This window comes from Oncorhynchus mykiss, chromosome 23 (genome assembly GCF_057628025.1).
Source record: "Oncorhynchus mykiss isolate SJ-2025 chromosome 23, ASM5762802v1, whole genome shotgun sequence".
NCBI classification, from domain to species: Eukaryota; Metazoa; Chordata; class Actinopteri; order Salmoniformes; family Salmonidae; genus Oncorhynchus; species Oncorhynchus mykiss.
This window is the reverse complement of record NC_143044.1, coordinates 16626973-16699061: the sequence shown is the minus strand read 5'-3', so window position 1 is coordinate 16699061 and position 72089 is coordinate 16626973. Positions and strand designations below refer to the sequence as shown.

At 43.6% G+C, this 72089-nt stretch overlaps 1 protein-coding gene across 4 annotated transcripts; it reads right to left on the bottom strand.

Moving 5' to 3' along the window:
- Positions 1-29118: 29118 nt before the first annotated feature.
- LOC110502499 (carbohydrate sulfotransferase 15) lies at positions 29119-64581 on the bottom strand. 4 transcript variants are annotated; one of them, XM_021580556.3, is made up of 9 exons: positions 64257-64581; positions 45486-45641; positions 42850-43535; positions 42376-42718; positions 41337-41480; positions 34900-35056; positions 34428-34584; positions 31281-31428; positions 29119-30415 (listed from the first exon to the last, which is right to left on the bottom strand). In XM_021580556.3, exons 3-9 carry the CDS (start codon positions 43330-43332, stop codon positions 30225-30227), a joined length of 1623 nt encoding a protein of 540 aa, XP_021436231.3. In that variant the 5' UTR covers positions 43333-43535; positions 45486-45641; positions 64257-64581; the 3' UTR covers positions 29119-30224. The 4 variants fall into 4 exon arrangements, with proteins under 4 accessions (XP_021436231.3, XP_036816314.2, XP_021436232.3 ...); XM_036960419.2 differs by having other exon boundaries at positions 42376-42694; positions 64257-64524; XM_021580557.3 differs by lacking the exon at positions 45486-45641.
- Positions 64582-72089: the final 7508 nt, after the last annotated feature.

The window sequence follows — 72089 nt, the reverse complement described above, 5'->3', positions numbered from 1 at the left end:
TATGATTTCACGTTTTATATCTGTTTGGACCCCAGGAAGAGTAGCTGCTGCCTTGGCAACAGCTAATGGGAATCCTAATAAAATATTAATACTTTACAGATACAGATCATGAATTAAAAAAGACAGATGCAAAGATAGATGTCAAATGTTTTCCTTTAAGGTAAAGGTTTTATCTGTATTGTTGACTGATAAATCGTCACAATGGGGAAGAAAAACTTGAAATACAGTACATCATATAAAAATGTGATTCAAAGAAGCAAATGGCTCTGCAAAAAAAGAAAGAAACAAAGAAAGAGACTACAAATATGGATTCTCTCTCTATTTCCCATTGTTAACATCCAACCCAGCAGACAAAACTGGAATTATGGTTTTATGGTGTAATTTCAAACAGTTTTGCCCACTGGGAAGGTATAGGGTAAGAAACCCGTACGATACCAATGTATGATAGAGCCCAATAGCAGACCTGCTACTAACCAACTAATTGACCACCTCAGTGAGTTAGTCTGTGTGTGAAGTCTGCAGCCAGCCAGATACGCTCTGGGATAATTAGTGGGAGAGACCATGTTCCTGACAAGCCTTCTCCCTACCACACTATCGCCCAGCTGGGTATGAGGGAGCTTTGGGCTGGGGGAGGCAAGACACTAGATGAGGGGAGGCATGGAGTGAGGATTGGACACACACTGTGTGTGTGTGTGTGTGTGTGTGTGTGTGTGTGTGTGTGTGTGCGTGTGTTGGGGGGGGGTTGGGGAAACGGGGGCGGCATGTCATTGCATCTGACAAACAGGATACATAATCTCCTGCAGTGAACTACAAAGGCTCCTCTTGCATTTCGTCTGGTCTATTGACCACATCTCCTTGCCTAATTGGGAGAGAAAATAATAAAGATACACTGTACAGATGGAGGAAATAACACTTTCAGATACCGATTCCAGTCACTGAATTGTGTGGCAGAATTAATGTCTCAACTGGACCCAAAAAAGACACCCATTGAATGCACCTTTTCTTGTTTAAATCATTCACATTACATGGTTGAATAATATCCAAAGGTACTGTTGACCGTAAAGTCCTGATGTCTCCACAACTTTGACTGTTTCTTGCAACAGCAGCACAGCCCGAATTCAGAAGAACATATTCTGGATAGTGTATTTTATTACTCACGTTACCAACTGAAGCATACATCTGTTACATTAAGTTAAAAGAGAGCATACGTCACAGGGACATTGGATATATTTGCTATGACTAAGTCATCCTGTCACAAAAATAATGTTGGTTTGCTGTCATGTGCACTGAAATGTAGATGTAGTGATATTTTGGACAATAATGAGTTTGAGGCACATTGGAGCCTGCAGCATCTCCCCTCCTCAACGTACACAATGTACACCCGCACGCACGCACACCCACATACACACACACAGACCCATGCACACATGCAAGCATCAACATACACAGAACATCATACCACAGCAGATGTGAACAGGCTCTGACTCTTGCTGGATGTGGCAGTGCTCTGGTAGACACTGGGCAGTCATGAGCTTCCCAGTGCCTACCAGACAAGCTAAATGTCTGTTATGCTCGCATCGAGGTAAGCAACACTGAACCGTAAGTGAGAACATCAGCTGTTCTGGACTACTCTGTGATCATGCTCTCCATAGCCAATGTGAGTAAGACCTTTAAACAGGTTAAACAAGGCCACAGAGCCAGACAGATTGCTAGGACGCTTACTCAGAGCATGCATCTACACAAACTTTTTCAACCTCTCCCTGACTCAGTCTGTAATATCTACAAGTTTCAAGCAGACCACTCACATTTGTAGCCATGAAATGCTTTGAAAGGCTGGTCATGGCTCACATCCACACCATCATCCCAGACACACTGGACTGACTCCAATTCGCATACCGCCCCAAAAGATCCACAGATGACGCAATCTCCATTGCACTTCACACTGCCCTTTCCCACCTAGACAAAAGGAACACCTACGTATGTGAGAATGCTGTTCACTGATGACAGCTCAGTGTTCAACACCATAGTAACCTCAAAGCTCATCACGAAGCTAAGGTCCCTGGGCCTGAACACCTCCCTCTGCAACTGGATCTTGGACTTCCCGACGGGCCTCTCACAGGTGGTAAGGGTAGGCAACAACACTTTTGCCACACTGACCCTCAGCACTGAGGCCCCTCAGATGTTCGTGCTTAGTTCCCTCCTGTACTCCCTGTTTACCCATGACAGCATGGCTGTTCACTACTCCAACATCATCATTAAGTTTGCCGATGACACAACGGTGGTAGGAACGATTACCAACGACGATGAGATGAGGTCAGCTCAGTTTTGAAGAAGGCACGACAATGCCTCTTCCCTCTCAGGAAGCTGAAAAGGTATGGCATGGGCCATCAGATCCTCAAAAAGTTATTAGACTGCACCATCGAGAGCATTTTGACTGGCTGCATCATCGCTTTGTATGGAAACTGCTAGGCATTCGACCGCATGGCGCTACATAGGGTAGTGGGTACAGCCCATTAGATCACTGGGTCCAAGCTTTCTGCCATCCGGGACCTCTATACCAGGCGGTGTCAGAGGAAGGAAAATAAAATTGTCAAAGACTCCAGCCACAAAAGCCAAAGACTGTATCTCTGCGACCGCATGGCAAGCATTACCAATTCACCAAGTCTGGAACCAACAGGAACCTGTACATCTGTCATGTCTTGTCATGTTATGTCTTGTTCCTGTTCTTTCTCTTCACTCTGTCTCCCTCTGCTGGTCGTATTAGGTTACCTTCTCTTTCTCTCCTCCTCCAGCTGTTCCTCATCTCCTCTAACTACCTCGTTCACCCTCTTCCCACCTGTTCCCTTTTTCCCTCTGATTAGGTCTCTATTTCTCTCTCTGTTCCTGCTTCTTTCTCTGTCAGATTCTCGTTTGAGTTTCTCATGCCAGAAACAAACTATCGTCTCGTTTGCTTCACCCTTGTCCTGTCCCGTCCTGTCGGAATCCGCCTGGCAAGTGCATCCTGTACTCAGCTAACTGTCTTGTCGTTTGTACTGTGTCCAGTTCATCTGATGCTACGTGAGATCAGGTACCACTGTTCCTCTACGACCCGCGCCTACCCAGAGAGACCTGCAGCCTGTTGCCGCTAACCCAGCTATTCTCCTCTGCTGCTAAGAAGGGGTCTCTTTTGTAATTATCAGAAGGACTTTTTGTATCATTTGTCGCCCTCTCTGCGGGTTGTCTATTTTTCCATTATCTACATTTGAAGAGGATCTATGTCTTCCCTGTGTTTACATTAAAAGACTCTGTTTTTGTTAAACCGCTTTTGGGTCCTCACTCACCTGCACAACAGAAGAATCTGACCAAGATGGACCCAGCGACTCCGGATCCTTTCCACTCAGCCGTCGAGATCCAGGGAGCGATGCTAGGCAGACACGAGGAGGAATTGTCTGCTGCTCGACATGCCGTTGAGACCCTGGCCGCCCAAGTCTCCGACCTCACAAGACAGATTCACCATCTCCGCCTCGATCCACCGGCCATTTCCAGGGCTTCCGAATCTCCGGAGCCCAGAATCAATAACCCGCCGTGTTACTCTGGGGAGCCCTCTGAATGCCGCTCGTTCCTCACTCAGTGTGATGTTGTGTTTTCTCTCCAGCCCAACACTTACTCCAGGAGCACAGCTCATATCGCCTACGTCATATCTCTCCTTACTGAGCGGGCTCGTGAGTGGGGCACGGCAATCTGGGAGGCGAAGGCTGAGTGTACTAACCAGTATCAGGACTTTAAGGAGGAGATGATACGGGTTTTTGACCGTTCTGTTTTTGGGGAGGAAGCTTCCAGGGCCCTGTCTTCCCTATGTCAAGGTAATCGATCCATAACAGATTACTCTATTGAGTTTTGCACTCTTGCTGCCTCCAGTGACTGGAACGAGCCGGCTTTGCTCGCCCGTTTTCTGGAGGGTCTCCGCGCGGAGGTTAAGGATGAGATTCTCTCCCGGGAGGTTCCTTCCAGCGTGGATTCCTTGATTGAACTCGCTATTCGCATAGAGCGACGGTTTGATCTTCGTCGCCGAGCCCGTGGAAAGGAGCTCGCGTTCTCCGTTGCCCCTCTCTCCGCATCACTACCATCTTCCTCCGTCGGCTCGGGTTCTGAGCCTATGCAGCTGGGGGGTATCCGCATCTCGGCTAAGGAGAAGGAACGGAGAATCACCAAGCGCCTCTGTCTCTATTGCGGTTCCGCTGGTCATTTTGTCACTTCATGCCCAGTAAAAGCCAGAGCTCATCAGTAAGAGGAGGGCTACTGGTGAGCACTACAACTCTGGTCTCTCCTTCAAGATCCTGCACTACCTTTTTGGTCCATCTCCGCTGGACCGGTTCGTCAGCTTCCTGCAGTGCCTTGATAGACTCTGGGGCGGAGGGCTGTTTTATGGACGAGACCTGGGCTCGGGAACATGACATTCCTCTCAGACAGTTAAGGGATCCCACGGCCTTGTTCGCTTTGGATGGTAGTTCTCTCCCCAGGATTCAGCGTGAAACGCTACCTTTAACCCTCACTGTCTCTGGTAATCATAGCGAAACCATTTCTTTTTAAATTTTTCGTTCACCTTTTACACCTGTTGTTTTGGGCCATCCCTGGCTAGTTCGTCATAATCCTTCTATTAATTGGTCTAGTAATTCTATCCTCTCCTGGAACGTCTCTTGTCATGTGAAATGTTTAATGTCTGCTATCCCTCCTGTTTCCTCTGTCTCTTCTTCACAGGAGGAGCCTGGTGATTTGACGGGGGTGCCGGAGGAATATCACGATCTGCGCACGGTGTTCAGTCGGTCCAGGGCCACCTCTCTTCCTCCACACCGGTCGTATGATTGTAGTATTGATCTCCTTCCGGGAACCACTCCCCCCCGGGGTAGACTATACTCTCTGTCGGCTCCCAAAGTAAGGCTCTCAAAGATTATTTGTCTGTAGCTCTCGACGCCGGTACCATAGTCCCCTCCTCCTCTCCCGCCGGAGCGGGGTTTTTTCTTGTTCAGAAGAAAGACGGGTCCCTGCGCCCCTGCATAGATTATCGAGGGCTGAATGACATAACAGTTAAGAATCGTTATCCGCTCCCTCTTATGTCTTCAGCCTTCGAGATCCTGCAGGGAGCCAGGTTTTTCACTAAGTTGGACCTTCGTAACGCTTACCATCTCGTGCGCATCAGGGAGGGGGACGAGTGGAAAACGGCGTTTAACACTCCGTTAGGGCACTTTGAATACCGGGTTCTTCCTTTCGGCCTCGTAAACGCTCCAGCTGTCTTTCAGGCATTAGTAAATGACGTCCTGAGAGACATGCTGAACATCTTTGTTTTCGTTTACATTGACGATATCCTGATTTTTTTTCACCGTCACTCCAGATTCATGTTCAGCACGTTCGACGCGTCCTCCAGCGCCTTTTAGAGAATTGTCTTTATGTGAAGGCTGAGAAGTGCACTTTTCATGCCTCCTCCGTCACATTTCTCGGTTCTGTTATTTCCGCTGAAGGCATTAAGATGGATCCCGCTAAGGTCCAAGCTGTCATTATTGGCCCGTTCCTAAATCACGCGTCGAGCTGCAGCGCTTTCTCGGCTTCGCGAATTTCTATCGTCGTTTCATCCGTAATTTCGGTCAGGTGGCAGCTCCCCTCACAGCCCTTACTTCTGTCAAGACGTGCTTTAAGTGGTCCGTTTCCGCCCAGGGAGCTTTTGATCTTCTCAAGAATCGTTTTACATCCGCACCTATCCTTGTTACACCTGACATCTCTAGACAGTTCGTTGTCGAGGTTGACGCGTCAGAGGTGGGCGTGGGAGCCATTCTTTCTCAGCGCTCCCTCTCTGACAACAAGGTCCACCCTTGCGCGTATTTTTCTCATCGCCTGTCGCCGTCGGAACGTAACTATGATGTGGGAAACCGCGAACTGCTCGCCATCCGCTTAGCCCTAGGCGAATGGCGACAGTGGTTGGAGGGGGCGACCGTTCCTTTTGTCGTTTGGACTGACCATAGGAACCTTGAGTACATCCGTTCTGCCAAACGACTTAATGCGCGTCAGGCTCGTTGGGCTCTGTTTTTCGCTCGTTTCGAGTTCGTAATTTCATATCGTCCGGGCTCTAAGAACACCAAGCCTGATGCTTTATCTCGTCTCTTCAGTTCTTCAGTAGTCTCCACCGACCCCGAGGGGATTCTCCCTGAGGGGCGTGTTGTCGGGTTGACTGTCTGGGGAATTGAGAGGCAGGTAAAGCGAGCACTCACTCACACTCCGTCGCCGCGCGCTTGCCCTAGGAACCTTCTTTTCGTTCCCGTTCCTACTCGTCTGGCCGTTCTTCAGTGGGCTCACTCTGCCAAGTTAGCCGGCCACCCCGGCGTTCGGGGTACGCTTGCTTCCATTCGTCAGCGTTTTTGGTGGCCCACTCGGGAACGTGACACGCGTCGTTTCGTGGCTGCTTGTTCGGTCTGCGCGCAGACTAAGTCCGGGAACTCCCCTCCTGCCGGCTGTCTCAGACCGCTTCCCATTCCCTCTCGACCGTGGTCTCACATCGCCTTAGATTTTATCACCGGACTGCCTTCGTCAGCGGGGAAGACAGTTATTCTTACGGTTGTCGATAGGTTCTCTAATGCGGCTCATTTTATTCCCCTCGCTAAGCTCCCTTCTGCTAAAGAAACGGCACAAATCATCATCGAGAATGTTTTCAGAATTCATGGCCTTCCATCAGACGTCGTTTCGGACAGGGGCCCGCAGTTCACGTCTCAATTTTGGAGGGAGTTTTGCCGTTTGATTGGGGCTTCCGTCAGTCTCTCGTCCGGCTTCCACCCTCAGTCTAACGGTCAAGCCGAACGGGCCAATCAGACTGTTGGTCGCATCTTACGCAGCCTTTCTTTTCGTAACCCTGCGTCTTGGTCAGAACAGCTCCCCTGGGCAGAATACGCCCACAACTCGCTTCCTTCGTCTGCGACCGGTCTATCTCCTTTTCAAAGTAGCCTCGGGTACCAACCTCCGCTGTTCTCGTCTCAGCTCGCCGAGTCCTGCGTCCTCTCCGCTCAGGCTTTTGTCCAACGTTGTGAGCGCACCTGGAAGGGGGTCAGGTCTGCACTTTGTCGTTATAGGGCGCAGACTGTGAGAGCCGCTAATAAGCGTAGAACTAAGAGTCCTAGATATTGTCGCGGTCAGAGAGTATGGCTCTCCACTCAAAACCTTCCCCTTAAGACAGCTTCTCGCAAGTTGACCCCGCGGTTCATTGGTCCGTTCCGTATTTCTCAGATCATTAATCCTGTCGCGGTGCGACTTCTTCTCCCGTGATATCTTTGTCGCGTCCACCCGGTCTTCCATGTCTCTTGTGTTAAACCCGTTCTTCGCGCCCCCGCTCGTCCTCCCCCCCCCATCCTTGTCGAAGGCGCACCTATCTACAGGGTCCGTAAGATTTTGGACATGCGTCCTCGGGGCCGTGGTCATCAGTTCCTAGTGGATTGGGAGGGGTACGGTCCTGAGGAAAGGAGTTGGGTTCCCTCTCGGGACGTGCTGGACCGTTCGCTGATCGATGATTTCCTCCGTTGCCGCCAGGTTTCCTCCTCGAGTGCGCCAGGGGGCGCTCGTTGAGTGGGGGGTACTGTCATGTCTTGTCATGTTATGTCTTGTTCCTGTTCTTTCTCTTCACTCTGTCTCCCTCTGCTGGTCGTATTAGGTTACCTTCTCTTTCTCTCCTCCTCCAGCTGTTCCTCATCTCCTCTAACTACCTCGTTCACCCTCTTCCCACCTGTTCCCTTTTTCCCTCTGATTAGGTCTCTATTTCTCTCTCTGTTCCTGCTTCTTTCTCTGTCAGATTCTCGTTTGAGTTTCTCATGCCAGAAACAAACTATCGTCTCGTTTGCTTCACCCTTGTCCTGTCCCGTCCTGTCGGAATCCGCCTGGCAAGTGCATCCTGTACTCAGCTAACTGTCTTGTCGTTTGTACTGTGTCCAGTTCATCTGATGCTACGTGAGATCAGGTACCACTGTTCCTCTACGACCCGCGCCTACCCAGAGAGACCTGCAGCCTGTCGCCGCTAACCCAGCTATTCTCCTCTGCTGCTAAGAAGGGGGCTCTTTTGTAATTATCAGAAGGATTTTTTGTTTCATTTGTCGCCCTCTCTGCGGGTTGTCTATTTTTCCATTATCTACATCTGAAGAGGATCTATGTCTTCCCTGTGTTTACATTAAAAGACTGTTTTTGTTAAACCGCTTTTGGGTCCTCACTCACCTGCACAACAACATCTTCTACCCCCAAGCCATAAGAGTTCTGAACAAGACTACTAAATATCTACAGTACCAGTCAACATTTTGGACACACCTGCTCATTACAGGGTTTTTCTACTTTGTAGAATAAAAGTGAAGACATCAAACCTATGAAATAACACATATGGAATCATGTAACAGTTCACTGAACATTACTCACCCTAGCAGAGCTGGTTAGGCCGGTATGTTATCCAGAGCGTTGGTGAGCATTGGTGACTGCAACTGTGCTATCAGATTGTCCGTTTGTAACAATATTCAACGGATGTTGTACACACATCACGTAACGTTAGCTAATGAGCCAGCCAGCTAACATACAGTACCAGTCAAAAGTTTGGACACACCTACTCATTCAAAGGTTTTTCTTTATTTTGACTATTTTCTACACTGTAGAATCCTAGTGAAGACATCAAAACTATGAAATAACACATCATGTATCCCCATGTGGTAACCCTAAAAGTGTTAAACAAATCAAAATATATTTTGCCACACTTTGCCTTGATGACAGCTTTGCACACTCTTGGCATTCTCTCAACCAACTTCATGAGGTAATCACTTGGAATGCATTTAAATTTACAGGTGTGCCTTGTTAAAAGATAATTTGTGGAATTTCTCTCTTTCTTAATGCATTTGAGCCAATCAGTTGTGTTGTGACAAGGTAGGGGTGGAAAACAGAAGATAGCATAATTTTGTTAAAGAACAACTACATGTTATGGCAAGAACAGCTCAAATAAGCAAATAGAAACAACTGTCCATCATTACTTTAAGACATGAAGGTCAGTCATAATGAAACATTTCAAGAAATTTCTTCAAGTGCAGTCGCAAATACCATCAAGCACTATGACTCTCATGAGGACCGCAACAGGAAAGGAAGACGCAGAGTCACCTCTGCTGCAGAGGATAAGTTCCTTACGGTTACCAGCCTCACAAATTGCACCCCAAATAAATGCTTCACAGAGTTCAAGTAACATACACATCTCAACATCAACAGGCCTTCATGGTCAATTTGCTGCAAAGAAACCACTACTGGCCAGAGAAAGTTTTAGGTCAGTTAGGATCACTACAATTTATTTTATGAGGTCTTGACTGATTTATTTTGTTTTTCCATGATGTCAAATAAAGAGGCACTGAGTTTGAAGGTAGGCCTTGAAATACATCCACAGATACACCTCCAATTGCCTCAGGCTAACTGACATTATTTATCAGAAGCTTCTAAAGCCATGAAATCATTTTCTGGAATTTTCCAAGCTGTTTAAAGGCACAGTCACCTTAGTGTATGTAAACTTCTGACCCACTGGAATTGTGATACAGTGAATTATAAGTTAAATAATCTGTCTGTAAACAACTGTTGTCATGCACAAAGTAGATGTCCTAACAGACTTGCCAAAACTATAGTTTGTTAACAAGAAATATTTGGAGTGGTTGAATTTTTTTAAATGATTCCAACCTAAGTGTATGTAAACTTCTGACTTCAACTGAAACTTCAACAAATTGACCCCGCCCTTCTGCTGTGAAGGCAATCAAAATTCATTTTTTTCAACTGGTAAAATGTGTATGCGTGTATGATGCATGCAAATGTGTATGATGCGTGCAAGGGCGTTGCATGAATGAAGCATACACAACAAATTGGTTGGGCATGACAGAGTGAGCAGATTCTGGGACAGAATAGGGATACAAAACTGAGGGGGCAGAATATTCCAACTAAGGCGGCATTGCCCCCTTTTGTCCCCTCGTGCTCTGAAAACTTATGTAAATACGGTATTTCTGCTTTTAATTTGGAATGTATTTACAAACAGATCTAAAAACCTGTTTGTGTGTAGATTAATTCGGAATTGTTTTAGATAACCCGTTTTAGAATAAGGCTGCAACATAATTTATTTTTGAAAAACGGAAAAGGTCTGAATACGCTCCCTAAAACTCTTCTGCGAACAGGCCTTTCTAATCGACCTGGCCCGGGTATCCTGGAAGGATATTGATCTTATCCGGTCAGTTGAGGATGCCTGGTCATTCTTTAAAAGTAACTTCCTCACCATCTTAGATAAGCATGCTCCATTCAAAAAATGCAGAACTTAGAACAGATATAGCCCTTGGTTCACTCCAGACCTGACTGCCCTCGACCAGCACAAAAACATCCTGTGGCGGACTGCAATAGCATCGAATAGTCCCAGCGATATGCAACTGTTCAGGGAAGTCACGAACCAATACACGCAGTCAGTCAGGAGAGCAAAGGCCAGTTTTTTTGAACAGAAATTTACATCCTGTAGCTCTAACTTCAAAAAGTTCTGGGACACTGTAAAGTCCATGGAGAACAAGACCACCTCCTCCCAGCTGCCCACTGCACTGAGGCTAGGTAACACGGTCACAGCCGACAAATCCATGATAATCGAAAACTTCAACAAGCATTTCTCAACGGCTGGCCATGCCTTCCTCCTGGCTACTCCAACCTCGGCCAACAGCTCGGCCCCCCCGCAGCTACTCGCCCAAGCCTCCCCAGCTTCTCCTTTACCAAAATCCAGATAGCAGATGTTCTGAAAGAGTTGCAAAACCTGGACCAGTACAAATCAGTTGGGCTTGACAATCTGGACCCTCTATTTCTGAAACTATCCGCCGCAATTGCCGCAACCCCTATTACCAGCCTGTTAAACCTCTCTTTCATATCGTCTGAGATCCCCAAGGATTGGAAAGCTGCCACAGTCATCCCCCTCTTCAAAGGGGGAGACACCCTGGACCCAAACTGTTACAGACCTATATCCATCCTGCCCTGCCTATCTAAGGTCTCACTCACGCCGCCAAACTTACCCTAGTAAAACTGACTATCCTACCGATCCTCGACTTCGGCGATGTCATCTACAAAATAGCTTCCAATACTCTACTCAGCAAACTGGATGCAGTTCATCATAGTGCCATCCGTTTTGTTACTAAAGCACCTTATACCACCCACCAGTGCGACCTGTATGCTCTAGTCGGCTGGCCCTCGCTACATATTCGTCGCCAGACCCACTGGCTCCAGGTCATCTACAAGTCCATGCTAGGTAAAGCTCCGCCTTATCTCAGTTCACTGGTCACGATGGCAACACCCACCCGTAGCACGCGCTCCAGCAGGTGTATCTCACTGATCATCCCTAAAGTCAACACCTCATTTGGCCGCCTTTACTTCCAGTTCTCTGCTGCCAGTGACTGGAACGAATTGCAAAAATCGCTGAAGTTGTAGACTTTCATCTCCCTCACCAACTTTAAACATCTGCTATCTGAGCAGCTAACTGATCGCTGCAGCTGTACATAGTCCATCGGTAAATAGCCAACCCAATTTACCTACCTCATCCCCATACTGTTTTTATTCATTTACTTTTCTGCTCTTTTGCACACCAGTTTCTCTACCTGCACATGACCATCTGATAATTTATCACTCCAGTGTTAATCTGCAAAATTGTAATTATTCGCCTACCTCCTCATGCCTTTTGCACATAATGTATATAGACTCTTTTTTTCTGTTTTCTACTGTGTTATTGACTTGTTTATTGTTTACTCCATGTGTAACTCTGTGTTGTTGTCTGTTCACACTGCTATGCTTTATCTTGGCCAGGTCGCAGTTGTAAATGAGAACTTGTTCTCAACTAGCCTACCTGGTTAAATAAAGGTGAAATAAATCAAATAAAAAATGCACTGAATAAGTATGTGAATGGTGTGTATAGACATAGACATTATGACAGTATGTGAATAGAACAGGGAAGGGTGTAGGGCACCACAAGTTATAAGACCTTTGTTCTCTCTCTTTTGTCCCGACAGTGCATGTTTAGTTGTTGCTGTTTCTTTAGGGTTTTGTTTGGCATGGGCTATGACCAGACAGTAGCCTGTGAGAGTTTGGTTCAATAAACCATTTTCATTCGAGAACTCAAGAACTGTTGTGGACATTCGCTCATTTATGATGTATCGAGGTCATTACAATAATATTGAAGCATCTGTGACGCTCCAGGTACAGATCTGGCAGAGACAGAGCTCTATTTACTCTCATATCTATGAACAGATAAGAGAGGCAAGGATAAAAGCTGGGCTGGCCATTATTTAGTTCTGAAGCCACTCTCAGTAAGGGGCTTACTGAACCGTGAGTTTAGGTGTAGACTCCGTGACTGCCACATACCTGTTAAGACTGCCGTTGGGGATGGTCTGTGTTGATTGACAAAATTTAATTGAAAGGCTCAAATGATTGACAAAATACATTCAGAATCTGTTCCAAGATAGGTCGTTTTGACATGGACCCACTACTCGTAACAGAGAAAGCTTTGACATACTCTAACTACAGTACAACAGTGTCATATGTGCTACTTTCCACACACAAACACCGCCCAAATTTACGTTTCACGAGATTACCATAATAGATTCTTGTATGACCACAGACACACTGAGAAATTCCGATTGTTCTTGCTGTCCTCTCCTGGCAGCGATATTCAAATGATTCAGTAGATAGGCTAGATTTAGCTCAGCCCCATTCAATATTTACAACAAAGCACGCAAATCACTGAGCGACTTAACTCAGGGGAGAGAATAGGCAGTCATGCGTCTCTGTTAATTCCCTTGCACCTGAAAGACCCCTTTAATGTCAACGTGCAGCACTTTAAAATGGCTCTGTGAATTGTTTTACAGCCCTTGCCAAGCCAATTAACCTCAATCACTAACCATCTCTATTCATCTCGATTCCTCGCTCTCAGATTTTAACATGCACATATTATGCATCCTGAGGTACATGTACATGTGAGGAAAATCCTGCTCCTACTCTTCCAGTTACAGTAGAGTAGGCTATTTAAGCACAGGCTTCTTGGAATCATGACATTGAGACTGTTTTACTGAGATCTGAGGGTATGTGGATCTCAACCCTGAGACAATTCTGATACTCCAAATGTGACCTCTATCTGGACACTCGGATCGGATTTTATTACCTTGAAGGGTTTTTTCCCCCGCACGTGATCTGCTGTTACCATGACAACCACCCCAAAATGTAAAGTGGAACAGACAGAGTTTTAACTACTTTGCAGATATGAAACAAACAGACAATCATAACATCAGCAAAAATAAATACAGTTTATTCTACAAAACCAACTTTATGAGGTTTTTAAAAATAGGTTATATTTGACTGAAAATTCCATGTCGTAGAGTAAGACATTGTTGGCAGAATAGATGGATGCAGTTCAATGCATGGTTAATATAATTTACCAATAAATGTCTTGGAAGTCCAACAAATATTGTCAGCAAGTTGTAAATCACAGCTGGCCTGGTACATGTTTTGCTTCCTCCAGTCATTCGGGATGCACTGTTTCAGTTTCAATGACTCAATATTTTGGACAACAATGGGCGGATGGAAATGTCCAATGCAATGAACCTAGCAAGGACAATGATCACAAGTCAGTAATAATGTGGCTAATATTCTAGCTCATATATTTATGAAGCTATTTATTTACCAAGCTAAAAACACAGAGCATAACGTTAGCTAGCTAGCTAGCTGCTGGGAGGATGTTATGTCATAGGACGAGTGGGTGAATGGCCGACTTTTTCCCCCATAGAGTTTTTCTGTAGCTACAGCTAGAGATGTGTCATTTGGATAGCTAGCACGAAATGTGAATAACTTATGCTAGCTAGCTATATTGAACTTGAACAACTGTTATCCACAGTTACCATATCTCTTAGTTTTCAATCAGATGTATTTGGCATTGCTCAAATGGGCAGACAGGCAGGCAGGCAAGTTCCCATTCAGTTGTCAAAACGTGATTTGGGACAAGCATGCGTTGTAGGCAAGCTGCAGACGGAAGAGCAGGCTACTATTCCCCATTGTTTATCAGTGCAATTTTGATTGACAAGTTGAAAAAGTTTGAGAGGGTTTATCTACTCTTCCCTCATTAGATTTTAGCCTATCTCCCTCTGGCTAACACTAATTGTTGATCTTGTTGTAGTGCATATACCGGACAGCCGAGTGTCCAAAACGTAGTTAGATTGTGTGACAGTATGAGCTGATTAAAATTAATGAGGCTTTGGAAACATTTCTACTGTTAGAAAATTTGAATAGAGTTAATTTTACATTTTATTCAAAGTACATGTCATTTTTCTTATCGGAGTTTTAAAAAAATGAATGCAAAGAATGCCTGACCATTCTTAAATCCTAAAACCTTTGTGTAAATATTTGTCTGGAACTTGCGTCATTTCAACAAAGCTTAAAGCTAGAATCCTTAATTGAAACAATAACAAAGCGGGCAACCACCTCTGTATTGGTAAAAAGCTGAGGGATGGGCGTGGAGAAATGTAACCACTCTCAAATTCATAGACAGACCTATGGATGCAAGGATGCATGATATCAAAATTATAGTTTTAACCATGTTTTGAGGCTATACAGTGTTTAGTTACATTTGAATTGTTTACAAACATTGGAGTAAAACAAGCTTATATGTTGGGATCTGATGGGAAACGACAGTTGAACTAATCTCATGAGGCATTCATAAGTTATATTCTTTGAGAATCAATGGGTATATATAATGAATGTATTAGTCCAAAACATGTACTGTATGTAGCAACTAACTAAGCAACAAAGGATTCTAGCTTTAAGATGAAGTGATTCTGGCTGAGCAACTATGACAGCTTCCACACGAGTCCCCCCCCCCCCCCCCCCAAAAAACTACGTGTATTCATACAATAAGTACATCTGCACTACCTGAATTTTTATGTTATGTGAGAGCAGAATGAACACAGACCCAGCCCTGGGACTGGGGTCTGTTGTGCAGTCAAATTAAGAAGCACGATGGGATTCCTTTAGGCTGAAATTGAAGTTATACACGAAGTTCAACCATGACAGATTACTTCTGCTCTGGCCCAGTGGAATACAAAGATTTTTCTCTTTCTGTTTGTCCCTGATAATGAGACATGTTGCCTTTTGATGAGAATATTGTTATTCAAGTTAATATTGTTAATATTGTCTTGTTAATATTGTTAATAAGTCATGTGTGGTCGAGGCATGTAATCAAAGCAAACACAGACATAATTGGGACCAATCCTGTTTTCATACCTGACTGTCCTAATCAAAGGCTGTTCTGTTCCTGTCCTGGGTCTACCTGGGTCTATGGTTATAATTAAGCACCAGACCACTGGTTACTCAAGGGTCCCCAGTTTGACTGCACAAATAACTGATATCCCAAATACCTGACATGAATCTGTGATATATCATATAACTATGGTCACAAATCACAATTCTAATCACTTTTTTCAAAACGTGACTACATTTTCCAATGCAAAGAATGGGACTTCCCATATGTTTTGTAATAAACTAATGGTAATTGTCAAAATTAGTCAGATTCACGTCTGTCTCTCGCTCGCTCTTAGCCCTCTGGTGATGGGCCATACAATTTAATTAATAGGGCTGACTGCTATCTGAATCACTGAACCAGATAGAAACGTTGGGCTGTTCCCAGCAAGTATGACATCATACTTAAAATGTTAACAAAGAATTGTCTGAAATTAAATTTGAATTTGGTTGATGACTAACATAATATGCCTCCTAACCTTGTAAAAAGCCTTTTTGGCACACTGTCGTTGTAGTGTCTGTCATAGAGTTTTTTTTATTCTTATTTGTTGCTGATAATTATCATTGTCATAATTAATGTCAGCATAGCTGGGGAATAATCATCATCAACATTGTTGTCATTGTCATCATCACCATCATCATTATCACAATCGTCATCATCACGATCGTCACCGTCATCATCACCATCATCATCATCGTTATATGTGTTTGGTGCCTTTCTCATCCTAAACCTAACTAGATAGAAACTCACTTTCATACACTTTTTCATGTGCAATTTAAAGCACTACTAATGTGGTTCTTTGTTTAGTTGGTAACAACTCTAAAACAAAAGGAAGCCTGATGTTTGATTAGCTGGATCAACTATGCTGCTTTTCCCCCCTCATTGTGTGGTTCCTATCCCCATGACAACATCTCTAGCCTGCTCTGTGCTACACCATATTTCTGATAGTGTTAACAAGTGGAATATCCACCATCAAATCAAATGTATTTATATAGCCCTTCGTATATCAGCTGATATCTCAAAGTGCTGTACAGAAACCCAGCCTAAAACCCCAAACAGCAAGCAATGCAGGTGTAGAAGCACGGTGGCTAGGAAAAACTCCCTAGAAAGGCCAAAATCTAGGAAGAAACCTAGAGAGGAACCAGGTTATGTGGGGTGGCCAGTCCTCTTCTGGCTGTGCCGGGTGGAGATTATAACAGAACATGGCCAAGATGTTCAAATGTTCATAAATGACCAGCATGGTCGAATAATAATAAGGCAGAACAGTTGAAACTGGAGCAGCAGCACGGTCAGGTGGACTGGGGACAGCACGGAGTCATCATGTCAGGTAGTCCTGGGGCATGGTCCTAGGGCTAAGGTCAGTTGAAACTGGAGCAGCAGCACGGTCAGGTGGACTGGGGACAGCAAGGAGTCATCATGTCAGGTAGTCCTGGGGCATGGTCCTAGGGCTCAGGTCCTCCGAGAGAGAAGAAGAAAGAGAGAAGGAGAGAATTAGAGAACGCACACTTAGATTCACACAGGACACCGATTAGGACAGGAGAAGTACTCCAGATATAACAAACTGACCCTAGCCCCCCGACACATAAACTACTGCAGCATAAATACTGGAGGCTGAGACAGGAGGGGTCAGGAGACACTGTGGCCCCATCCGAGGACACCCCCGGACAGGGCCAAACAGGAAGGATATAACCCCACCCACTCTGCCAAAGCACAGCCCCCACACCACTAGAGGGATATCTTCAACCACCAACTTACCTTACCTTACCTCACCTTTACATGATAATAGCCAGAGAAGACATGCTATGCTGCTGCTTGGACTTGGATGGGCTGAAGGGATGCACTCATGTAACATGGAGGGCAGATGACTGGTCGTAAAAGATTAAACATGGTCTAATAAATATTTATTTTATAATTTTCCAAAATTCTGATTCACATTTATTGTGAATCTTTATTGTATGGTATTGTATTGTATGATGTTTTCAAGTTTAATCTTTCTCTGTTCGCCACACATTACTCAGTTCTCTTGTTTCTCTGGATCTGTTATAGGTCCTAGATGTCTCTTTAAAATTGTCAGCAGCTATCAAGTAATCTTAAACATTTTGAAGAGTAGTATGAAGTTAGAAATGATCCTTTAATGACAGTCTAGACTTCCTATCAATTGATCTTCAGTGGCCTTCAAATTACTTGAAAGATGTTCCTGTTCTTAAAGCACTTAATTGTATGTTTCAGTTAACTACTGGATGAGACAGAATGGAGAGTAAGTGGTACTTTGAGAAATATAATTGTGTGACATTTGGGCAATACAACTTTGAGTAGTCTCTCTTAAAGACATACAGTAACATTTACAGGTGAGTCCAAACATAGACTCAACAATACAGACATTTGGTACTAAGGTACTTCCATACTTACTTGGGTAAATTAGAATGGGTATTTCTAGTGGATTAGAAAGAGGAAACAGGGCCTCCATTTTGTCCTGAGAATGTACAGTACAGTCACCAATGTATGACATACCCCTATAAAAGGATTATCATTATTATTCATTTTTTCCACCTTTATTTAACCAGGTAGGCTAGTTGAGAACAAGTTCTCATTTACAACTGCGACTTGGCCAAGATAAAGCAAAGCAGTGCGACACAAACAACAACACAGAGTTACACATGGAATAAACAAACAGACAGTCAATAATACAATAGAGAAAGTCTATATACAGTGTGTGCAAATGAGGTAGAATAAGGGGGGTGAGGCAATAAATAGGCCATAGTGGTGAAATTATCACAGATGATTTATTATTAAACATTGGGGTGATAGATGTGCAGAAGATGAGTGTGCAAGTAGTGGTACTGGGGTGCAAAGGAGCAAAATAAATCAAATAAATAACGAGGTAGATGGATGGGCTATTTACAGATTGGCTATGTACAGGTGCAGTGTTCTGTGAGCTGCTCTGACAGCTGGTGCTTAAAGCTAGTGAGGGGGATATGAGTCTCCAGCTTCAGTGATTTTCTTGCAGTTCATTCCAGTCATTGGCAGCAGAGAACTGAAAAAAATAGACAAAAAAATCCACCTTTCCAGAAACAAGTCTCTCACCGTTGCCGCTTGCTATAGGCCACCCTCTACCCCCAACTGTGCCCTGGACACCATATGTGAACTGATTGCCCCCCATCTATCTTCAGAGCTCGTGCTGCTGGGTAACCTAAACTGAAACATGCTTAACACTCCGGCCATCCTACAATCTAAGCTTGATGCCCTCAATCTCACACAAATTATCAATGAACCTAACAGGTACAACCCCAAATCTATAAATACAGGCACCCTCATAGATATCATCCTAACCAACTTGCCCTCCAAATACACCTCTGCTGTTTTCAACCAAGATCTCAGCGATCACTGCCTCATTGCCTGCATTCGTAATGGGTCCGCGGTCAAACGACCACCCCTTATCACTGTCAAAAGCTCACTAAAACACAAACTGTCAAACGCTCACTACAGCAGGCCTTTCTAATCCTGGAAGGATGTTGACCTCATCCCGTCAGTAGAGGATGTCTGGTCATTCTTTAAAAGTGCCTTCCTCACCATCTTAAATAAGCATGCCCCTTTCAAAAAATTTAGAAACAGGAACAGATTTAGCCCTTGGTTCTCTCCAGACCTGACTGCCCTTGATCAGCACAAAAACATCCTTTGGCGTTCTGCATTAGCATCGAACAACCCCTGTGATATGCAACTTTCCAGGGAAGTCAGGAACCAATATACACAGGCAGTTAGGAAAGCTAAGGCTAGCTTTTTCAAGCAGACATTTGCATCCTGTAGCACAAACTCAAAAAGTTCTGGGACTGTAAAGTTCATGGAGAATAAGAGCACCTCCTCCCAGCTGCCCACTGCACTGAGGCTAAGAAACACTGTCACCACCTATAAATCCACAATAATTGAGAATTTCAATAAGCATTTTTCTACGGCTGGCCATGCTTTCCACCTGGCTACCCCTACCCCCGCCGACTACCCTGCACTCCACACAGCAACTCGCCCAAAGGCGGCCGAAGGAGGAATTGGCTTTGGGGGTGACCAGTGAAATATACCTGCTGGAGCGCGAACTGCGGGTGGGTGCTGCTATGGTGACCAGTGAGATGAGATAAGGTTAGGCTTTACCTAGCAACAACTTATAGATGACCTGGAGCCAGTGGATTTAGCGACGGATATGAAGCGAGGGCCAGCCAACGAGAGCATACAGGTCACAGTGGTAGGTAGTATATGGGGCTTTGGGGACAAAACGGATGGCACTGTGATAGACTGCATCCAATTTGCTGAGTAGAGTGTTGGAGGCTATTTTGTAAATGACTTCGCTGATGTCGAGGATTGGTAGGATAGTCAGTTTTACGAGGGTATATTTGCCAGCATGAGTGAAGGATGCTTTGTTACAAAATAGGAAGCCAATTCTAGATTTAATTTTGGATTGGAGATGCTTAATGTGAGTCTGGAAGGAGAGTTTACAGTCTAACCAGGCACCTAGGTATTTGTAGTTGTCCACGTATTCTAAGTCAGAACCATCCAGAGTAATGATGGGTGGGTGGGTAGGTCTGGGCAGCGATCGGTTGAACTGCATGCATTTAGTTTTGCTTGCATTTAAGAGCAGTTGAAGGCCACGGAAGGAGAGTTGTATGGCATTGAAGCTCGTCTGGAGGTTAGTTAACACAGTGTCCAAAGAGGAACCAGAAGTATACAGAATGGTGTCATCTGTGTGGAGGTGTATCAGAGAATCACCAGCAGCAGGAGCGACATCATTGATGTGTACAGAGAAGAGAGTTGGCCCGAGGATGGAACCCTGTGTCACCACCATAGAGTCTGTCAGAGGTCCGAACAACAGGCCCTCCAATTTGACACACTGAACTCTGTCAGAGAAGTAGTAATCATTTGAGAAACCAAGACTGTTGCCGATAAGAATGTGGTGATTGACAGTGTCACGATTGTTGTCGGGAGAAGGAGAAGAGGACCAAAGTGTAGCGTGGTACGTATCCATAATACTTTTAATCAAGAAAGAATACATGAACAAAAAACAACAAAACGATAAACAAAAGGTTCTGAAAGGTGCAACAAATACTAACCAGAAAATAACTAGCCACTCACATCAAATCAAATCAAATCAAATTTATATATATTGCCCTTCGTACATCAGCTGATATCTCAAAGTGCTGTACAGAAACCCAGCCTAAAACCCCAAACAGCAAGCAATGCAGGTGTAGAAGCACAGTGGCTAGGAAAAACTCCCTAGAAAGGCCAAACCTAGGAAGAAACCTAGAGAGGAACCAGGCTGTGTGGGGTGGCAGCCTAACGGCCAGGTGAACTGGGGACAGCAAGGAGTCATCATGTCAGGAAGTCCTGAGGCAAGGTCCTCAGAGAGAGAGAAAGAAAGAGAGGAAGAGAGAATTAGAGAGAGCATACTTAAATTCACATAGGCCACCGGATAGGACAGGAGAAGTACTCCAGATATAACAAACTGACCCTAGCCCCCCGACACATAAACTTCTGCAGCATAAATACTGGAGGCTGAGACAGGAGGGGTCAGGAGACACTGTGGCCCCATCCGATGACACCCCCGGACAGGGCCAAACAGGAAGGATATAACGCCACCCACTTTGCCAAAGCACAGCCCCCACACCACCATCTGTTTGCGGTGATGGCTCTGGCGCGGGACATGGACCCCACTCCACCATAGTCTTGGCCTACTTAAGTGGCGCCTTTGTAACGGCGACCCTCGCCGCCGACCTCGGACTGGGGACCCTTGCAGCGGGCCCCAAATAGACGGGAGACTCCGGCAGCGCCGGACAGGCGGGGGACTCCGGCAGCGCCGGAGTGAATGGCGACTCTGGCAGCTCCGGAGTGAAGGGCAACTCTGGCAGCTCCGGAGTGAAGGGCGGCTCTGGCAGCTCCTGAGTGACGGGTGGCTCTGGCAGCTCCTGACTGACAGGCAGCTCTGGCAGCTCCTGACTGACGGGCGTCTCTGGCAGCTCCTGACTGACGGGCTGCTCTGGCAGGTCCTGACTGACGGGCGGCTCTGGCAGCTCCTGACTGGAGGGAGATTCTGGAAGCACCGGAGAGGAGGGAGAACCTGGAGGGAGGAGACAGGACCCACCAGTCTGGGGAGACCTACAGGAGGCCTGGTGCGTGGAGGAGGAACCGGATGGACCGGGCTGTGGGGGAGCACTGGAGCCTTGGTGCGCGGCCTTGGCACCACTCCTCCAGGCTGGATGACCACTTTAGCCCGGACCCTCCAAAGTGCAGGCACAGGTTGAACCGGGCTGTGGGTGAGCACTGGAGATCTTGTGCATACCACTCACACCTCTCCCTTAGGCTCAATGCCCACATTCGCCCGGCACAGGCGGAGAGCACTGCACCCTCCCAACGCCTCGGAGACACAGCACGCAGCGCCGAAACGACGTACCGGAGACCAAACACGCTGAGCCGGCACAATATGCCCTTGCTGGATGCCCGCTGTTGCATGGCACTTGCGGGGGGCTGGCCTATAGCGCACCGGGCTATGAGCACATACTGGCAACACCGTGCGCTTGACCGCAGAGTCCAGAACCCTCTGCTCCTAGTTACCACGCTGCTTGGTCCGGTTGTGGTGGGTGATTCTGTCACGATTGTCGTCAGGAGAAGGAGTGGAGGACCAAAGTGCGTGGTACGTATCCATAATACTTTTAATCAAGAAAGAATACATGAACAAAAAACAACAAAACGATAAACGAACAGTTCTGACAGGTGCAACAAACACTAACCAGAAAATAACTACCCACCCACATCGCACCCTGACCAAACTAAAATAGAAACATACAAAGCAATCTACGGTCAGGGCGTGACAGACAGGGTCGAAAGCCTTGGCCAGGTCGATGAATACAGCAGCACATTATTGTCTCTTATCGATGGCAGTTATGATATCGTTTAGGACCTTGAGCGTGGCTGAGGTGCACCCATGTCCAGCTCGGAAACCAGATTGCATAGCGGAGAAGGGACAGTGGGTTTCGAATTGGTCAGTGATCTATTTGTTAACTTGGCTTTTGAAGTCCTTTGGTTGAGTTGTTGAACAAGCTAGTAATAGGGGTTGCAACAATTTCTGCAGATCATTTTAGGAAGAGAGGGTCCAGATTGTCTAGCCCTGCTGATTTGTAGGGGTCCAGATTTTGCAGCTCTTTCAGAACATCAGCTCTCTGGATTTGGGTGAAGGAGAAATGGGGAGGCTTGGGCAAGTTGCAGTGAGGGGTGCAGGGCTGATAGACTATGTATCTTTAAGAAACAAAATTATGTCCACGTTTTCCTTTACCAGCAAACGCAATTGACACAATGTGAAAAATTTAGTTAGCTTACCTTACTTTTTTTTTTATCTAAGTGGCAATGCAATGAATCATATACAGTACACCATAGTTAATTCAGTGATGGGAATATAAACAATTTATTCAGCCTGGCTGCTATTTTTGTGCTGCGCTGCTGTTTGTGGTGAAATACATTTGCATAATTCTTCATGATATTATTTACCGAAAATGAGACAAGAAAATGCAAAATAGTCTCTCTGAGTTACACTTCTTGATTTGATTGTGGTGATAAGTTGCCTTCTGCTTGAGTTCCCGCACCTCCTATAGAATATGAGGAGTTCCTGCACCTACTGTAAATATAAACAATACCGGCACCCAAAATGCGTATCGGCACCTATTTCAGTCCAAGTCAAGCACTGATTATTATTTATGCTACTTAACTTTTAAAGTCACTGTAAACTAACATAAATAGGCACAAGTCTTTGAAAACACTGTACAGCAAGGGTCCTAAGTAAGGATGCCATGGGACATGTAGAAGTGGAGCCAGGATTTTTTACTGACCAAGTGACCTGACCAGGAAAAAATCCCCTTGACACTTGGTCTGGAAAAACTCTTGTCCCTATGCATAAGCAAGACAATAAGTCCTTCAATTGCAGTGCATAATGTACCTGTCCCCTCCAAATACAGTGATGACTTTTTACATGACCAGCATAATGATGAGCAGTAATTGAGACTCCTCACCCTTGGTACGAGACATGAGTATTGTTTGACGACCTAATGACAACCTCATTTTATGACAGCCACTAACATATGAATCACTCTTGCATTACAGTGTTATAGGAAAACATTTGGACTGATCATATAAAGGGGAGGAATACTGTCGATAGCACAAGGAGAGGGCAATCAACCACGCTTCACTTCTGCTTCTTCACTCACCACTCACTTGCCACTGTAGAAGGAGAGTTTTGAGGAAATGCCACCATCTATCCACGGTTTCTGGTTAGGGTAGGTTTTAATAGTCACAGTGGGTACAACATCTCCTATACACTTCTTATAAACTCACTCACCGAATTAGCGTATATGATGATATTATTCTCTGAGGCTACCTGGAACATATCCCAGTCGGCATGATCAAAACTGCTGTTTATGTTGTGTTTGTATCTAATTCATGTCTTTCAAGTTGGTGTATTGGGGTGGCCTGTTCTGTTGTCTGTATTTCCGACCAAAGCAAGACGATGTTTAAAGCTCACTATGGATCTACAAACAGGTTAGCCTCTATAAAGTCTTTGGATGTATTTGCAGTGTGATTATTGTTTGTTCTGGTAGTCCGATGTCTTTGTATTATCAAATACCAACTGAATGGTGAATTAATGTATTTACAGTCAATCAATCAATACAGCTTGATTATTGTGTGTTCTGTGTAATTCCTTTGTCTTTTCCAAAGCTAACTAAATGGTGAATGTCTGGTGTCAGTTTGTCTTATTTTTGTATGTGAGAAGAGAAGTTGTTTCTTAAGGGAAAGGAAATGTTTCTTTTCCATTCTGTATTATTTGAACAAAATTCAACTCCAGTTTAAGAACTGGGATAAGTTACAAATCTCATTGTGGGGTAGGCCACATGTTAGAAAGATGGCTAAAGCTCCTAACCTGAATTATGTCATCAGTATGTTTCCACTGTCCCTACCTGCCTACACCTTTAACACCATCGTCAAAATGATCACTCAGTTTACTTGGACTATTAAAAGGGCATACTTTTGCATACTGCAAAAAAAATGCCAAGTAATGAAGAGGTCTGGGCCACCTTGAATCAAGACCAAAAGCCACATAATGATGAAATTATGGAAGACTTTACAGGCGGTGAATTGTTCAAATCAAATCCCAACCTAACAAAGCAGAGCCTGTCTGCAGTTCTATGTAAATTAATTTGAAGTTGTCCATCCAATGGATTCTAAAAAAGGCAAGCACAAATTGACCACAGTGTACTTTAGAAGGAGATGTTGACCACAAGGATACTTCCCATCTCCACACTGGTTCATCAACAACAAGTCACCACTTATAAAGAGGTATTCAAGCCTTTGATACGTGATATCCAGGAATTGGAATTTCACCATGCGTGACCCAGACAACTGCAAGTACCATCTGCAGATTGTGGAAGAAAATCCAGACAACACATCGATGTATGGCATCAAAAAAGCCTGTTGCTTCTTTCTGCTGAATCATGTGCCATCTCCAATTACCTATCTGTTTCTACCAGACGTCATGCATGACCTTCATAAGGGCACCATACCCAGAGTGCTCCGACTAGTGCTGCAACAACTGGTTCAAGAGAGGCAAATTACTCTTACCCAGATTAACTATGAGATTGAGAACTTGTTTTATGGCAAATGAGATATGTCTTCTAAACCTATGCCACTATCTGAGAGAGTCCTAAGGAAGAATGGCCATCAGAAAAATGTACACTTTTACGTTTACTCCCCCAAAACAACTGCTCTGGAAACACAGCAACACATTGTGCAGACACAAGAGATGTCCCACTGCATGCACTTCCAAACTCTGCCCTTGCAGTACTAAGTGTCAGATTCGGAGAAGCTATCAGAGGAAGTCCATTGCAGTGAACAACACGCAATACAATGTAGGAGACTATCTGGTCATCGACACTGCTCATTCTGAAGAGATCCCTGTGTTCGTAGAAGTGTGTGGAAGTGTGTGGAATATTACAGATTCCTTGGTATTTACTGTATATCTATAGAATGTACTGTATATCTGTCCATATTGTCTTTTTAAACGTGTCATAACTTATTGAGTATCTATAGAATGTATATCTGTCTATATTGTCTTTTTAAAAGTGTGATAACTTTAGAAGTTTCAACAGCCATTTCAACAGCCATCACCATGCATATATGGTTCAACACAGTCAACAATGGATTGCTATAAGGCCTGGTTGGTGAGGAGATGGATTTCCATGGGATAGAGGGATACAGGGTGGCCAGCGGGAAGGGTGCCCATTCCACTCCACCACTGGATTGCAGTTAGTGGAAATTGATTTATTAAGCACAACACACTTTTGTTTTCACATTTTCAAATGTGTTTCTTATTCTGATATGCACTGACTAGAACACTGATCTTTTTTGGACCACATTGATGGAGAGACGTTGATGTCATTGGACCAAAGAATGCTAGAGCAACTCGTTCCAATAATCAAAGTTGAAAAAAATTCACAAAATAAATTGAGATTCTAAAAGCTATAAATTGTTCAGTCAATATATGATTGTTATCTGCATCATTCATTCTATCACATTGATCCTATTCCAATTTTCAGCTATTTTATTTTTGCTGAGGCTGAAACCACAAAAAGAAACAATGTTATTGTTAGTTCACAGATGCAGCAAACAGCCCAGCAAAATGTCTAAGCACCTGTCTGTCAAAATGACACACCAATTGGCCTTCAGCATGACATCTCACACGGCCAGCAACAAGAAACATCAGTCAGCCAAAGAGTCTGGCCATCTGTGTTTAGACTTCCACAATTTCCAGCCGTATGAAAATAAAAACTTGAGGGACAAAAATGGATGCTCTCCATTGTGCTACTGTGCACTCGAAGTGGAAGTCTGAGATTGTGCAGGTGTTGGTCGACTTCATGTGTACCTACACTTGGTAAGTATAGTTTTGTATATATACAGGTATATAGTTATATACTGATCTTAGCTTCATGTTAATATTAGAAGTTCCTCAATTATGAATCACAATGTGTGTGCGTCACCCTGAGCCCTTCTCCTGTCCCTGTCCTCCATACTCTCCTCCATACCGTTGATATAATCACTGCAGCTGATAGAATAGCACATGCTCAACTTTTACATGATGATAATCAACGTAATCAATCAATGTCGTTTGTATTACAAACAGAATTGTTAGTCTAAATGTAATGTTTTATGTTTCTCGTTTGCTTTAGGTACTGCACTACCCGGCATTACATGGATGTGTGCACAGCGCTCATGCAAAAGTACCCCTCATTGAGAGACCAGAACGGGAAGGGATACAGTGTGTAAGAACTCTTCAGTTTTCCTACTCACATTATTTCACACTAATAATATTTTTGCACCATTTAGCCTACCCAGACCATAATGTGCTGGCTTGGATATTTTCTTCTCCCATTGTTAAACCTTCACATTTCTAGCAGCATAACAAGACCGTCTCTAGTCTGCTCCTCTGACCTCAGTCCCAATAATAACATTTCTCCTCTCCACATTACATTTTTTAAGGAGTCATGGCATGGCATGATAAAGAATAAATACAACAAAGAATGGCAGCCTCTTGCTCACGTTGCACAAGTACAGGAAATGCAGAAGAGGTTTGGGAGGCAAGGGATAAAGATAAGCCCAGATGACACCAAAAATGAAGACCCGACCAAAATAGCCAATGTAAATGCACACAAATAATGGCCCATATTCAGTGTTTCAAAGTTGAACCGCTGATCCCGGATCCGTTTTTAAGATCATAAATAAGATTGGGGACCTGGGGACCTGATCCTATATAATTTTGCCTTTTTCAATAGACTTTTATCGTGTTTGATGCTGTATGTGTCAATATTTAATCATATTTATATTCGTTTTTCAGATTGAGACGGATGCGGATTCCTTCAGTCAGAAATTACACGTTGAATAGATGAAGGCGGAGTGCCAAGAAATGAGACCGAACATATGTTCCTTACAACACAAAATGAAAAGTTCTGAAAAAGAGAGACAACAAGGCATAACTATTACATAGCCAAGTACTGTCATCTGAGTCCAAGATATACTGATGATGCATTATGAACAAATTGATTGTCAGATTTTCTCCGATATGATAAGCAAATTCGGTATGGATGTGGACAGAAAAAGGAGTGGTATGGCCATGGAGTTGCTGAATCTTTACAAGATGGCACTTCTCTCACACACGGAGGAGGCTCACAAAAGTTGTTTTTTTTAATCAATGTCACTGCATGTAAAATGTACCCTTAACAGAGTGGAGCTGTTCTCATCCAGCATTTTTATTACACACTGTCCAATTTAAGGTCTGAAGATCACTGCAGCCAGTTTGCTCCTCCCCTACTTCCTCAAAGAAGATCTGTGGGCTGTATGTCACAGACGGGGTATGTATTTCCCAGCAGACAAATAAATAAATGCAAAGTTAGTAGTACTATGTAAGGAGTGCTCAGTTGTTAACTTACTGTTTGAAATATGACTTGAGTAACCTTCATTTAAAGAAAATTGACTTTCAGTGTGTAAAGTTCTCCTCACCTACCATAAGAATAGAGGGGAATCCCTTTGCAGATCAGAGCCACATCCAACTCTTCCTGGATGGAGAGGAGCTACATCTCCATGCGATTGGGAGTAGCAATGGGGGGTCCATTTCCTTTTTAATATTGAGTATGCAGCATCAGTGAGAAGCTCTATGCTGTTCATTCAGAAATGTTTTGGGGGAATTGATGAGGGGGTGTAAATGACCAACAAATGTACAAATGCCAAACGTTTTCTGTAGGGAGGGACCAGATATTTATGTGACTTTTAAAGTCAATCAAATGAATGTGACTTTACAAGTTTGCCACTCAATATTATTTGTATTATTATTGTCAATATTATTATTATTATTATTCATAGTGGACTACATCGGACATAAAAGGTTCCTACAGGAACCTTAACACCCTAAACTGTCATTTGAAAGGTTCCTAGAAGCACCTTTAGGGGTTCCGCCGGTGTTGCAATCTGAGTAACCCCTAAAGGTGCCTCTAGGAACCTTTTCTTTTTAGAGTGTGGCACAGAAACCTGTTACTGTAATTATAAATATGGCATCAAAATGTTTAAAAATCTGATTTCCCCCTAGCTGATCATTGTCTGCACCTGGCTCTGATCATAGTGTAGGCCTAATGAAACAGGAGGGGGAGTGAGGTCGTCCGTGGTGGTCGGCTAACCCTTAACCTTCTGGCCCGTAACCCTGCGTGGCATTGACTGTGTCACAAAAGTATGCTGAAGCAGCAGTTAATATCCACGTTTATAAACACAGGGTCACTACAGTTGTTGTTATTTGTGGCCGTAAACATTATTTTGAGTTAATTCTATGAGTGGGGTGTACATTTCTAACTGTCCCTAAGCATTAAGTCGAGTACTCTAATATGACAATGAACACTTCAAAAACACTTCAACGCATGTGCTGAGACTTTCAACATTGACTAGAGATTGTAGTGGGTGGCTGGTAAGCTAGGCTTATTGCTTGATTTTATGTCAAATGTGTCCACGTAAAGAGTGTGTAAAAACATAGAAAATACTGGAAAATATCAGTTAGAAACAAACAGGCCAGACTTTGGTAAGAAGATAGGTTAACATGATGTTAGGAAATGATAGATTCCATACTGAGTCTCTGTGGTTCTGCTGCCCTCTGGTGTGAGGACGTGTACCAATGTGTGTCTAGGGCAGTATAGAATGGCGTCTATGCTCAAACACAAATTTCATATGAAAAAAGCAGCTTATGACCATTTGTTTACGTCTTTAACATTTAATACATTTAATGTAGTTAAAATGAACATCGTATGGCCGTAGAAACAGGGTGTTTCGTGTTTGTTTTTAATTAAAGATTAATAGAATAGAATAAAACTTTATTGCCCATCCAGGATGGAAATGTTTCTTTGGCATCACCTTCCATTACTTGAAGGCAACGTCATCTGATAAAATCCATTGTGCTGTTTGCTCCAATATTGTTTCTTACAGAATTATTTCACAATGACTGCAATTGAAATGCCCAGTGGCATACAGCAGTATTTTCAACTCCAGTCCTCGAGTACCCCCAACTGCACGTTTTTTGTAGCCCTGGACAAGCCCACCTGATTCAACTTGTCTATTAATCATCAAGCCCGTAATGATTTGAATCAGGTGAGTTTGCCGAGGGCTACAACAAAAATGTGTGCTGTTGGGGGTACTCGGGGACTGGAGATGGGAAACACTGGCATACAGTATATAAAAATGATCCATCATTAGCATTGTGAAGGCTCTCCTTTCACTCTCAGTATGTGTCATGTGGAAAGCTTCCCACTAGAGGGAGTAGTCCACCAGGTTCTATCCTAGTCATTTTCCTGGAGTCTCCAAAAAAAAGCGAACTCTTCACCAACATGAAAGGGCACCGCCGTGAAACCACACAAAAAGGGCACCACCGTGAAACCACACAAAAAATGGTATCCTCCCGAGTGGCGCAGAGGTCTAAGGCACTGCATCTTAGTGCTAGAGGTGTCACTACAGGCCCTGGTTCAATTCCAGGCTGTATCACAACCGGCCGTGATTGGGAGTCTTGTAGGGTAGCGCACAATTGGCCCAGTGTCACCCGCATTAGGGTTTGGCCAGGGTAGGCTGTCATTGTAAAAAAAAAAAAAAAATCTTAACAGGCCTGCCTAATTAAATAGAGGTTATTTAAAAAAGTACTAGACAGATGCATTGTTCAGTACCTCAGCCATTTTATTGTCTATACATTCACCCATTGTGACATGTAATGTCTATGGTTTATTCCACTTGACAGTTCATCTCATAGGACTCATAGGACCATGGGGGACTTACTCCTCAGGACTGTATCCATCTCTGATTGAGACATTCCTCATGTCTCTGTCCAGTGGAAGGCCTTGTTGTCCAGGACTGTGGCCAGTTTGTGGTTGAATGGCCGGTGGAACACCCTGAGGAGGTCCCTGGTGCTGGGCAACATGGGGCCCAAGCTCCTGTCTGCTGCCCTCCGTGTGTTGGACATGGGCCTCTTGGTGAGTGCTGCCTCGATCTGCTCAGATAAAGGCCCTATGCAAAAGACGAATTGTTGTTCAATATTTTGTTTATAAATAGATGATTGTGTTTCTATCGTCTGCCTTGGTATAGGCTCTGAGATTAAATAGGCTACGATGTCACGCTCCTAATCCTATCGCACAGCAATACTGTAGTATAATCATACTGTCACATACTGTCAACGCTACCCGTCTATTTACTTTCAAGCATGCTTGATTGATAAATGGTAGCCTACTATTTGTTGTGTAGCAGGAATAATTTAAACCAATTATGTCAGAAAAGGACCGACTTGGAACCGATGTCAGTTCAACGTCTAGTTTTGATTTACATCCAATCAGCTTTCCACGTTGATTCAATGTCATCACATTGAATGTTTTGGTTGAAATGACATGGAAACAACAATGATTCAACCAGTTTTTGCCCAGTAGGGAGAGACACGTACTGCAATATGATTATGATTCAGGCCTATGTAATAAAAGTAAAATAAACATATTAGACAACATGCTGCAATGCGATCTCCTTACCAACGGCAGATGCGTCTGTTTCAATATTTTTATTTGCTTACCATTATAATAATTCACAAGCATCAAACACCTCCCCATTTCCCCCAAATGAACAATAAAGCTTATTTTCTTGCAATTCAATTGATCAACCTTCTGGAAGTTGTGCACACACATCATTTGAGATTTGTGTGGAGATAGGCACACTTTTTCTTTTTTATGCACACACACCTTTGATAAATGAGGCCCCAGATGTTGAAATGCACACAGAGGAAGAAGCAGACATGTACATGCATCCACAATATTGTGTCCCAGCTCTGAACAAACCTAGGATGTTGATGTCGAATTCGAGCTGATAGCTGTGTTTTTCCAGTACGTACCCACGTTTAGGAAGTCAAAGACTTTATTTATGGTGAGTCTCAGATTGGCAGCGTAGTCTTCTAACTGCAGAACCAGGATCTGATTCCTGTGGAAGACAGTCAACCAGTCCAGCAGGAAGACAATATATAGTCCCAGGTTCAGTCTGACCTGGAGAGGACCACAACAAACACTGAACATTAGACTATCATCACATTTACATAACTATTCTACCAAGGCTTCATTGTTAAGGTGGAGAACAAGGTACATGCTATAAGAATACTGGTGATAAAGAGTTACAGCATGACTCGTACCCAAGCTTACCTGCAGAGAGTGCTGGAGACCAACCAACAAAAGTAATTATACCTCTGCAGATACAGCAGAGAGGAGGGACTATTTTTTAAACTTTCATAAGCTCAACAGCATGGATTCAGAAGTCAAATGTAAACAGGGAGCTACTTTAGGTCGACATCCATGACGCTGCTGTATGTCAAATAACTTATACTTTGTTCATATTTATTTACCTTAATAGGTACACACGGATCTCCAAAGGTACTCCTCTGAACACCATGTTGGCACCAATATAATAACATTACTACCACAAATCAGGCTGAGAGGTATGTAGAACAGTGTGAACAGTAGTGTTTATCTCTGGCTGTGGGTATCGTGATTTGTGCTTTTCCTATGTAAACTAGCTGTGCCCCAGGCTGTGACAGCTGCAGCCAAGCTGGTATGCTACTGTGTGACGAGGGTACAGACAGAGCTAACTCAGCTCAATCCCGTGGAAATGCTGCTCGGTACATTACAGCATCTGGACGGTTTACAATTTACAGAGGGCATTTGGCAAGCCTTTACTTAGCTTTGCTGAACTCTGTCCAATAAGGAAATGTTTACAGCATTAAAGCTTATGGACCCAAGGAAGGGTAGCTGCTGCATGTGCAACAGCTAATGGGGATCATCATAAACTAAACAAAGCACACATACCTGTATAAAACTGAGCCAATGTCAATGTAGTAAAATAGTTAAAACAGCAAGAAAATGTATTGTCTGAAAATAAATGACAATATTTCTAGAGACTACTTCCTAAATAACTTCCAGTAAGTGCATCTCAGTTCAATCAGTTCTGAAAGGAAACTTCACAGTTCCTCACTAATCAAATCAGTGGCATATGTCACAACACATTTTCACCAGCCTCAAGGAAGTAGCCGTGATTTTAATAAAATATCCCATTAGACATGGAAAATAAAGGCCTGAGTTCTGGATCACAAGTTGGCATGGAATCAATCTAGCTAAGACATGGAAGCTGTATCACAATTTGGCATAGACAAAGCCATCTCTGAATAACTTTGTATGCACTTTGATGACATGCCACTGGTCAAAAACTGTTTAAATCCACAGTGTTCCCATGTCATTTCAACAAAACAAAAAAAATGTGATGATTCTGAATCAACGAGGATTTGTAAAAAGTCATCAACATAATGGGGATTTAGTACTTTTTTCACCCACGTTTTAACCAATCTCCAACGACATACTGACATTTTTGGTTGATTTCACATTGAATTCAGGTTATCTGACAACTCAACCAAGCGTAAATCAAAAATAGACATTGAACTGCCCTCTGTGCCCTGTGGGATAACGCTCTTTCAATAAATGCGGTCAAAATTAGTGTTTCTTCTTGCTCTGGCACATTACTTCCCATCTAGACAATACACTATCCACCAAAGATAATGACACAATAAACACAATAATGGAGGCCATCGCTGGAGGCTCCGGACTGAAGGACGTCGTTGGAGGCTTCGTGCCATGGAACATCACTCGAGGCTTCTTGCCATGGATCATCACTGCAGGCTGCTTGCCATGGATCATCACTGGAGGCTTCGTGCCATGGATCATCACTGGAGGCTTCGTGCCATGGATCATCACTGGAGGCTTCGTGCCATGGATCATCACTGGAGGCTTCGTGCCATGGATCATCACTGGAGGCTTCGTGCCATGGATCATCACTGGAGGCTTCGTGCCATGGACCATCACTGGAGGCTTCGTGCCATGGACCATCACTGGAGGCTTCGTGCCATGGACCATCACTGGAGGCTTCGTGTCATGGATCATCACTGGAGGCTTCGTGCCATGGATCATCACTGGAGCGGAGAGACACACAGGAGGTCTGGCTCTGGGAGCAGGCACCGGACTCACCGGGCTGGGGAGACATACAGGAGGCTTAGTGCGTAGAGCTGGCGCAGGGCTTACCGGGCTGGGCAGGTGTGCAGGAGACCGGGTGCGTGGAGCTGGCACAGGATATACTGGGCCGTGGAGACGCACCGGAGGTCTGGACCGCAGAGCTGGCACAACCCATCCTGGCTGGATGCTTACCCTAACCCGGCAACTGCGGGGCGCTGGCACAGGACGCACTGGGCTGTGGATATCGTACCGGCGACACAGTATGTGTAACCTCAAAGCATGGTGCCTGAAGGGTCACATGCTCCTCAAAGTGACTGTCTTGCTCCAGAATCTAACCCCTCCAAACTCTTTCGTCCCTCTCCACTGCCAACCACTCCTCACTCAAACGGTCCAAGAATTCTTCCTCAGTCTCGGACTCAACCCTCAGCACCGACGCCCACGTCATCTGCCCAAAATATTTTGGGGCTGCCTCTCAGGTTTCCGTCGTGTCCTCTCCTCCTGACCACGCTGCTTGGTCCCTTGGTGGTGGCGAAGTTCTGTCACGGCCGTTGAATGAAGAGGACCAAGGCGCAGCGTGGTGAGTGTACATTTTCTTTTTATTTGAAAAGACGCCGAACAAAACAATAAACACTACAAAACAAACCGTGAAGCTAAAGGCTATGTGCCATAAACAAAGTCAACTTCCGACAAAGACAGGTGGGAAAAAGGGCTAACTAAGTATGGTTCTCAATCAGAGACAACGATAGACAGCTGTCCCCGATTGAGAACCCTACCCTGCCTAAACATAGAAATACAAATAATAGAACATAGAATACCCACCCCAAATCACACCCTGACCAAACCAAAATAGAGACATAAACAGGATCTCTAAGGTCAGGGCGTGACATGTACATTTCCAATGCCAGGAATAAAAATATGCATGCATGACTGTAAAAGTGTCCTGCTAAATGGCATATGTATTATTATTTTATTTATTTATATGTTCCACTCACCGGCATGGCATTGGAAAGTCTAGTATTGTAGACACAGGAACGCATGGAGCTCTCTGCTAAACAAGCCTCAAACAGCTGTAAGGATTCTGAGACCCTCTGGTCAAAGTCCTCCACTGACTTGTTAGCCATGTTGAAGTACAGATAGTCTGAATACAACCTAAACCACAAGGAGACACAAACCAGAAAACATACTTTCATTAGATACATTGACCAAATGCACTATAGTGAAAACTATGTCGGACTTAATTTGACCACCCTGGTGTGTGAGAATAGTGTATTCAATGTTTAAAAAGGATTCTAAGGTTTGTAATTTCCACTTTAATATTTCAGACTTGATTTGCATAAACACAAAAATGGATCAACCCCGAAGAAACTGTTAATTAATTATAATCCACATGATAATGTACTGCAGTTGCTGCAGGATTATTTCCTGCTGTGAGAAACTGGTCAAATTATGATCCCACATCTGTACCTCTCTACTGGGTCTCTGAGCATGACGATGATTTTAGCATTGGGCTGAACAGTGTGGATGAAGTCCTGGGCCAGGAAAGGAGGCTCCCCATCCACCCGGTTGTCATAGAGATAGCTCCAGGCTTGGTTGTCCCACATTGTGGATGCGCTTGCTTCACCTGTCAATCCAACAGAAGTGTGATGCCCATTTAAGTGATAATGCCAGAGAAGCTGGTGTTTGGAGGCAAACTGTGCCAATATATCCTCCAGACACCGGATTTGAGGGAATTATCACTTTCATACAACGGGTTACCAACATATTAAATTAATGATTTACCTATTTTCATTAAAAACTTAATTTTTATGAATTTATTCATACTATTTCATCCTTTTACGAGATATAGTCCCGTCACAAATGTAGGGTTGCTAACCAAGCCAGCTGGTTGTTCATTCTATCGGTTAGGTTGCCAGAGATGCAACCCAGTTGTGAAGTCTTTTTGTTGTACGTCTTTGGATGTGACCCAGTAATTTGTTCTAAATGTTCAGCATGGCAACTTTCTTATCCCTTGCTTGCTAGCTAGCCAACTTCAGCTAACACAGTCACATCGAACAGTGCAGCCAGAATAACAGCAAAGTAGCTGCATTAGCATTTCTTGAAGGTTTTTTCAGGTGACATTTATTTGGATATATCCATAATAATATCTACGTTTCCATCCATTTAGCGGAAGATTTTCATGCAAATATTCAAAAATCTGTATGAAGACAACATGCAATTTTTTCCACCGAACTGACTTGTTGTGTTAAAAAAAATCTGTGCGTGATGATGTAATGCACACAAAATGTACTTTTTCACTTAAAGATGCACTATGCAGAAATTACTCCGGCATTTCCTGTTTGCTAAAATTCGAATAGATTGCCTAATGTCAGATTTTGTGACAACACAAACAAACAAGTAAGAAATCATTGTACACTCAAAATAAAATAAAATTATATTTGTCACAACAGTTGTAGACCTTACCGTGAAATGCTTATTTTCAAGCCCTTAACCAACCAGTTCAAGAAATAGAGCTAAGAAAATATTTCCTAAATAAACTAAAGTAAAAAATATCCTAAATGAAATCCAAAAGTAACATGTAAATAGTCCGGGTGGCCAATTGATGAATTGTTTAGCAGTCTTATGGCTTGGGGGGAACCTTTTGGTCCTAGACTTGGCACTCCGGTACAACTTGCCATGCACTAGCAGAGAGAACAGTCTATGACTTGGGTGACTGGAGTCTTGAAAGATTTTTGGGCCGTCCTCTGACACACCAAGTATATAGGTCCTGGATGTCAGGAAGCTTGGCCCCAGTGAAGTATTGAGCTGTACGCACTACCCTCTGTAGCGCCTTACAGTCAGATGCCGAGCAGTTGCCATACCAGGCGGTGATGCAACTGGTCAGGATGCTCTTGATGGTGTAGCTGTGGAACTTTTTGAAGGTCTGAGTACCCATACCAAATCTTTTAAGTATCCTGTGGGGGAAAGGTGTTGTCGTGCCCTCTTCACAACTGTCTTGGTGTATTTGGACCATGATAGTTTGTTGGTGATGTGGACACCAAAGAACTTGAAACTCTAGACTGGCTCCACTTCAGCCCTGTCGATGTTAATGGGGGCCTGTTCGGTCCTCCTTTTCCTATAGTCCACGATCAGCCTCTTTGTCTTGCTCACATTAAAGGAGAGGTTGTTGTCCTTGCACCACACTGCCAAGTCTCTGACCTCCTCCTTCTAGGCTGTCTCATCGTTGTTGGTGGTCAGGCATGCCACTGTTGTGTCGTCAGCTAACTTAATGATGGTGTTGGAGTTGTGCTTGGCCATGCAGTCGTGGGTGAATAGGCTTTACAGGAGGGAGCTAAGCACGCATCCCTGAGGAGTCCCCGTGTTGAGGATCAGCGTGGAAGGTGTGTTGTTGTCTACCATTACCACCTAGGGGCGGCCCGTCAGGAAGTCAAGGATCCAGTTGCAGAGGGAGGTGTTTAGTCCCAGGGTCCTCAGCTTTGTGGGCACTATGGCGTTGAACGTTGAGCTGGTATTCCATCTGGCCCTGAAGCTTTGTGAATGTTGACCGGTTTAAAGGTCATGCTCACATCGGCTACAGAGAGCATATGCTTCAGTGTTGCTTGCCTCGAAGCGAGCATAAAAGGCACTTAACTCGTCTGGTAGGCTCTCGTCACTAAGCAGCTCACGGCTGGTTTTCCCTTTGTCATCCGTAATATTTTTCAAGCCCTGCCACATCCGACGAGCGTCAGAACCAGTGTAGGATACAATCTTAGTCCTGTATTGACGCTTAGCTTGTTTGATGGTTCGTCTGAGGGCATAAGTGGATTGGTATGCGACAGCTCCAGCCTTTAACTCGGTGTGGATGTTGCCTGTAATCCATGGCTTCTGGTTGGGAAATATATGTATGGTCACTGTGGAGACGACGTCGCCGATGCACTTATTTTTTAAGCCAGTGACTGAGGTGGTATACTCCTCAAAGCAATTGGATGAATCCCGTAAATGTTTGATTTGTTCGAAAATGTCCATCATTTTTGTCCAAAGAGCTACTCTTGTTAGCACGTTTGGTAAACAAATCCAAAGTCATGAAAGTTCCGAAATGTCAAAAAGTTCCGTTACTGTCCGTAGAAACATGTCAAACGATGTATATAATCAATCTTTAGGATGTTTTTAACATAAAACTTAAGTAATATTCCAACCGGAGAATTCCTTTGTCTTCAGAAAAGCAAAGGAACGCAGCTACCTCTCATGTGAAATGCTTGTGACCAGCCCGTGACCGCTGGCAGACCTCTGGCTCATTCCTCTCTCATTCGGTCCCACTTCACAGTAGAATCCTCAAACAAGTTTCTAAAGATGGTTGACATATAGTGGAAGCCTTAGGAAGTGCAACATAACCAATATCCCACTGTGTATTCAATAGGGGCTGGGTTGAAAATCGACTCAGATTTCTCACTTCCTGTTTGGATTTCTTCTCAGGTTTTTGCCTGCCATATGAGTTCTGTTATACTCACAGACATCATTCAAACAGTTTTAGAAACTTCAGAGTGTTTTTTATCCAATACTAATAATAATATGCATATATTAGCAACTGGGACTGAGGAGCAGGCAGTTTACTCTGGGCACCTCTGGGCACCTTTCATCCGAGCTACTCAATACTGCCCCTGCAGCCATAAGAAGTTTTAACCAACCATGCTATTTTGTTTGTCTTTTCATGTTGTTCTTAACTTGTTTTGTACGTAATGTTGCTGCTACCGTCTCTTATGACTGAAAAGAGCTCCTGGACATCAGAACTGGGATTACTCACCTCAAATTGGATGAGGAGTTCTTCTTCAATGAGTCGGACGCAAGGGATATACTACGGACGCCCGACCAGGCCCAGATCCCCGTGATTCGCTGGAAAAGGAAACGTAGGTTTCGCGAAAAGAGATTGGGATGCCTTGTGAGGATCAGGCAACGAGTGGCTAATCTGCCCTTGCTCACATTCAATCGCTGGAAAATAAATGGGACAAACTGAAAGCACGTATATCCTACCAAAAGGACATTAATTATCTTATGTTTCACCAAGTCATGGCTGAACAAAGACATTAAGAACATTCGGCTGGCAGGTTATACACTATATCGACAGGACAGAACAGCAGCCTCTGGTAAGACACGGGGCGGGAGCCTATGCATTTATGTAAACAACAGCTGGTGCATGATATCTATGGAAGTCACAAGGTTTTGTTCGCCTGAGGTAGAGTATCTCATGATAAGATGTAGACCACACTATCTACCGAGAGAGTTTTCATCTGTATTTTTCGTAGCTGTCTACATACCACCACAGACCGAGGCTGGTACTAAAACCGCACTCAATGAGCTGTATTCTGCCATAAGCAAACAGAAAAATGAAAAATGCAAGAATTAAAGCAGGAAGCACCAGTGACTCGGTCTATAAAAAAAAGTGGTCAGATGGAGCAGATGCTAAACTACAGGACTGTTTTGCTAGCACAGGGTGGAATACGTTCCGGGATTCTTCCTATGGCATTAAGAAGTACACCACATCAGTCACTGGCTTTATCAACAAGTGCATCGAGGACGTTGTCCACACAGTGACTGTACATACATACCCCAACCAGTAGCCATGGATTACAGGCAACATTCGCACTGAGCTAAAGGGTAGAGTTGCCGCTTTCAAGGAGCGGGACTCTAACACGAAAGCTTATAAGAAATCCCACTATGCTCTCCAACAAACCATTAAACAGGCAAAGTGTCAATACTGGAATAAGATTGACTCATAGTACACCGGCTCTGACTCTTGTTGGATGTGGCAGGGCTTGAAAACTATTACAGACCACAAAGGCAAGCACAACTGAGAGCTGCCCAGTGACACGAGCCTACCAGATGAGATAAATAACTTCTTTGCTCGCTTCGAGGCAAGTAACACGGAAACATGCATGACAGCATCAGCTGTTCCAGACGACTGTGTGATCACGCTCTCCGCGGCCAATGTGAGTAAGGCCTTTAAACAGGTCAACATTCACAAGGCCGCTGGGCCAGACGGATTACCAGGGCGTGTACTCCGAGCATGCACTGACCAACTGGCAAGTGTTTTCACTGACATTTTCAACCTCTCCCTGTCTGAGTCTGTAATACCAACATGTTTCAAGCAGACCACCATTGTCCCTGTGCCCAAGAACACTAAGATAACCTACCTAAATGACTACCGACCCGCAACACTCACGTCTGTAGCCATGAAATGCTTTGAAAGGCTGGTCATGACTCACATCAACACCATTATCCCAGAAACCCTAGACCCACTCAAATGTGCATACCGCCCCAACAGATACACAGATGATGCAATCTCTATTGCACTGCACACTGCCCTTTCCCACCTGGACAAAGGGAACACCTATGTGAAAATGCTATTCATTGACTACAGCTCAGCTTTCCACACCATAGTGCCCTCAAAGCTCATCACTAAGCTAAGGAGCCTGGGACTAAACACCTCCCTCTGCAACTGGAACCCTGGATTTCCTGACGGGCCGTCCACAGGTGGTAAGGGTAGGTAACAACACATCCACCACGCTGATCCTCAACACGGGGGCCCCATTCTCAGTCCCCTCGTGTCACGACTGCACGCCCAGGCATGACTCCAACACCATCATTAACTTTGCTGACGACACAACAGTGGTAGTCCTGATCACCGTCATCGATGAGACAGCCTATAGGGAGGAGGTCAGAGACCTGGTGCAAAGTCAAGAACCTCTCCCTCAATGTGATCAAGACAAAGGAGATGATTGTGGATTACAGGAAAAGGACAACCGAGCACAACCCAATTCTTATTGACGGGGCTGCAGTGGAGCAGGTTGAGAGCTTCAAGTTCCTTGGCGTCCACATCACCAACAAACTAACATGGGTAATCAGATCCTCAAAAGGTTTTACAGCTGCACCATCGAGAGCATCCTAACGGGTTGCATCACTGCCTGGTGTGGCAACTGCTCGGCCTCCGACCGCAAGACACTACAGAGGGTAGTGTGTACAGCCCAGTACACATCACCATGGCCAAGCTTCCTGCCATCCAGGACCTCTATAGCAGGCAGTGTCAGAGGAAGGCCCTAAAAATGGTAAAATACTCCAGCAACCCTAGTCATAGACTGTTCTCTCTGCACCGGAGCACCAAGTCTAGGTCCAAGAGGCTTCTAAACAGCTTCTACCCCCAAGCCATAAGACTCCTACTGAATAGCTAATCAAATGGCTATCCAGACTATTTGCATTGCCCCCCCCCCCCCCCCTCCCCCTCCCCCACCCACCCCCACCCACGCTGCTGCTACTCTCTGTTATTATCTATGCATAGCCACTTGAATAACTCTACCTACATGTACATAATTACCTCGACACTGGTGCCACCGCACATTGACACATTGACTCTGTACCAGTGCCCCCTGTATATAGCCCCCGCTATTGTTATTTACTGCTGCTCCTTAATTATTTGTTATTCTTACCTCTTACTTTTTTGAGTTTTTTCTTAAAATTACATTGTTGGTTAATTAAGGGCTTGTAAGTAAGCATTTCACTGTAAGGTCAACACCTGTTGTATTTGGCGCATGTGACAAATAACATTTGATTTGATTTGAATCACACATTACCTCCTCCTCACATAAACGTATACACACATAACACACACACACACACACACACACACACACACACACACACACACACACACACACACACACACACACACACACACACACACACACACTAAGACGGCAGCCTCCATGACTTTCTTGAAAAGAGTGAAGAAGCCAGCCTATATGACTAACTTTTGGAGTGCAACCCAAGAGTTTATAAAGACTTTCAAATGAAAAATTATTATCAAAATTATTATTGAAGATGTGTCCTGTGTACATAAATGACCTACAGTACATATATGACAACCTGTATGTTACCTGTGATGAGGTGTCGCTGGCTGTCATCTCCAGAGGTATTCCCCAGTATTCCCTGCTGGATGTGGTAGGCAGCCAGGTCAAAAAGGTCCAGGTAGTCCTCCACAGGGAAGCGCTCCAGGAGGCCGTCTTTAAGATGGATGATACCTGCACCACAAGGGAAAACAACATCATGGTCAATGACTTCATCATTCAATCTCATTTTACTACCACTTCCATCTATGATCTATCATAACTATAGACCCTCTCAAAAGGAAATCATATTTTTCATCAAAACGTCTCTGCCAGCTTAAGGTGATACAATTTTGACTGTAAGTTACTTCCATATTTTCACACCTGTCAGAGCTCAGAGAAGATTAAGACCTCCGACTACGTCGCCACAGGAGACCCGATGTAGCTGCCTTTCTGATCCATTGTCAGCAGAAAGATCAACATCTTCAACCATCTCCCCCACTGCTTTGAACGCCCACAAATCCACTTGGCGATGGAGTCGGCAATCAATGCACTCTGTGTGCTCTACAGTATGGCTCTCCTCAGAGTGTGATCCGACACCTACGCTGCCTCTCAGACTATCATGAAGCATTCCATTCAATTAAAGGAATTACAACAGACACTGGGCTGGAGGGGCTGGACCTGGTCTCGTCTATCACCCGCACACTACAGTAGAGGTCTAGAACAACACTTACTCACTCTGTACAAAGGTTTTGAAAAATAACTGCAGGGGGAATTATAAGCGGAGATGATCAAAACAGAGGCAACTCTTTGGGTTTTCATTCAGTTATACTGTTACTAGTGTACATTATGTAGATTTCGGCATAGTCATTGGAAAAAGAGGCACACTGTATTACCTCAAAATATATGCCATATGAATATGAATAGAAATAAGTTCATCCACACATTACTGGTGGTTCCCCCTGGAAATTTATTTTGGCAGGGTGAAAAGTCTGTTGAAGCCAACGTAAAGGTTTTCCATCCAAATTCAAGGGAAGTAAAATTCTTTGGGCAGTTCTACCAAAGTGAAGACAGGGGGACTAGGGCTTACCAAACCTTTTCCTTGTCCACCAGTGGGGCTCTTTCATGGTGGTGAACTTGACCTCCGGGTGTAGCAGCAGTCGGTGAAACAGGTCCGTTGTGCCACATTTGGGCTGGCCAATGATGTAGAAATATGGCAGACAGCGCAGGCGGTATTGCTTGTCGTCGACGCTGTGGGACAAGTGTTCCTGGAAATGATTCCTCAGGTAGTCACGGACCGTCCGGAAGGTCTTGGAGCGAACTGCATACAAGTTTTTCCTGTAAGGATCCACTTTGGTTTTCCCAGAGAGCTCCTCATACCAGCATGGACTCTTGATATTGGGGAGGAACTGACGAGGAATAATGGAAAACAACTGGGAAGTGCAAAACAGATATAATGTCAAACAGTCCTAAACAATTTATCTTAATTGATATTATGATTTAAATAATTTTTGCCCTGAAACAAAATAGCACACATGAAGCAACAGGCCAGACACATACTCACATGAGAGTCACTATTGACAACGTCCTTCAGAAGAGGCAGCTTCCTTGGGCTGAACTCAAGCTTAGCTGTAATGCACTTCACCAGGAGGTTAATGTTGACATAGTCCTTGGTAGAGGGCAGGTTAGGGGAGATGGTGCTGCTGGGGTTGACTATAGTACTGAGGTGGAACGGTGGCGGTGTCAGCATCAGACCCTTTTTATCCAAGGTCAAGACGTAAGAAGCCATAATGAGGATGGTCAATGTTAGTCCGAACAGGAAGCTGATAACCTTGACCTTTGTGACACTCCTCAGGGGGCCCAATGGCCACAGAGGAACCCGCCTCACCTCCAGGACACTGGGCAGGATTATGTGACCGTCATCCACATCGTCCAAACAAAGCATTGTGGGTCTTTTCCTGTAGTTCTTAACTTCCATGGGGCAGAGTTGGCCATATGTGTAGTCCGTTTGAGAAATGGCACCATTTTTGTAGTCTGTACGAGACATTATGTAGACAGGATGGAACAGGGCTGTGGAGAGGGGGATGCAGATGTCAGAGGGGAGGGACTGGGGCCGTCAAGGCACATCTATTGTGGGATGGGAGGTGTGTGGAGGAGCAGTAGAGGGTTTATCCATCATGGCTGCTCCAAATGTTGCTGTAGGCACAACAGGTACTGTAGCACCACAGTCTGGCCTTCAGTAGTGTTCTCCTGTCAAACGAGATAATTATATTTATTTTTGAACTGTTTTTAAAAAAGAGGAACATTTTGAACACTACAATGGTCAATTAATCTGTGATTGGTTTTCCCCTTCAATGGTGTAGTGTTTTGTGGTCTTTGTCATATACAGCTCACAGCTATTTCCTGACCAGGTGCTAAGTATTATTCCAGGATTAGGGTTCAGTCAGAGGCGATCTAACATGTGAGACATGTAACATTAATTCTGCTTCCTCCACTAGCAAGTCTGACCACTCCAATTACATATCATAACCTCTCAGGAAGCTCATATCAGAGAGTGTGTTCTTGTCAGGCAATGCTTCCCTGCTTTAGGTATAAGGACCAAAACAGTGGGTACAATGTGAAAGCAAAAGGGTCTGTCTGTACCTTCATCTTCTGAATTTAGGGCTTATCAAAGTCCTCTGCCTATAGGATAAAATAAACCTTAATATTTTAGAACACATTTCCCTCTATTCTACGGGGGAATGAAAGGTTGATCCAAGAACATGTTATGATTTGGAGATTAAAGGTTTTCTTGTGACATCAACAGTACTATTGATACAGGTGGACAAGCAGCGCGGCAGTCTTTTAGATAGAGAAAGCAAGTATTATTTCTGGAGCTGTGTGCTGAATAATTCCAGACAGAGGACTGACAAAATTCTTTAAAAACACTTCCATTACACATCCTGGAACCATAATTCATTCTGTTTTCTTTTCTTTCCAGAGTTTATACGAATGAACAATCCCTCTGGATGTTGAAATGAAATCCCAGCCCAGTTACAGTGAATTACACTTGGTACATTCAATGAATTTACAGTGTTATTCCTCATTGCATTATGGTTGTTCTATTCACACTGGGGCCTCATTAAACAGAGGCCACTGAACACTTCAGTGATTTTAAATTGTCACATCATATTTCTAGCACTGGCTGTCAAAAATGTTAGGTTACGCTCTACTTGAGCGATGTGTCATCATACAACCTATAACATTCAGCAATTAAAAATAGATTTAGTTAAAATACATATTCAATGTGGGGTAGAGTGGGGTAAGTTGAGTAATTTTTTACATTCAGCATCACTCCCTCAAGGGAAATATAGTGTCCTTTCTAACAAAGATTTCTACATATATTTCAGGATGTTGTGCATCCCTCGAAATAATCTGAATTTGTGTAAATAATAGTTTTGAGAACATATCTTGTCCAAAAAAAGAGGTCACTTGGCACAATTCACCCCAGCTATGGTGTAAATTGAGCCACAGGGCAGGGTAAGTTAAGCCACCTACAAATCTGTACTGAATCAAATATGACCATTAATTTTATAAAACAATGCCTATCTTTATTTCCCAAAAACAACACCTAACAAACACTTTATTTTTGTACACTTTTAACTCCAGGCCTTTTTGTTATCACATATCCCAAGGATAATGCCTTGCATTACACCATGAAAGAAAACACTTCAATTTGTTCGGCCATTGGCTCAACTTACCCCAAACAATCATTTTGACTATATTAGCCCACACAGCCACAATAATGCACTTTCATGCTAGATTCAGAACCTCATATTGAGACCCCAACTGATGTATAGAACAGTCTTAAAATTATCTACTTTGGTTTAGATACAGTATCATGAGTTGGATGAAAATCATTTTTTTTTACCTAACTTGCTTACCATTTTTTCTATGTGGTTTCTTCCTTCACAGACTCCATGAAATGATGACCTCTTCCTAAATATTTGGTCAAACGATTAATTCTGTGCATGGTTTCCTAGAAACAAGGGTGGCTCAACTTACCCCTTTGACCCCTTTGACTCAGCTCACCTCTTTGGCTCAACACACCCCTTTGGCTCAACTTACCCCGTTGGCTCAACTTACCCTGTTGGCTAAACTTACCCCACTCTCCCCTATCATTATGTGATGGCATATAGCCTATAAAGGTTTGTATCCTACTTTCAAGGTCTCAGCTGAATGTGTTCTTCTCCTGGTCCTGCTGTTGCTGATAAAGGGAGGGGGCCTCCTGTCCTCTCTTTAAAACTCATGGAAGGTTATTGTCTGCCAGAGCCAGCAGCCAACATCCCAACTGTAGGCTTGATTTCTGAAGAGAGACTACAAGAGGGGGCAAGATCAGCATTATTAACCCCATGGGAATAAAAGCGTCTAGAATCGATCTGTGACGGAACTTGTGTGGGAAACAGGCAGAGTGTGGAATGGAACGATTGATAAAGTAACACGCACCCCCAGTGATTTCAACCATAACCTAAAATCCTTGTGTATAGCCTAACATATGTTTATATCCCCCATGAGTGCTCAATGTTCCAAAGATTTACGTGAGTCAATATTCCATTTGAATTACTCACAATGTCTACATGCTTTTGAGCTGAGTTAAAAATTCAACGACTTAAAAAATGCTATGTGTTTGAGGTCATCTCCACAAGGTTTAGGTCCAGTATGCAGTATCCAGCACGCAAACAGAGCATACAAAAACTGTGTCTATGGGATGAGAGGACAGTGCTGGTACTGGTACTGATGGGGATGGTGGAGGGAGAGGAGATTTAAAGATGAAGGCTGGTATATTCAACCCTGCTTGGTTCTGTCTTTGGCAGACATCTGGGTCAGAGTGAGTCTTTTGGTGAGGGGATGATTTTGCAGAGATTTCAGGGAGTCAAAACCAAGAGTTTGTTTAGTCTACACACACATACACAGCTTGAGAGCTGGCACTCACCAACTGCTCTCTTCTGTGTGTTTTTGTTGTTGGAGGGTTGAGGGTCAGTGCGGGGTGGCATACTCCGTGGCATCTCATTCATAGTTTGCTGGGTGCTGCTGTTCTGATTCTAAGATTCTGCTAACACACACTCGTATGCACGCACGCATTACAGTTTTGATCGTCATCACTGCATCCTGTATCAAAAGGTTGGCTGGACTTCGCTAATGACCCGTAGATCTATACATTACTCCCTTTTTGTTTACAAGGTTAAGTTTTAATGCACCGTCTTGCTATAACTGTCAAGTCTACACTCGCTCCGGCGCTCCGCGTCGCCGGTTTACTAACCACCGGTCCTGGCAACCCTCATTACTCACATCTGCGCCCCATCACTAGCGTGATTACTTCTCCTTTATCTAGCACTCCCTAGCATCACCGTTCAGGCAGTATTGGTTCTGTGTTTATGTCCAGACGAGTCGCTTGTTTTGTATCGCTTTATGTTCTTTATTAAACTCGCCAACTGCACCTGCTTCCTGACTCCCAGCATCATTGTTACAGAATACTGCTTCAACAAATGGAAGCAGCAGGGAATCATGGTCGGCACACAGGGATATCTACTTCGTCAACACCACGACCAGCTGGAGTATCTGGGGACGGCTATGGATGAAGTCCTCCGCGTTCCTCAACATCTCAACATTACCCGTGGGGCGTCACCTCCAACAAGCGGAGGATTCTCTACCACGAGTCGACCCAGCGAGCCAGCACCCTAGCTGATCCAGTAGTCCATGCAGATCAGCGATGCCCGTTTGTCCCTCCCGGACAAATATGACAGGACTCAATCCAAATTCCACGGCTTCCTACAGCGGGGATCCCTTTATTTTGCTCATCAGATGGGAGTCCCCACCACCAAGAGGTCCAAGGTTGCCATGGTTATTTCCCTGCTGACCGAACGCGTGTTGGAGTGAGCTGCGGCCGCCTGGGAGAGAGGAGGAGTTGGGTTCCTATGAGGGGTTCATGGCTCTGTTCAAACTAGTCTTCAATCATCCACCAGAGGGCAGAGAGGGGAGTGAGCGCCTACTCAAACTACGGCAGGATGGCCAGACCGCACCTTCAGTGTTCCAGGCATTCGTTAACCAGGTGTTCTGGGATATGCTCGGACGCCAGGTTTTTGTTTATATAGACGACATCCTGGTCTACTCAGCTGCCTGGATTACCTCCTGGCCAACCACCTATATGTCGAAGCGGAGAAGTGCCAATTCCATCAAGAGGCTGTCTCCTTTCTGGGTTACCAGATCAGCCTGCAAGGAGTGATGATGAATGGTAAGAAGGTAGACGCTGCCAGGTCATGGCCAGTCCCAACCAAAATAAAGGGGTTACAATGGTCTTTGGGGTTTGCCAACTTCTACCGCCACTTCATCAAGATCTTTCACGCTCTCCTCTCACCTCTCTCCTCAAGGGTGGTCCCTGTAAGTTGGGGTGAAGTTCTGCAGCCGACAAAGCCTTCCGCCTACTGAAGGGACATTTCACCTGCTCAAACACCCAGATCCTACGCTGCCCTTTGTGGTGAAGGTGGATGCTTCAGAAGTGGGTGTGGGGGCTTTCCTGTCCCAACGACAAGGTAATCCACATAAATTGTTTCCATGTGCATATTACTTAAAGAAACTGTCCCCTGCAGAGAGGAACTATGATGGCGATGGGAGCTCCAGGCGGTGAAGTTGGCATTAGATAAGTGGAGACACTGGCTTGAGGATGCCAAGGACAAATTTCTCATGCTCACTGACCATCGGAACCTGGAGTAAATACAGACAGCGAGGCGGCTGAACCCACGCCAAGCAAGGTGAGCCCTTTTTTTCCACTAGATTTGACTTCACTCTGACATATCGCCCAGGTTCAAAGAACACCAAAGCTGATATCCCGTCTCTACGATTCGGGAGAGGTTCCTGCCCTGAGTGCACCCATAATTCTCCTATCTTGAGTCCTGTCATGACTTCTGCCGAAGTCGGATCATCTCCTTGTTCGGGTGGCGTTCAGCGGTCGACGTCACCGGTCTTCTAGCCATCGCCGCTCCACTTGTCATTGTTCCATTTGTTTTGTCTTGTTTCCCCGCACACCTGGTTTACATACCCTAATCACACTACATATATATCCCCTCTGTTTCCCATATGTCTTTGTGTGGAATTGTTTTGTTACATGTTTCGTGTTACGCGCCACATTGTGACTGTTGTCACGCTTTGCACTTTTGCCATTTGGCTGGAGGGTTTTGACTCTGTTGCGTCCGTCTGTTGTTACTTCTGCCAATTAAAGTGTGCGCCTGATCACAACTCTCCGCTCTCCTCCACCTGACTTCTTACCAGTAGCGCACAACCTGACAAGCCCCTGTGGTCTGGTACATAGATGTGGACATTCGCCAGGCCCTGGAGAGGGAACCCGCACCCGCTCCTCCTGAGGAAATATACGTTCTTACGGAGATAAGGGATCGGCTGCTGACCTGTCATCGCTGGACATCCAGGTATCACCCGCACTATTCAATCTATCTCCGAAAGGTACTGGTGGCCTACCTTGGCGTAAGACGTCACACGCTATGTCAACTCCTGTTCCGTATGTGCACAAACTAAATCTCCCCGGCACGCTCCAGCAGGGAAACTCCTTGCTTGCTCCTCCTCAGCGTCTATGGTCTCATCTGTTCATTGATTTTGTCACTGATCTCCCTTCTCATGGTTTCACCACCATTTTGGTGGTTGTGTACAAATTCTCTAAATCCTGACATTTTATCCCTATCTCTCTCAGTCTAACTGGCAGGTGGAGAGGATTAAACAGGAGCTGGGTAGGTTCCTGAAAAGTCACTGCCACGACTGGCAGGAGGAGTGGGCCCAATTCCTTCTCTGGGCGGAGTACGCTCAGAATTTATGGCGTCACTCCTCCACCTGACTTCCAGCGTCATTGTTACAATAACAACATTCTAGATACATTTCATCTTAATGTTCTGGTGCCGTTCGGGCAGTTTAGAGTATTGATTTGGGAATTATTTGTGGAGGAATGTTCGTTTTTCTGAGGGATTTGTGATGTTTTACATGTGCTTCCCATTATTGTGTTTTTGTATTGTGTATATTTGTAAAGTGCAGGGAACATTTGAAAAAGAGACCTAGATCTCAATATCTTCCCTGGTAAAATAACACACACACACACACACACACACACACACACACACACACACACACACACACACACACAGAGGTTGTTACCACTCGATATTGCAAGTGTGATTAATGGGATGTGGACAGGCATCCCTATGTTCCACTCCATCTGGGTTAGAGTTCAACCCTGCTGCTAATGTAAAACCCACCTGACCCACCACACAAAGGAGGGCACGTAATGGACCTGAATACACAACCGAAAACTGAAAAAATAGCTCAGCCATGAGGGATGCAGCAGATCTCCACCTTTTAATGATATGCAGTTATAAGCCAGATGCCTAGAGACTCAGGGCCACAGAAACCCTGAAGCCCCAAAACTCATGTTTTAATTTCTCAGCCTCCAGGATCCCCTTAGAGCAGGTCTTTCTCCCTGTGCCACTGCCCACACACATTTTTCCACCAAGGTACACACATACACGCACACCACTCCCTACTCCATTCCATCACATATTCCAACTGTCAGTGTTTGTTCCTCTGACTGTTCCCCCTGGTCTCTCTCCATGCCCAATCCACATAATTACCAGTGGTGGGGGTGTTTTTTCCCACATTCCTGTAAAGATTAGACAGGAACTCATGTTAAATACTGTTGAAGTAATATGGCCACAGGTTCATCTGCCTCACCTAAAGCCCATTCTAGTGGGAAGCTGCTGTAGACCTCCAAGTGCTAACAGTCAGTATCTAGATAACGTGTGAAATGCTTGAGAATGTATGTGATATCAACAGACAGGTATATTTTCTGGGTGATTTAAATATTGACTGGCTTTCATTTAAGCTGCCCACTCAAGAAAAAGCTTCACACTGTAACCAGTGCCTGCAACCTGGTTCAGGTTATCTGTCAACCTACCATGGTAGTTAGAAACAGCACAGGAATGAAATCAACATCATGTATTGTCACATCTGTACTAATGCTGCAGACATGTGCTAGAGAGCAGTATCCAGACCCATCGGATGTACTGATCACAATATAGTAGCCATATCTTTGGAAAACCAACGTTCCAAAGGCTGGGCATGATATAGTGTGTGAGAGGTAATAAAATCAGTTTTGTAGTTATTCCTATGTTGATGACGTAAATAATACTTGTTGGTCCGTGGTGTGTAATGAGGAGCAAACAGACGTTGCCCTTGACACATTTATGGAATTGCTTATCCCAGTTACTAATAAGCTTGCACCCATGAAGAAAATTACTGAAAAAAGTGTTAAATTCCTGTGGATTGATGAGGAATTTAAACATTTTATAGTTGAGAGGGTTGAGGCAAAAGGAATGGCAAATAAATCTGGCTGCATAACCGATTGGCAAACTGTGAAATCGTGTGACTAAACTGAATAAAAAGAAGAAGAAACTACACTATGAAACAAAGATAAATTACGTAAAGAATGAAAGTAAAACACTTTGGAGCAGCTTCAGTGAAATTTTAGGAAAACAGGCTAAATCAGCTCCATCATTAATCTCACAACCAAATGGTATTGCCAACTGCTTGAATGATTTTTTTCATTGGCAAGATTAGCAAATTTATGCATGACATGGCAGAAACAAATGCTGCCAAGTATATCTGACCAAATCATGAACGGCAAGAATTGTAATTTTGAATTCCGTAATGTCAGTTTGGAAGAGGTGAAAAAATTATTGTTGTCTATCAACAATGACAAGCCACCGGGGTCTGACAACTTGGATAGAAAATTACTGAGCATAATAGCGGTCAATATTGGCAATCCTATTTGACATATCTTCAACTTAACTCTATTAGAAAGTGTGGTCCCTCAGGCCTGGAGGGAAGCAAAAGTAATTTCGCTACCTAAGAATAGTAAAGCCCTCTTTACTGGCTCAAATACCCAACCAATCGTTCTGTTACCAACCTTTAGAAACTTTTGGGAAAATGGTGTTTCACCAGATACAATGCTATTTTACAATAAACAAATTGACAGACTTTCAGGATGATTAAAGAGAAGGATATTCAATAAGCACAGCACTAACACAAATGACGGATGATTGGCTGAGAGAAATTTATGATAAAAATATTGTGGGGGCTGTTTTGTTGACTTCAGTGTGGCTTTTGACATTACCAATCATAGTCTACTGCTGGAAAAAAGTATGTGTTATGGTTTTACAACCCCTGCAAAATTGTGGATAAAGAGTTACAGTTGAAGTTACAGGTATATCCTTCCTGTTTGGCCCTGTCGGGGGTATCATCGGATGGGGCCACAGTGTCTCCTGACCCCTCCTGTCTCAGCCTCCAGTATTTATGCTGCAATAGTTTATGTGTTGGGGGGCTAGGGTCAATTTGTTATATCTGAAGTACTTCTGTCCTATCCGGTGTCCTGTGTGAATTTAAGTATGCTCTCTCTAATTCTCTCTTTCTCTCTTTCTTTCTTTCTCTCGGAGGACCTGAGCCCTAGGACCATGCCTCACGACTACCTGACATGATGACTCCTTGCTGTCCCCAGTCCACCTGGCCGTGCTGCTGCTCCAGTTTCAACTGTTCTGCCTGTGATTATTATTATTTAACCATGCTGGTCATTTATGAACATTTGAACATCTTGGCCATGTTCTGTTATAATCTCCACCCGGCACAGCCAGAAGAGGACTGGCCACCCCACATAGTCTGGTTCCTCTCTAGGTTTCTTCCTAGGTTTGGGCCTTTCTAGGGAGTTTTTCCTAGCCACCGTGCTTCTACACCTGCTTTGCTTGCTGTTTGGGGTTTTAGGCTGGGTTTCTGTACAGCACTTTGAGATATCAGCTGATGTACGAAGGGCTATATAAATACATTTGATTTGAAGTCAGAAGTTAACTACAGCGTAGCCAAATACATTTAAACTCAGTTTTTAAAAATTCCTGACATTTAATCCCAGTAAAACATCTATTTCTTAGATCAGTTAGAAGTACCACTTTATTTTAAGAATGTGAAATGACAGCATAATAGTAAAGACAATGATTTATTTCAGCTTTTATTTCTTTCATCACTTTCTCAGTGGGTCAGAAGTTTACATACACTCAATTAGTATTTGGTAGCATTGCCTTTAAAATATATATTTAATCTTGGGTCACACGTTTCGGGTAGCCTTCCACAAGCTTCCCACATTAAGAAGGGTGACGTTTGGCCCATTCCTCCTGAAAGAGCTGGTGTAACTGAGTCAGGTTTGTAGGCCTCCTTGCTCGCACACGCTTATTCAGTTCTATCCACAAATGTTCTATAGGATTGAGGTCAGGGCTTTGTGTTGGCCACTACAATACCTTGACTTCATTGTCCCTAAGCCATTTTGCCACAACTTTGGAAGTATGCTTGGGGTCATTGTCCATTTGTGACCAAGCTTTAACTTCCTGACTGACGTGGGGCGGCAGGGTAGCATAGTGGTTAGAGTGTTGGACTAGTAACCAGAAAGTTGTATTGTAATGTCTTGAGATGTTGCGTCAATATATCCGCTGAATTTTCCTACCTCATGATGCCATCTATTTTGTGAAGTGCACCAGTCCCTCCTGCAGCAAAAGCACCCCCACAACAAGTGGTGCTTCACGTTTGGGATGGTGTTCTTCGGCTTGCAAGCCTCCCCCTTTTTCCTCCAAACATACCTATGGTCATTATGGCCAAGCAGTTCTATTTTTGTTTCATCAGACGAGAGGACATTTCTCCAAAAATGTGCAGTTGCAAACCGTAGTCTGGCATTTTTATGGCGGTTTTGGAGCAGTGGCTTCTTCCTTGCTGAGCGGCCTTTCAGGTTATGTCGATATAGGACTCGTTTTACTGTGGATAAAGATACTTTTGTACCTGTTTCCTCCAGCATTTTTCCCAGGGTCCTTTGCTGTTGTTCTGGGATTGATTTGCACTTTTTGCACCAAAGTACGTTCATCTCAAGGAGACAGAATGAGTCTCCTTTCTGAGCGGTATGACGGTTGCGTGGTCCCATGGTGTTTATACTTGCGTACCATTGTTTGTACAGATGAACATGGTACCTTCAGGCATTTGGAAATTGCTCCCAAGGATGAACCAGACTTGTGGAGGTCTACAATTGTTTTCTGAGGTCTTGGCTGATTTATTTTGATTTTCCTATGATGTCCACAGGTACACCTCCAATTGACTAAAATGATGACAATTAGCCTAACAAAAGCTTCTAAATCCATGACATCATTTTCTGGAATATCCAAAGCTGTTTAAAGGAACAGTCAACTTAGTGTATGTAAACTTCTTACCCACTGGAATTGTGATACAGTGAATTATAAGTGAAATAATCTGTCTGTAAACAATTGTTGGAAAAATTATTTTTGTCATGCACAGAGTAAATGTCCTAACCAACTTTTCTAAGCTATAGTGTGTTAGCAATACATTTGTAGAGTGGTTTAAAAACAAGTTTTAATGAATCCAACCTCAGTGTATGTACACTTCCGACTTCAACTGTACCTGTCTAACAGAACACAATGGAAGCCTCTCCAATGTAATCCAGATAGAATCAGGAATTGCCAGGGCAGCTGTCTAGGTCCCTTAATTTTTTCAATCTTTACTAACGACATGCCATTAGCTTAGAGTAATGCCAATGTGTCTATTTACACGGAGGAATCAACACTATACATGTCAACTACTACAGCAACTTAAATTACTGCAAAACTTAACAAAGAGCTGCAGTTAGTTTCAGAATGGGTGGCAAGGAATAAGTTAGTCCTAAATATTTCAAATACAAAAAGCAATGTATTTGGGACAAATAATTCACTAAACCCTAAACCAACTAAATCTTATAATAAATAATGTGGAAATTGAGCAAGTTTAGGTGACTAAACTGCTTGGAGTAACCCTGGATTGTAAACTGTCATGGTCAAAACATATTGATACAACTGTAGCTCAGATGGGGAGAAGTCTGTCCATAATAAAGTGCTACTCTACTTTCCTCACAGCACTATCAACAACGCAGGTCCTACAGGCTCCAGTTTTGTAGCACCTAGAGTACTGTTCAGTCGTGTGGTCAGGTTCCACAAAGAGCGACACAGGAAAATTGCAATTGGCTCAGAACAGGGCAGCACGGCTGGCCCTTGGATGTAGACAGAGAGCAAATATGAATAATATGCATGTCAATCTCTCCTGGCTCAAAGTGGAGGAGAGATTGACTTCATCATTACTTGTCCTTGTGAGAGGTATTGAGCTGTTGAAAGCACTGAGCTGTCTGTTCTTACGTATAGACCCTTTTAATTAAATTTTACATTTTTAAGTTCAACAATTGCGAAACAACCAGTTTTCATAAATTCATAACTCTGAATATCCTTGTGATTTTTGTCCAAAATGAAAAGGCATGCTGTCATACAAGGTTGGAAGCTACATTTTACAACATATATAGGGTATACAGATACTCCCGTAAAGCCCAGCTCATTGGCTGTCTAGCTAGCTTTATTTGACCCCGATTGGTGCTTATTTGACAAAGATACAGTTGTTCAAGTGATGGCCGCCCGAATCATCGGCGTGCCATGAAGGCGTCAGTCTCTGACCAAATATGGTGTCCTATAGGATATACTATACGCCTAATGAAATAGTGAAGTCTTGTTACATTCTAGGACCTCTGAGGAATAGATTAGATAGGAATGTGATTTGAATCGTTCAATCAATGTTTAGGGTGAGATTTTTCCAGATTCCCTTTCTTAGCACATTGAACGAGTGGAAATACAAAAGCGATCGTGCGTGCTATATGGACCTTTATAGGACATGAAAAATGATTTTATCTAACAAAACAACACCTCATGTTATCTCTGGGACTCTTTAGATGATAAATCAGAGCAAGATTTCAGAAAGTAAGTACACATTTCACCTTCAGAGGTGAATTTATCAAAACTATCGAGTTGAAACATGTTTTTTGTTGTTAGGAGCTCTCCTCAAACAATAGCATGTCCTTTTTTTTCGCAGTAATAGCTACTGTAATTTGGAGAGTGCAGTTATATTAACAAGAATTTAAGCTTTCAGCCGATATAAGACTTCTATGTACCGACATTTGTTGTTACTCTAAAATCTGCAATCTTGATATAACGCACTGCATGATTTACAACTGTCCCATTGACGGAACGCCGACCCTTAAGAAGTTTTTAAACAACTAGCACACAGCCAAGATACCAATGCATACCCCACAAGACATGCCACCAGAGATATCTTCACAATCCCCAAGTCCAGAACAGACAATGGGAGACGCACAGTACTACATTGAGTCATGACTACATGGAACTCTATTCCGCATAACTGATAAACAGATTTTAAAAAACTGTGGAGAGAGAACCTTCCAGAAGGACAACCATCACTGCAGCACTCTACCAATCAGGCCTTTATGGTAGAGTGGCCAGACGCAAGCCACCCCTCAGTAAAAAGCACAGGACAGCCCGCTTGGAGTTTGCCAAAAGGCACCTAAAGGACTCTCAGACTATGACAAATGAGATTCTCTGGTCTGATGAAACCAAGATTGAACTCTTTGGCCTGAAAGCCAAGCATCACGTCTGGAGGAAACCTGGCACCATCACTACGGTGAAGCATGGTGGGGGCAGCATCACGCTGTGGAGATGTTTTTCAGTGGCAGGGACTGGTAGACTAGTCAGGATCGAGGGAAAGATGAACGGAACAAAGTTCAGAGAGATCCTTGATGAAAACCTTCTCCAGAATGTTCAAGACCTCTGACTGTGGCGAAGGTTCACCTTCCAACAGGACAACGACCCTAAGCACACAGCCAAGTCTCTGAATGTCCTTGAGTGGCCCAGCCAGAGCTTGAGTGGCCCTGACAGAGCTTGAGAGAATCTGCAGTGAAGAATGGGAGAAATTCCCCAAATACACGTGTGCCAAGCTTGTAGTGTCATACCCAAGAAGACTCGAGGCTGTAATAGCTGCCAAATCTGCTTCAACAAAATACTGAGTAAAGGGTCTGAATACTTATGTAAATGTGATATTTCTGTTTTTTTTTTCGTTTTTAAACATTTGCAAAAATTTAAAAATGAATAGTTTTTGCTTATTATGGGGTATTCTGTGTAAGTTGATGGGGGGGGACTATTTAATCCATTTTAGAATAAGGATGTAACATAACAAAATCTCCAAAAAGTCAAGGATACTTTCCGAATGCACTGTATTTCACCCCCTCACTCATTCACATCCATCCATACACACACACACACACACACACACACACACACACACACACACACACACACACACACACACACACACACAAACACACAGACACACACAAAAACACACACACACACACATACACACACACACTCACCAAGCAATCAGACCCCTCTTCACCCCCTCTCTGTGCTGTGGGAGAATGTGACAGGCAGCAGCCCAGTGGGATTCCTAGGTAGGCTTTCAAAGACAAAATGTGCTGTCATAGTGGATGTCTCCTTCCTTTAAAGTATTTGACTTCATCCATCTCCGTGTTCTGGAATGGGAGTGTGAAAAATTTGATATATTCAGTGTTCACAGGCTTCACAAAGATCTTCTTTGAGGAGGATTGACTTCTAAAAGAATGTAGGAGATAAAATGTTACAGAGAGTAGGTTATCAATAATGTCATTATTTCAGATATAATATTAAATGAAAAAATATTGCCTCCAATATCTAGCAGTCTTCTCTTTTCCACCACAAACCCCAGGCCAAAGTGATTCCCTCTCTCCCCTTATACCCCATATACTGTACCCCTTATACATTTCTCTTTCCTCTCCCATTGACTGACTGTAGATCACTCTTGTCTGACTGTTGTGCAGTCCATCTATCTGTTAATACTCTGTTGTTCCAGAGACATAGCAGAGCAGTCAGACAGAAGAGTTATATAGCTATCTACATGTTTACCACTTCCACGGGAATGTCTTGGTACAGTAGACTGTGAGGGGCTATTGGTAGGAGACCATATAGTTTTCTTCTCTGGAAATGGGGAAGAGACAGCATAAAAACACTGAACCATTGCACAAGAGCAAAACCATAAGTAAAAACTAGGCGCAGTGGTAATAAGGCATGAAGTGCTTTGGAATAACAACATTCATCATCCTCCATTGAGAATAAGTGCATCCAGGTAGAGTACTTAGCTGTAGGCCTGGCCCACAGCCAGTCTGACTAGATGTTGGCAGGGAAATTAAAATGTGTTCTTAGAAGAACACAGAGATCTGGAAGTCTGATTAATTTACCTCATTGGGTCAGATTTGGTTACCTTTTCCCACCATTATTTTAGTTACAGAAAAAGAGAGTGATTATCTACTGAAATATGGGTTTCACTGTCATGTCTGATAATTGAAGGAAGATAGAACCACAATAATCCTCAATATTTGAACTCCTGACATGTGCAGTATGATTGATGTGTCTGTAAATTAATTAAGGATTGGACATTGTTTTTCAATTTTCGCCTAAAATGACATACCCAAATCTAACTGCCTGTAGCTCAGGACCTGAGGCAAGGATATGCATATTATTGATACCATTTGAAAGGAAACACTTTGAAGTTTGTGGAAATGTGAAATCATTGTAGGAGAATATAACACATTAGATCCGGTAAAAGATAAAAAAATAAATAAATAAAATGTTTTCTTTATTTTTTATTTTTTCCATGATCTTTGAAATGCAAGAAAAAGACAGCAGGGGTTTGAACTGTAGAACCCAGTTCCTACATTTTAATAGAAAAATTGATTTTATCAAACAAAACTATGCTACGTTTTATCACTGGGATAATTTTATCCCTCATGATGACAAATCAGAGCAAGATTGCTGAATGTAAATATAGTATTTACCTTCAGAGGTGAATGTATCAAACCAGTTGCCGTGATAAAACGCTTTTGTTGTTGTGCACTCTCCTCAAACAGTAGTATGCTATTTTTTCACTGTAATAGCTACTGCTTTCTGCCCATATAAGACATGTCTATGTCCTGTAAAGTTTGCTGTTACTTACAATGTCATTCTAGTTACATTAGCGCACGTTAGCAACAACCGTCCAGGTGTAGGGACCCTAATCCCGTAGATCCTTGAGAGGTTAATGAACTCACAACCCCATTGATATGGCTTGAATATCTATTCAACTAAAGGCTCTTACCGGTAGCAACTATTACATAACATATGACACAACAAAGAACTTGGGGGCTTGAAAGGAGACTAAAGAGCCATATTGTTTTCCATTTCCCATAACTTGAGAGATAAGGAGAATTAGCCTAGTGTAATTGGAGTAATTCCCAACAGACACTATTTTCATCTATGAGGTCTTGACTAGTTCAGGACAAGTCATTGCAGTCCAGTACTGAGACATCTGGCACCCAGCTGTGGTTTTGAGCTGAGCTTTATGTTTCTGTTGAAGTGTGGGACCGTAACACATCATAACAAGCAACGAAATGTTGAAAGGTTCCTACTACTGTTTAACATGTGCATTTCCAGTGAAGGGCGAAGAGGACAGGGGATAGAAGGCAGGGGGAAGAGGACAGATGGGGACAGGGGGCATCCAGAAGCAGTGAAAGTACGACTGAGTGTGGAAAGCATAAGAAGGCAACAGACAATCCATTGGGGCAATTCCACGATAACAGAATTATGCTTTGAGATCTTCTTTTTTTTTACTCTAAAATGTATGCCAAACAAAAACCACTGACTTCAAAGCTTAACAAATACAACTCTTTGCACGAGGTCTACTTTTAACAATTTCCACTGAAAAATGGACAAAAACTAATTTAGTGGAAGAACTGTCCAAGTCCAAACTTCGGTAACTGGATTACAGTAAAATCTCCCTCAGGTTTTTATGTGACCACGTTTTCCAAAAACTGTTCAAAATCTCCCCGGAATTAAGATTCAAAAATGTCTGCAGAAAGAATGGGGTGTCAATTATAACATGGCACCTTGAGGTTGAAAAAATATATTTTGGTTATTGAACTACAGCAAGGGAAGTGGATTTTCACCCGGTAACGGAATTACGCATAGAAATAATTATGGATATGAATGTCATTATCCAGAAATTTGGACATCACAGCGCAGCAAAAGGAAGAGTACATTGCAGTACAATGCAGTGCAGCAGTATAGAGCAGAGTAAAGTTCACTACATTGCAGTAGAGTACAGTCGAGTACAGTACAGTTGTCACGCCTACTCCTGCTCCCTCCCGCCGGAGCTAGATGTTGCCGGTCTACTAACCACCAGTCCTAGAACACTGATTACTCTCCCTTCATATAGCCCTCACAAACCTCAGTCATCTGGCAGTATTGGTTCTATTTTCATGACCAGATACTTCTCTTGTTTTGTTACGCTCTATGCTCATTATTATTAAATTCACCATCTGCACCTGCTTCCTGACTCCCTGCGTTGTTGTTACAGAATACTGCCTCAGAAATGACAGACGCAACATCTTCCAGACGGTTGAGGAACAGAGTCATCTACTCCACCAACACCACGACCAGCTAGCTCTACTGGGTATGACCATGAAAGAGGTCCCCTTTGTTCTCCACCGCCTCAACACCGGCTAAGGCCGTCTGGGAGAAAGGAGAGGATGAGTTGGGTTCCTATGAGAGGATCATGGCTCTGTTCAGGGCGGTCTTCGACCTTCGACCTGTGCAAGGAGGTCCAGATGGAGTTGGCATGTTGAGATGTCAAGCTATTGTTGGACGCTCTCATCTCGATGGCCATCCGTCTGGATAACATTCTTCAGAAGCACCAGTGTCCACCTAGCCACTCGCCTCCCTCCTTTGTCTATCCTGAAGCAGAGCCTGAACCATGGAGGTGGGGGCCACACACCTCTCTGGGGCGTAGACAGCTGGGATCCGACACAATTATTCACATCACAGCACCACTCACCCTCACCATTGGGCCCAAGCACCAGGAAAGCCTTTCCTTCTTAATCATCACCGCACCCGTACACAAAGTCATCCTTGGTCTCTCGTGGCTCCAACTTCATAACCCCACTATCACCTGGTCAAAGATGAAAATCACCGCCTGGGGACGGAAGACCAGCTTCCTGCGCCCTGTGGTTCCACGTTGGTGGAGGGTCCTATGAGTGTCCTCCAACCCATCAAGTGGACCTCCCATATCGTTGGCCCTGTGTTATGAGACGTAGATGTGGACATCCGCCAGGCTCTGGAGAGGGAACCAGCTCTTGCCACCTGCCCTCCAGAGCGCATCTACACACCCATGGGGGTGAGAGATTGGCTGTTGATCTGGGCACACATTTCCCTCTCAATTGGACATCCAGGTATCACCCTCCAATCACTCTCCGATAAATACTGGTGGCCCACCTTGGCGCATGATGTCGCCCACTATGTCAACTCATGTTCGGTATGTACTCAATCCAAATCTCCCCGGCACGCTCCAGCAGTTAAACTTCTTACGCTTTCCGTGCCTCAGCGGCCTTGGTCACATCTGTCCATAGACTTTGTAATGGATCTCCCCCTTTCTGGTGGTTTTACCACTATTCTGGTTGTTGACAGATTCTCAAAATATGGCCATTTTATCCCTCTCTCTGTTCTAACTTCCGCTCTCCAGGTTGCTGAGGCACTATTCCAGCAGGTCCTCCGGCATTATTGCCTTCTGGAAGGACATCGTTTCCGACCGTGGCCCCCAAATCACGTTGCAGGTCTGCAAAGCCTTTATGGAGAATCTGGGGGAAACGGTCAGCCTCACATCCGGGTACCAGCCTCAGTTTAATGGGCAGGTGGAGAGGACCAACCAGGAGCTGCGGAGGTTCCCAATGACTCACTGCCAGGACCGGCGGGGGTAGTGGGCCCAGTTCCTTCTCTGGGTGGAATACGCCCAGAACTCACTTTGTCACTCCTCCACAGGGCTGACTCCCTTCCAGTGCGTCCTGGGATATCAGCCGGTCCTGGCTTCGTGGACTCCGAGCCAGACTGAGGCCCCTGCAGTTGCCGAGTGATTCTGGCATGCAGAGAAGGTGTGGAATGCCGCCCACGTGAGGCTCCAGTGTGCCATCCACCATCAGAAGGATCAGGCAGATTGTCATCGCAGTGAGGCTCTGGTGTTCCATCCTGGTGATCGCGTCTGCCTCTCCACCAGGAACTTCAAGGTACTCCGGAGGGTCAATGAGGTAACCTATCATTTAGAATTCCCCACCAACTACCGTATCTCACCCTCCTTTTGTGTATCCCTCCTCAGGCAGGTGGTTCCTGGTCCCCTGGCTGATGCAGTCTCCCGCAATACCCCTCCGCCTCCCCTGGACATTGAGGGGACCTCTGCCTATGCTGTTAGGTCCCTCCTGGACTCCCAACATCGTGGGGTCGGCTCCAATACCTGGTGTATTGGGAGGGGTGGTCCTAAGGTGTGTTTTTGGGTCCCGGTGGCGGACATCTTGGACCCCAACCTCATCCGGGATTTCCATCTCCGCCGTCCAGACCGGCCCGCTCCTCGCACTCGGGGCCGTCCTCCTGGCCGGCGTTGTCTTTCGGCCGAAGCTGCGTGTCGGGGGATACTGTCACGCCTACTCCTACATCCTCCTTCCAGCTCTCGACATCGCCTATCTTCATTAAGCACACCTGGACTTCATCACCACCCTGATTACTCTCCCTTCAAATAGCCCTCACCAGGCATCAGGCAGCATGGGTTCTGTTTTCATGACACTTCTCTTGTTTTTTTACTTTCTACGTTTGTTATTATTAAACTCACCACCTGCTTCCTGACTGCCTGCGTTGTCATTGCAACAGTAGAGTTCAGTACAGTACAGACGTGTGTTTTGTTTGTCCCGTGTAAATAATCATAAATAATAGTTTTCCTCTAGGGTTTTTTGTATATATTTCGTATATATTTTAATCTCCCTTTCCATCTACGGACTGAATATATTCTCCTGCAACACTTTTGGAACTCTTTTTTTCTAAGAGTGAATCAATCCCCGGATGTAGCTACAGTACATGGAGGATTGAAAATAGCAGAAGCTTTCCAAGGAGGTCTACTGTACTACTGTACTCGATGAAGGTGGCAAGGTGTATAGATGCAAAGTCTCACACTGCTGACATAAAGTAACAGTGATGTTGAAGCTTCTATCAGATAGTCTATCTATCATTCCACCTGGCACCTCCTCCTCGCTGGATTGGTGTCAGCGGTGTGGTTGGCTGGTCTTACTGTGAAACTGCTTAGAGACACACACTGTCATCACCGCTGCTATGGTTATGAGTGTGGTCCTCCAAGACAAACTGTCGGGCGCACACAAATAAAACCTATTCCTAAAATGACTGGAAGTATTTTCCCCCAATTTGCCCTGGAAGGCAGGGTAAGCTTCACCATAGCAATCTTTCTTTGCATGCTATCAACAAGTGTCCAAAATAGTGCCAAGAGAAGCATAGCCTTGACATCTCAAAAGCTCCAGACCTTTGCTCACCCTATGGGCGACCACGAAACCTCTAGTATAGTGAGTCAGCCTCCAGGGTATGACACATACTGGGAAAAACAGGGTCTGGTGAGGTCCACCAACTTCCCCACCCCCCACTCGGCAGGTAGTCTAGCAGTTAGAGCATTGGGGCTGGTTTAAATACCCGAGTTGACAAGGTGGAAAACTCTGTGGATGCGCACTTGAGCAAGACACTTACAACTGTTTGTAATTTTTTGCTCAAAGGTACTTTAAGTGTATGTCAACATGAGTCAACAGAGACAGCTTTATCCAAAGGTCATATGTCTATCTGCCATGGCCTCATGTCAGTGCCCTGAGCAATAGTCTACCACAGCTCCCGAACAAGAGGGGAGAGGAAGTGTACAAAATGTCAGAAGTACATTTTGCTCTGACATCTGGCAGATCGTACCCCTGCTTCAGACATCAAACACCTCTGGATACTGGTGGGTGATTACTGTAATACGATATGGTATTGCCATCTTGCCTAGCAGCCTGACAGAGCAGTGTGTGTGTGTGTGTGTGTGTGTGTGTGTGTGTGTGTGTGTGTGTGTGTGTGTGTGTGTGTGTGTGTGTGTGTGCGTGCGTGCGTGCGTGCGTGCGTGCGTGCGTGCGTATGTGTGTGTGTGTGCGCGCGTGCTTGCGTGCATGCGTGAGTGCGTGCGTTTACCCTAAGCCTGTGCAGTCAGATATAAAGTAAACAATTATTGTGAGAAAGAAGGAACCTGGTTTCAGATTTGCTGAGGACAATAAGGACATTCTAAACTGTTTCTTAGTTAACTTGTTAATTCTGCCTCATGAAATAGCATTTTGTAGTTTGGTGTCTGGTGGACTAGGAGTGGATTCAATCCCAAGGAATGGCACTGAGAGATATTCTGCAGCTGTTCACTGAGGAAAAATAAGTCTGCCTCAGGAGAAGAGCTTAGAAACAACTCTGACACAGCTCCTATCTGACCAGGCACCACTGTAATATATCATGGTTGTGGAGGTAAAAGTGCAATTTGTCAATGAATCTGTATACTTTTAGTTCAACCTGAGTGCAGCGATTTGTCTTTAGATGTCTTCTAATGCAATCTCTTGTTGGAGTACATACACAAATCCTTAAACTAACTAGCTCCTGTTCATGTGCTGAAACTCTAGTTCGATTCCAAGAAAATTACTTTAAAATGTTAATAGCTCACCAAATTGGTCACTATCACTAAATTATCAATATTTGCAGGGGTATTAAAATCAATTAAACCAATTCAGTATAAGCAAATTCATAAAAGTTGAATTTCTGCAAAATCCTTGGTTCTCAGAAACAAGTGCAGGTTCCATTATATTTTTTTGAAAATACATCACAAGTTGGAGTGAAAGCTATAGTACAACCTCTGAATAGGGTTCATATTTCTAGGTGGAATAGCAGTAGCCTACAAGAGAATGCTGTCATTATTATGCCACAGTAAGACCACAAACATAGTTTGGTTAACACATCTGGGTGAAAACTGTTAAATGTACCCATGCTAGTAATAAATGATATTGCTGTTACTCACATTCAAGATCCGATGAATCAATCAATTTCGACTCCTTTGCGCGCTCTTCATGACCATTCCATATCCATTCGGGTAATACAACATTTACTAAGTTTTATCTCCATGAGGTAAGGTACACACGTTTAAACTGGCACATTATAATGAATTCACAACTGTGTTGTTTTTGATAGCTTTCAACCATCATAATCTACTACTGGATTGATCGCAAACATTCAGAGACTATCCATCTCGTCTCTCGCGCTGCAACCGAGTCAGGGAGACTGAAGAGAGGGAGGGACCAAGGGAAGAAATGAAGTATACTGGACAGCCACAATAATCAGAGCAACAGACGTCAGTTCAACATCTAGTTTTGATTTACATTTGGTTAAATTGTCAACTAACATGAATTCAAGGTGAAATACAAAAAGAGGGTTACAAGTTGGGTGGAAAAACCCTGAAATGCCCTTACATTAGTTACTTTTTGTTAACCCAATCCGATTTCCACATTGATTCAACATCATCACATAGATTTTTTGGGGTTGAAATGATGTGGAAAAAATATTGGTTTAACCAGTTTTTGCCTAGTGAGTCCCTCCTGTAGGTCCCTACACTAGTGTCTACATTGCTAGCCCCCTATCATCCATTGAAAGGTGCACACTGTTTAAATCTAGTCGTGAGACGAAGTTAGTTTTATCAATTGATAAGTGATACAAATTGAAGGTTGGCAAAAAATATTTTGGAACACTTTCAAAAAGATAAACAAAAAACGCTGAATACAAAGGATAAGGCCTGAACAGCTTTTCCTGCCAACTGCCAATATACTGTATTCTAGCATACTTGGTTGGCACAGGTGCAGGGTCTACCAGGCTCTGACCAGCCTCCCCATGAGCAATTCCAAAGCTGGCAAAAGTTACCGGACTTATTTAGACTGCGTTCATAACCAAGTGTGAAGGTGGTAATTAACAGTTGTTTTGACCACACACATAAAAAGCAAACATTTTTACCATTCAAGCAGGCGTTCTTATCCAAGTGCATACGTTTATCCATACTGGTCCCCAATGGGAATCAAATACCATTACCATAAACAACAACTACTAAATATGCTGCCATGCTTGCTGTCTTCTTTCTTGACAAATTACATCAGAGAGGTGGAAGTAGGAAACTCAGAGCACGAGGATGAATGACGGGTTTCTCACTAATAATTACCAGTTGGAGGGGTGTTCAAGTAGATTTTTTCCTTGTTGTGTGCTGGTATATGAGATGTCATGAACGCAGCGTTGTAGGATCTTCCCTCTTTGCCACAACTTGGATTATACCATGGCCCACTATCTAAGTGGAGAACGTATAATTACCTTCAGTGAAAAGGCATAATCAGGCAAAATAGCGTACCTCAATAGTACAACGCCCCTATAATCACATATCTAAAGCCATGGAATATAACATTGCAGATAATGTTCAAAATTACACAATTTGATGAGTACAACATCTATAAAGATCTGCTTCACTATACTAATAGCGTTGCCGTTTCGAAATGACATACTTGGGTGTTTTTGGAGCCTTTGTTGGGTTTTTTCTGTGCCCCTACAACTGCTGAACGAGCATGAGGAAGTGTATCGCTGATGGCGAAAGTTTCTCAAAAACAAGTGAGATTGCAAAGAAAGTATCTGGGCACTTAAATAGCATGCCATTTACAATATAGATGTGGTTCAAATAAAGTGAACGTCTCCTTTAAGACAGAAACAATAGGAGGTTGGTCGAGGAGGATGGGTGGTCGTAATGTTCCTGCCTCCTAAAATCTAAATTCAGAGCTTGGCTACCCCCTGACCGAATCATGGTGACAGGCAGGAACACCCGCAACCAAAACAAACTGATTATATTCAAGTCCAGAACTGAACAGTACATGAGGTCACCAGTCCCATATATCTGCTCATTGACTAATGAGTCGCTTTAAGACTTCATTGATTAGGACATTATTGATGTAATTATTTTTTACTCTTATTTTTGTATTGTGATGCTCTTATCCTTTAATATGTTGTATTCTTTCTTCCTCTCTCTCTCTCTCTCTCTCTCTCTCGCTCTACCTCTCTCTCTCTCTCTCTCTATATATATATATATATATATATATATATATATATATATATATATATAAACTCCCAGTAATTTATTGTGTAAACCACCAATGTTTCGACATCACTGTGCCTTCTTCACTGTGATATCATGAATGCTTGAAACAGGTTATGTAGACAAACAGTGCAATTAGTGCAACCAATGACAACAGTGAGGGGTGTGTCATAGTTATTAGGTTGATTAGATTAGAATGTTGCAACAAACAACCTGGTCTAAGATAAAGACTATTTCCTCCAAGGACGTTCGTCCAAGATCCTGTGTGGCACTGCCGCGCCTGGGATGTGGATTCATTTCCAAAGGTGGACCAATATGAAAATGTATTAACTCTGGATAAGAGTGTCTACTAAATTACTTAAATGTATGATAAGTTACTTTATCCAATTTGTATTGTACCACCGTGTAAGACTTATGATACTGTACGTCCTCTAATCCTTATGATATTGTATGACCGTAATGTATCATTACTAAATGAAGGAACATATTTACGTACCAAATCTTACGAATTCCCCTGAGGCCAGGTTGTGGAGGGAGATGGCAGATGCTAAATGACCATCTAAGTCTGAGAAACTGAGATTGTAAAGGCCAGGGAAGCTTTTTACTTAAATTTGGTTGTCAAATTCTTTATTGTTCAAGACTAATACAGCATTATTGTCCTTACAACTTCAGTCCGAGATAAGTTGTGATTTATGTTGAAGTAGCGAAGGCTGCTATAATTTTTTTCTTTAATAACTTACATATCACATATTCACCTAAATTCCAAAGGCAAACTCTTGATACAGTGCAACTCCATTGTTGATGTCAGTTATGTAAATTGTCCTTGGACTTCAAAGAAACACTTTTGAGTCCTTTTATTGTTATTAAGGTGTTGTTGTAGTGCTGATATTGAAAAGTTATTCAAATGGTCAGTGTTCAGTGTACCACTATGGCACATTCATAGACTAACCACAAACATTTGATCTTCAGGCAAAACAATTACACTTGAGCCGTACAGTACCCTAAATTACAGACAGTCTCTTAGGAAATGAATCAGTAATTCAACAGAGCAATTCACATAGAACAAAAGGAGCCATATCACAGCAATTGATTTTCATTACATGACAAGCGGCTACCAGACAAGAGATTATAATGAAATCTCTTCAGATGTCAATGTAGTCTTGCACAGATGATGGAAGACATGCGTATGAATCCGTATCAAGCCAATAACATATTTTAGAGGACTCAGTGAAGCTGGTGTCCGTTTGGATACAGTCATGTTCCCGTAATGGTCATCTGTTAGGATCCCCACTGACTGAAAAATGTCAAACAAACTTCAACCGTCATATGAAGTGTACTTCACATCACATTGCAGCTATTTGAAACAGACTGTGATTTTCAGGGAACAAAAGATAAAATTCACTACCCACACATTTCCTCTACTGCTTAGAATGTCTACATGATTACAGAAGACATGGGGATATCTACTCAATTATGATGTGTATCATACATATGGGATTAGGACCCTTTTAATGATATGATTAGCATTATATTCCATCATTAGATGTCAAAAAACTCTAGTGTGCAAAGAAGAGCGATGAGCGAAATATCACGAACTGTAAAGCACAACTGGCTGAATAGAACTCAATGTAAAGAATGCATTGGCTTGTAATGAAGACAGGTTCAATTTTTTAACAGGCAGGGTTTACTGAGCAGGGGTGTAATTGAGATCGGGGCCTGAAATGTACATAGAGAACAAGTTAAGGTCCCTTGCATAACATGTTAAATCTCTCACATTCTTGGACAAGACACATCTACGAGACTAAATCAAAATAAATAGAGACATTAGAGGAGGAAGTGGCAATGACCTTTGATCATAAGAGGACCATCATCATCATCTGTGTTTTGAATTCCATTAGAACTCTAACCGATTCTTTAGTAATGTTGTATTTTTTGTCAGGACTCATTCATAGTCCATATGAAGTGAATAGGGAAGTCCCATGCTGCTTTGATGTGGAGAGAAAGAACTAGTAAAATGGCTAATAAGATTGAAAATCGCCAACGACTCCCCTGGTTTTTAATGGAATCAGAGACCACTTCACATAGTTTTTCCAGAATTACATAGTAGTAGTGTAAAGAAGTATTTGCCCCCTTTCTGATTTTCTCTATTTTTGCTCATTTTTGATAGAATGTTATCAGATATTCAACCACAATCTAATATTAGATAAAGGGAACATACGTTTTCAAATAAAAAAACAAATGTATGCTTATTTTATTCTTCAATTAACACATTTTTGCAACACCTAATTCCCCTGTATGAAAAAGTAATTGCCCCCTTACACTCAATAACTGGTTGTGCCACCTTTAACTGCAATGACCGCAACCAACCCCTTCCTGTAGTTGTTCATCAGTCTCATGTTGCTGTGGAAGAACTTTGCCCCACTCTTCCGTGCAGAGCTGCTTTTGTGGGTTTCAGAGCTGTGCAGAGCTGCAACATTTGTGGGTTTCAACCATGAACTGCTCGTTTCAAGTTCTGCCACAACATCTGAATTGGGACTTTGACTAGGCCATTCCAAAACTTCAAATTTGTTGCTTTTTAGCCATTTTCATGTCGACTTGATTGTGTGTTTTGGATCATTGTCTTGCTGCATGACCCAGCTGCACTTCAGCTTCAGCTCACAGAGGGATGGACTGACAATCTCCTGTAGAATTATCTGATACAGGACAGAATTCATGGTTCCTTCTATTAAGGCAAGTCGTCCAGGCCCTGATGCAGCAAAGCATCCCCAAATCATCACACTACCACCACCATGCTTGACCGTTGATATGAGGTTCTTACTGTGGAATGCAGTGTTTGATTTTCTCCAGGCATAATGGGACCCATTTCATCCAAAAACTTCACTCAAGTTTTCCAAAAAGCACCTGGAAGAACCTGGATGATCATCAAGACTCTTGGAAGATTGTTCTATGGACAGATGAGTCAAAAGTATAACTTCTTGGATGACAAAATGTTGAAATGGCCAAGTCAAAGTCCAGACTATATCCCAATTCAGATGTTGTGGCAGGACCTGAAATTCCTCCACAGCAATGTGAGAGACAGACCAAGAGACTGGTTGGAGTCACCACAGCTGAAGATGCCACAAGAGGGCAAGTACTTTTTCACATAGGTGCATTGGGTGTTGCATTGTTTACAAAATAAATGAAATAATATGTAATTGTGTTATTTGTTCACTCAGGTTCACTTTATCTAATATTAGGTTTTGGTTGAAGATCTGACAACATTTTATATAAAAAATATGCAAAAGTGGAGAAAATTAGAAAGGGGGAAAATTACTTTTTCACGGCACTATACTCTATCAAGGACAATCCTCTTGACATAATATTACATTCTCTAACAACCAAGGTTAGGTAGAAGTGGATGATTGTAGGGTAAATGACCGAGTGTTGTTGTTAAAAGACTGCTAATATTAACCGTGGTGAGTCATTGTGATGATAGGGAGAACTGCTCTATTATGCCGGGTTGGGAGTTAATAGACTGAGATGTGGAATACAACATTTTTGGATACGTTTTCTAGAGTTTTCTCTACTTTGGAGGGGGGAGAAAATGTATTCTGTTGTCGAGATCGAGCTCTCACCTCATCCATTACAACATCTGTTTCTTGAGCTGAAAACTAAATTATATGTTGAAGGCTGTTATTTTTTTTCCAAAACTTCCAGCAGTTGTGGCATTTTTAACAAGTGAAAAAGCCCACCTGAGGAGATCCATGGCACTGCGAACAGAGATAAAGACTCATTTGAATAAATCATATCCCCCCCAGAGCAAATCCATATTCATGAGAGGCTGTGTCTAATTGCTGATAATTCCCTGCATGAGCGATACAGATTTATACACATCTCCCTGTGGGAGGCTAGGTCTGCATGCCGATGGGATCACATAATCTGCCAGCTCTCTCAGGCTCTCAAGCCTCCAAGTCCTACAAACTGGACAATCAGTTCTGATCAATGTTTAATTGGTTTGTTACTGAATCTGTTTTCGAGACAGGGGTTGATGCACTCATGCACACAAAATTAAATGACTATCAACACAAACATCTGGATCGGCTCAAGATGGATCGGCTCCATTTTCACATGGATACCCATTGCACTTTTTCATTAAGAGCTCAAGTAACATTTCAGATTATTCATGACATCATACAAGGAACATAAATCCATCTCACTCTGAATGAAAATGGTTTTCAAACTGGAGCGTTACTGTAAAAAATATACATGCCTGTTTGCTCCTCAAGACATAACATAACTAATACCTGGGTTTATCCTGCCCCTTCAAGTAACCTTACCACCTCTGAGATAAGACTTTTTAATAAAGAACAGAGTGTGTGTGAAGTGATATTTAGATTATGTTGTGAGAGTCCCTATATGTCTTGGAAAGATTGTGCTGGGAGAGAATGTTGCTTTAATGCTCTCTACACAGCACAAACACTGTGACTAGTATTTTCCTTTCTACATGTAATCCATCACAAAACAATCTGGATTTCTGCTCATTTCACACTTTCATCTCTAGCACTCATTGTCAGTATTTCATATTTGAAACCATGCCTCTGAATTCTGGGAACCCTTTGGTTCAGAGGATGCTGCTAGTGCTACACTCTTCGAGAGGAAATGAGCTAGCCTGTTGCATCTCCAGTCCCAGTGCTGCACTGAGGTCTGTGACTCTGACAGTATGTAATTAACACTGTTGTGTTCTGTTGAGTGTTATCTGTGCAGTTAACCTTTGATTAGATTAAACCAAAAACAACAAAATGCATTGAAGGAAAAACATGACAGCATTGTTGCTATTGTGAGTGGAGAAATGAGGAGAATATGTAGCCTAATATACAGAGGAAGTTCATGATTCAACCTGATGAATATTGTGGGGGGATTGAGGTTGTATTTGTCTTTCCTGGAGAGGATGTGCCAAAAGTGTTTTTATTATGAGGGTCTTCCCAGAGGGTACATGCCAAAGGACATACAGAATGTGGCCAATGACCAGAATCTCTCAGAGTGGCTGTACTCAGACAGTAGGACGTGTTTAAATAGAGAGGGCCTATGCATAGTCAGTTTTTGGCCAGGTCCCCATTATGAGTAGTGAGAAACATATTCCTCTCAACTTTGCCTGGGTTCAGGCTGAATGTCAGGTTTAAGGGGAATTTCACCCTGGGGGAATCTGGGCTTGTTTTCATTCAGTTAACTAAGTTAGGAACAAATTCTTATTTACAATGACGGCCTACCCCGGCCAAACCCTAACCCAGACAACGCTAGGCCAATTATGCACCGCCCGATGGGACTCCCAATCACGGCCAGTTGTGATACAGCCTGGAATTAAACCAGGGTCTGTAGTGACGCCTCTAGCACTGAGATGCAGTCCCTTAGACCGCTGCACCACATACACTGTAATTGCCCAGAAGGAAGGCAGGTCTGGGCTTTGTGCGCAGAATGATACACACTATGATAGCGGTGAGATCTGAAAATGTGTGTAGTCCTGCTTTGTGGCATGTCACAAAGGCTCTATGTTTTTGTGTGTGTATATATTTGGTTGTCCTTGTTCGATAGAGCCATTGGACGTCTTTCAGCGATGTTCCTATCAGCAGGTCATTGCTAAATATACAAGTTGACACATTTTTTCCAGTGTCAAATGTGGGGTGGTGCTTCGTGCTCTGGCCTTGTCCCTCCCGCAAGGCAGGCTTTTAAAAAAGGAGGACACTAACAGCACAATCC

What these genes read in the sequence shown, in the direction of transcription:
- LOC110502499 (XM_021580556.3), bottom strand. Translation starts at nt 43,332, where the DNA reads ATGTCTCGTACAGACTACAAAAATGGTGCCATTTCTCAAACGGACTAC. An exon ending in CCAGCGACACCTCATCACAG is followed by an intron (nt 35,057 to 41,336) that starts GTAACATACAGG and finishes TTGGATTGACAG; the next exon opens with GTGAAGCAAGCGCATCCACA. An exon ending in GACTTTCCAATGCCATGCCG is followed by an intron (nt 31,429 to 34,427) that starts GTGAGTGGAACA and finishes GGTCCTCTCCAG; the next exon opens with GTCAGACTGAACCTGGGACT.